This window comes from Microtus oregoni, unplaced genomic scaffold (genome assembly GCF_018167655.1).
Source record: "Microtus oregoni isolate MIOR12 unplaced genomic scaffold, Mior012 000007F_ref0000211, whole genome shotgun sequence".
NCBI classification, from domain to species: Eukaryota; Metazoa; Chordata; class Mammalia; order Rodentia; family Cricetidae; genus Microtus; species Microtus oregoni.
Genome location: NW_024543066.1, coordinates 39706104 through 39778192, shown reverse-complemented (window position 1 = coordinate 39778192; position 72089 = coordinate 39706104). Strand labels below are relative to the sequence as shown.

General features: G+C 45.6%; 1 protein-coding gene and 1 pseudogene across 1 annotated transcript; both read right to left on the bottom strand.

The window, feature by feature from the left end:
• Positions 1-1069: 1069 nt before the first annotated feature.
• On the bottom strand, positions 1070-1432 carry LOC121451021 (annotated as a pseudogene).
• A 13774-nt stretch (positions 1433-15206) lies between these two features.
• Positions 15207-62315, bottom strand: Adgrf1 (adhesion G protein-coupled receptor F1). The gene is made up of 15 exons (XM_041656467.1): positions 62233-62315; positions 49106-49246; positions 46733-46793; positions 44857-45000; positions 43034-43207; positions 40954-41054; positions 39396-39454; positions 34715-34866; positions 32135-32298; positions 30347-30535; positions 26662-28035; positions 24456-24497; positions 22475-22534; positions 17554-17620; positions 15207-15505 (listed from the first exon to the last, which is right to left on the bottom strand). Exons 2-15 carry the CDS (start codon positions 49208-49210, stop codon positions 15432-15434), a joined length of 2766 nt encoding a protein of 921 aa, XP_041512401.1. The 5' UTR covers positions 49211-49246; positions 62233-62315; the 3' UTR covers positions 15207-15431.
• Between the last annotated feature and the right edge of the window lie 9774 nt (positions 62316-72089).

Genomic DNA, 72089 nt, shown 5'->3' with positions numbered 1-72089 from the left:
CAACTTTGTAAAATAAATGAGTGAGTGAGTCGTTATCTTAAGGTTTCTATTGCTGTGATGAACACTGTGACCAAAAGGAACTTGGAGGGGATAAAGGTTTGTTTTGTTTACACTTCCCTATCACGGAAGGAAGCCAGGGCGGGAACACACACAGGGTAGGAACCTGGAGGCAGGAACTGAGTGGTGCTGCTTATAGTCTTGCTTTCCATGGCTTGCTCTGTCTGCTGTTTTATAGAAGCCAGGACCACCAGCCCAAGGGTAGCATCACCCAAAGGAGGTTAGGACCTCTCATGTGCTTTAGAGGAATGCTCCATGGGCTTGCCTGCAGGCTGATCTGAGGAAGGCGTGTTCTCAGTGTGCCTCCCTCTTCTCAGATAACAACACAGCACAGTCTTTGGATGCTGTATTTAAAGCTCAATTCGGTATCTAGTCCGTACAAACCTAAGGGGAACCATTCTAGAAAAAGGAGTTAAGGGGCTGGAGAGATGGCTCAGTGGGTAAGAGCATTGCCTACTCTTCCAAAGGTCCTGAGTTCAATTCCCAGCAACCACATGGTGGCTCACAACCATCTGTAATGGGGTCTGGTGCCCTCTTCTGGCCTGCAGGTATGCACACAGACAGAATATTGTATACCTAATGAATAAATAAATATCACAAAAAGACGTAACAGCTTTAAAAAAAAGAAAAAGGAGTTAATGGAGTCTACTTTTCCATTTTGTCATTAGAGTAAAGCTGGAGGAACTCAAGAATGTTCTCCTTTCAGAGTACTTGAATGTGGACATCTCCTCCAAGCCTAGCTCCTCCCTGCCCAAGCCTAGAAGTGTATATGTTGATGGTTGACCCCCACGTTTACAGGAGTGACATTTATAAAGGCCACGAGAATGCTTGCCACTTTACAAACAAGCCAGTTACTTATCTTGACATCTTGTGTATGCAGCCTTAGCTATGCAGGAAAAGAATTCAGATGTAGTTAAATCCGCCAACACACCTCTAGCTAAATGCAGAGAAAAGACGTGGCCCTTTATTAAGGATAGATTTTTTTATTATTATTATTTAAAAAGCCGCACATTTATTTCGCTTTCTGACTCTGTGCTTGTGCCTTCAACACTTTCACAACAATTTTCTGCTCAATAAGGAAAGCCCGCTTGATCCTGTCACGGACACACTGGCACACATGGAGCCACCATAGGCTCGGCTGCCATGCTTCTTTGTCTTCGACGATTTCATGAGGACTTTCGGTCTCACAGCACGAAACCCTCGGAGTCGGCCTGGGCACACACCGCATGCTGATTTAGGTGCTTTTCCAACCTTCTTGGTGTAAAGGTAAACAATCCTGTTGCCAGGGGTTCGAGACAGCCTAGTTTTGTTGGAGGCTGTGTTGTAGGAGAGCCTACGACGGTATGTCAAACGGTGGACCATTCTGAGGGCCCAAGGGCTCTGCTGTCGCAGAGAGCTTTACTACCACGACCCGAGCCGAGGCGCGCCCGCCACACGCCTCTCCTCGCCCCTCGCCCTCATGCCAGCTAAGGCCCTGTTCCCCAGGATGTCCCGCCTGCCTAACTCTTCCGATGGCTGCGGATTGTCTAAGGATAGATTTGTAAGAAGAAAATGTCCCAATGAAGGACACAGGGAGTTGAGATATCATTTTTTTTTCATAAGCTAAAACAAGAGGGCTGTGGTTGTCACTCAGTGGTAGATGTTAGCGTTTAAGAGGCCTTGGGTTTGATTCCCAGCAACCGACAGGTGTAGACTGTGTTTTATTTTCTTATCGTAGTACTGCATGATGCCTGGTATATCTACCACATTCTGCATGGCTGTGTCTTCCCACTGAAGTGCTGCTGACCCAGGCCTAGCAGGAAGAACTATCAACTGTGAGGCCTGCAGAGGGCACTCGGTGGTTAAGGGCTTGCACTACTCTTTCAGACTGTCAGGTCCCAAGAAATTGCTTTCCCCAAAGTCTGGCATTTAGACAAAGACCAGCACTCCTTCAGGGACTTAAGAAGATAATTCCTATTTGCGAACAGGAGTCACTCCCCTTCTTTCTGGCAAAAGGGACGTGTGCATAGGTGACTCTTTCTGTTAGCATGCCTGTTAGCTTGTCAAGGTCTGTGCTAGCCTCTAGCTTCCCTCAGTCTTTCCTCATGAGAACTTGTTACAGAGTCATCCCGGCTGGCATACTCTGCCCCCTACACTGAGTCCATCCCCTTCTCATCCTCTCTTCATCTCCCATCCTCCCCCCTCTTCTCTTCTTCTCTTGTGTGGTTTGAAAGAAAATGGCCCCCAAAGGGAGTGGCACTATTAGGAGGTGTGGCCTTGTTGGAGGAAGTGTGTCACTGCTGGGGCGGGCTTTGAGGTCTCTTTTGCTCAAGTTGCCCTCAGTGTGACTGTCAGTCAGCTTCCTGTTGCATTCAGGATGTAGCCTTCTCAGCTCCAGGACCACATCTGCGGGCATGCCACCATGTTCCCCAATAAGCTCCCTGGCCCAGATGCCTCTGACTGTTCTCTACCTCACATCAACAATAACACCCTCCTTCTCAGACACTCCTAGGAACAGTCATGTTTTCGTTTCGCTTCACAGATGACTTGAGTCCAGTCCCAGCACCACGTTGGGTGGCGCAGATTGCCTGTAATTCTATCTCCAGGGGATCTGATGCCCTCCTCTGGCCTCTGCTTGTGCCTTCAGTTCTCTCTGTCTCTGTCTGTCTGCCTGTCTTTCTATTCCTCTCTCTCTCTCTCTCTCTCTCTCTCTCTCTCTCTCTCTCTCACACACACACACACACTAAGTAATTAGAGCTTGATAGTTCAGCTTTTCTCTCTCCTTCCCTGGTCTCTTCCTTCTGACAGGTAGAAGAAGCCACAGAGGTCTTCTAGCACATGCCTTTCTCTCAAAGCTCTTCAGTAACAAGGACCCGCAGGCTGCAGTCTCTGCCTGCACTTGTGAACAAGGACCCGCAGGCTGCAGTCTCTGCCTGCACTTGTGAACAAGGACCCGCAGGCTGCAGTCTCTGTCTGCACTTGTGAACAAGGACCTGCAGGCTGCAGTCTCTGTTGCACTTGTGAAGAAGGACCCGCAGGCTGCAGTCTCTGTTGCACTTGTGAAGAAGGACCCGCAGGCTGCAGTCTCTGTTGCACTTGTGAACAAGGACCCGCAGGCTGCAGTCTCTGTCTGCACTTGTGAACAATGACCCACAGGCTGCAGTCACTGTCTGCACTTGTGAACAAGGACCCTCAGGCTGTAGGCTCTACGCCTGCATTGGCTTTTCTTTCGAAGACTAGAATTGACCTTTACTTCAGACTCAGTTTCAGCAGCAATAAAAATAATCTTTTCTCTTTGGTTAATTTCTCTTCCTCACAGGATCCCAACATCCAACACCAGTGGATTATTTTAGCTTCTTTGACTGTGAGACGGGTCTCCCCTCTCTGCTCCCACCTTCCCAGGGGACATGCTGAGAATAAATGTGGTAACTGCTTCTGTTGTGACCTTCCCACTGGCAGGGAAAGAGAGTGCCTTCCCACTAGGAAGTCCAGCCTGGAAGCCGGGCTTCCTGGGGTGTGTCTGTAAGCTGGCTGAAGACCTTGTTCATTCTTGTTGACATTATTGTCTGTTTTCAGGTCCTAGCAGTTAAAAATAGGGAGGTAAGAATCAGAACTTCTTCCAGCCTGAATAGCTGCTGGGCTACAAAGAATATGAGCTGGCCCAGAGATTAAACTCTGAACCACAACCCACGACTAGCACGAGTTTACTTACCACTAAGCATCAAGGTTTTGTTTTGGTTTTTGTTTATTTGTTTGTTTGTAGCCAGAGCTGTATTAGTGATTTAAAAGAAAAGCATTAGTTGAGGAGAAGCGCCCTGGCATTCCTGATTGAGAAGGAGAAGAAAATTGGAATGAGGGCATCTTGAGTTTGGATCCTATTTTTGTCACTTTTGAGATGAACCGAGTCTGTTTCTGCATCTATAGGACTGAGTTTGCTATGCTGGACACATACATACATAAGAACATACTGTGGAGCCATAATGGACCCCGAAGGCTGGGGCGAGAGCTTAGTTGTTAAGGTCTTACTGCACACACCTGAAGTTCTGAGTTTGATCCAAGACGTCATGTGGAAAAGCTGGGTATTGAGGTGTGTTTGTAGTCTCAAAGCTGAGGAATCAGAAAAAGACAGATCTTTGGGGCTTACTGGTAATGCAGCCTAGCCTGCTTGGAAAGTTCCAGACAATAAGAAACCTGTCTTAAAAACAAGATGGATGACTCCTAAGGAACAACTCCCAGGGTCAGCTTTTGGCCTTCACACACGTACACCCACAGAAACACACGAGGGTGTTTACACACCTCCACACACACATACATACACATGCAAACAGACACACATACACTCAAGAAAACATACAGACATGTGTACACTCATGGAAACATACAAATATGTACACACACTCACATAAACATACAGACATGCACACACACATGCATGCATGCACACACACATAAACATGCAAACATACACACACGAATAGACACCCATGCAAATATGCACACATACATACATACATACACATATATATACATATACATGCAGACATACACACACACTGTAGTGCCTTTGGGTTCACCCAGTAAAAGCATTCCAAAAGGAAAAGTGGGGGTTGTATAAGGCTGCCCACCCTTACTTCTTGCCTGCTTCTTGCACAGCTGTCGCCTGTGCCAGGGTACTGACTGCATCAAGTCTAGCTGCCCCTTGCCCAGGCAAATACAGAGCAGCAGCTGATTGGTTGCACTGCCAAGAGGTTGGAGTCATCTTTGACTTGGGACTTGGCCTGGCAGGGAGGCTGTGGGGCCTGGTGAGCAGAGCCCAAAGCCAGGGAAGTGTGTGAGGGAAACCAAGCAAACACGAGCTTCCCTTGAGTTACCCTCAGGGTCAAGGCTGCACTCTTTACCGTCGGTTAATGCTGAAATCACTGATTCTTACAAATCAGCAACTTTGACAGGTGCTTGAATTTTTTAAAATTTTGTTTCACTTTGTAGCACTTTGAACTCACAGAAATCCAACTGCCTCTGATTCCCCATTGTTAGGATGAAAGGCATGTCCCATCATGACTGGGGTGTGAATATATATATATATATATATATATATATATATATATATATATATATCAAGTAAGGTTTTGCTTATTTTACAAAGATTTTATTTTTATTTACGTGCTTGTGGGAGGATTGTGTTTTTATGCACAGGAATGTATATACAGATGCTCATGGAGGCCAGAAGTGGGTGTCAAATTCTATGGAGCTGAATTATGGGCAGTTGTGAGCTGCCAGACATGCGTGCTGGGACCTCGGGTCCTGTGCAAGAGTCATCTTTCAGCACAGTCTTGAAAAAGCTGATCTGAACTTTCAAGGTTGTGTCTTGGCAGGATGAATAGAATGGGGAATCTAGGAAGGGGAGTCTAACAGGAAAAGGAAATTTTGCCATCTTCTATGCAGTTTTACACTAATAATTAAACCGATGCTAATAGCTAACATATACCGAGCACTGACTGTGTTTCAGGGATTCTGCTAAATGCACTATTGATTGAATTCTCACAGCAACCCTTAGGCAGGCCCTGGACTCTTCTTAAGTCACAGCTGAGGACCTGAAGCTGTAGAGAGAGTAATTACCAGAGGACGTATGGCTAAGTGTAAAAGGTGTGGTAACCATCTGTGCTCTGGAGACGTCCTGAACTTCCTCAGACGAACAAATAAACAAAAGCAAAATTCCTTCGGGAAGAAAGAGTCCATCCCCCTGCCTCATAGTCACACCTCCTGTGCGTCCTCTGATTATACTCCGGATGGAAGCTATGTTTCACTCTGACACTCGAGCAGACGTGTATTACCGCTCTGCATGGGCGCTCTCTGCACCTGCAAGGCCAGGATAAGAGAAATACATTCCCATATGGTCTGGAGGAGGGGGAGGCCGGTAAAGGGCTCATGCTGGCATCTGGGCCTCCTTGGAGCACAAAAGAAAGGCAGGGAGAGAGCTGGGTTAGGAAGAAACTCCAATAGAAACCCAGCACACTCTTGAAGAGGTCCCAAACCAGTGGTTCTCGACCTGTGGTTGCGACCCCTTTGAGGGACTACCTAAGACCATCAGAAAACACATATATTTACAGTATAATTTATAAAAAACAAAATTACAGTTATGAAATTGCAACAAAATAATTTTATGGTTGGGGTCAGCACAGCATGAGGGACTGTATGTATTAAAGAGTCGCAACATTAGGAGGGTGGAGAAACACTATCGTAAATCAGTCTTCCTCCTTCCCTCCCTCCCTCCCTCCCTCTCTCTCTCCTCCCTCCCTCCCTCCCTCCCTCTCTCCCTCCCTCCTCCTTTTCTTTCTTTCTCTCTCTCTCTCTCTCTCTCTCTCTCCTTCCTTCCTTTCTTATTTATTTATCTGTGTATTTATTTTGAGTGTATGGTTACGTGTGAGCAGAGTGTGTGTCCATGCATGCATGCATGCCGCAGGTCCATCTGGAGGTCAGAGGACAACTTCAGGAGCTGGTCTCTCCTTCCACCGTGTGGGTCCTGGGGAATAAACTTAGTCTTCGTGCTTGACAGTGGTCACTTTACCTTCAAAGCCACCTCATCAGCCCTAAAAAGTCTGTCTTGTGTTAACAAGGGGGGAAAAAAACTAGAAAAATTCTCTTGGTTTGTAGTTTTTCAGTTTTATTTCTTTTGGCAGACTTCTTTTGCTACTTTTATTTTTACCTGATGAGGGGCCATCAATGTTTTCTTTAGGATAACAAACAAGGAATGGTAATATATTTCTTATTCTCGGCCTTTCCCATAGACCTCCCTTCTAGCTTTTAAAATCAGGACTGATTTTGATATTTTATGTGTATTTGTACCACGTGTGTGCGGAAGTCCATGGAGGCCAGAAGATGTCAGATCCCTGTAACTGAAATTGCCACTGTGAGCCTCAGCATGGGTGTAGGGAACTGAACCTCGGTACTTGATAGAGCCCTGAACTAACTCCCCTAGCTTTAAGCAGGCATTTTCCATTCCACATGATAGAATGCCCCAGTGTGTGTGTGTGTGTGTGTGTGTGTGTGTGTGTGTGTGTAGCAATTTATCTGGTGTGACCACCTTGGAAAAAGAAATAGTTAACAGGGCCCAGTGTCCAGAGACCCCAAATCTATCTTTAGGGTACTGACAGGAGCTTCAGGAAGGCTAGGAGAAAGGGAGAAGAGATGCATAATTCTGAAGTCCTGACCCTGGCGTGGTCCAGGATGTTTAATAGACAGTACATTGTTCTTGCGTGCTTGAATACCTGAGTCTCCCCCCACGGAAGGAGACGGTAAAAAGCTAAGGTGCTGTTTAGTAAACCTCTGTGCTTCAAGCACCAAACAAGAGCTCTGTCTACTTCTCCCCGTAAGCCTCCCAAGAACCCAGCAAGGTCATTGTCGTCTTTCCCATTTTACAGCTAGCGGTACAACAGTCTGCCCAAGGACGTCAGTGACAGAAATGAGGCTTGAGTGTGCATTGTCCTCTCAATGATGCCTTTCCTTTAGCCACGCCGAGTTACGCTAACAACAGAGCTGTGTAGCGTTCTTCCCTTGCTGCCCCTTGTCAGGAGCTCAGCAAGTAACAGGAAGTCTATGAAGAATGCTAAGCATGTAGGCACCCGCAGCTCGGGCCGAGGAATGCAGGCCTGTAGCAGCTCTCCTGCTCTCACAGATACTGACAGGGCCCACACTGAAGCATCTCCTGAGAATATCCACCCAGCAGGTTGCTAGGTACTAGGGTTTACATCCATGCAGGGGTTGATAGTCACACTGTGAAAACTCCAGTTCTCTGAAATGTCTAAGAAAAGACTCTGCTTCTGCCCTGTGAGCCCCATTTCCTTCTCTTCAGAGTCCCAGCCGTGCTGTATGTGTGGAGCTTGAACTTGCCTCAAAGCCCCTGTCACGCAGCTGTCCATCTGTCTGTCTGCCCATGGCACTGATAACTCCTCTAAGAAATGCCTTAACTTCAATAGTCCGCCCTCGTGTCCCTCTTGAGCCCTCGCCATGGACCTGTTAAAGAAGTTCAGGCTTCCCTCCCGTACTCCCACCCAGAAGCTTCCTTAGGATAATGTGCCCAAGGCTAGGCAAGGTAACCGAGTTAGTTCAGGTTAGTAAGGGAGCCAGGCCTCCCATCTGTTTCATCCTTAACACTCATATTACATTGCCTGGAAAACCTCCATGCAGTATCTTGACTCAGATCGTTCCCAACATTCTCTTGACTGTTGGAGCTCAGAGAAATGTCAGCAATGGTAGAAAATCAATCAGAAAGAATGGCTCATACGACTCCCCCCACCCCACACACAGAGGCTTCAGATCCTCCCTAGGGGCCTAATCATGTCTCAGTCTCTAACAGCCTCCTCTAGAGTTTTCAGATTAGTGTCTCTGACCCTGAGGAGGCAGCAATTACTTGGACAGAGTGTGGAAAGGCAGGTCCCTGGTGTCTACGTTTCATTTTATTTTGCATGTGTATGTCGGTGCTAGTGTGTATACAGGCGCATATGCCTCTTGTGTGCAGATGCCAGAGGTTAGTATCTAGTCTTTCTCGGTTGCTTTCTTGTGTTTGTTTGTTTGTTTGTTTGTTTGTTTGAGACAAGGTCTCACTAAGGAGATGAGGCTGCTTTTAAAGTCACAGAGATCCCCCTGCTTCTGCCTCCTGAATGCTGAGATTAAACTTGTGTGCCACCATGGCCTGCTCCACCTTATTTTCTGAGGCCAGATCTTTCACTGAAACCGGAACTCACTGAATAGGCCACACTGGCTGGATCGTCTTGTCTCTGCCTGCCCAGCACAGGAATTCCCAGTATGCACTACTGTACCAGAAGTTTTTACATGGATTCAGGGAAATCCAGTTTGGGTCCTTACATAGTCACGACAAGCAATTTACCCACGGAACCGTCTCCCCAGCCTTCACATGGCATTTATAACAAGTGCTTGATGGTATGGGTATTGCTGGTTGGACTGAGACCTGGAGAATCGTCTTCTAGTCTAAGAGAAATCAGGTCATGAACAAGTCATAGATATTCTTTTTTTTTTGCAGACTTTACTATATAAACAATAGTCAAAACAAATTTCAACTGTGCCTCTGAGGATGTAATTTCTTATTTTTTCCTTTCAACATCGGTGGCAAGAGTGGATGCTTCATGGAATTCCCTCCCTCTGGTAAAACAAACGGGAGATGGGCTCGTTCTCTGGCCCAGCTGACTCCGGGAACAGTCGCATTATTGCCAGTACCGGGTGAAGCTCTCAGCCAGCACAGTTATCCTTGGCAGAGCCTGGTACTGTGCTGTTATGGAACTCACAAGCTGCCTTCCCCAGGTCCTGGTAAAAGATGGGGCTGAGATCTGAGAACCAGGAAGCCTTATCCACAAAACCAATGTGTCCCTTGGCAGCACATCATAGCAAGGAGCTTCTCTGCTGCGGATCAGAGCGTCAAGTCAGAATTCCAGTCGGGTGTCACGTCCCATGCAGTTGGCATATAACGCAGCCGTTGGCAGTGTTTGTATCGATGGTCCCTACCCAGCAAGATAAGGCCTTGGCAAACCCACTTGGGCTGGCAGTCTGTGGCGATAAACTTCTCTTCTCCCAGGGTGTTAACTGTGAAGGGACAACAGGACCATGCAAAGGCGGGAATCCAAGGGACCTTTGAGGTTATCTATTGAATGCACGTTTGCAGTTTCACAGACAAGAAACTGAACTGGGAAAACAATAGAGAAAGCTGGGTGTGGGTCTCCCAGGGTTTCCCTGACCCGGAGAAAATCCTCCACCTCACCTCACTGGAGTCGATCTACGGACCGGAATCCTGGCTCGCTTAGCGAGGTTCAGACCAGGGGAAGTGTGGACCTCCTGCCAAGTGAGCAGTAGTGACTGAGGTGTGAGACTCTTCCTATATTTTTCTCCTGATCCAGCTCTCTTTCCACCTCGCCCCAGGTTTCAGGAGAATCTGAACGGGATGCAGCTCTGTGGTAGAGGGCTTGCCTAGCAAACACGAGGACCCGCATTCATTTCTTAGCACAGGAGAGACCAGCAGGCTGTGGTCCCAGAAACCCAAGCATTTAGGATGTAGAACGATCTTCAGTTACATGGAGATGCTATGGCCAGCCTGGGATAAATGAGATTCTCTCTAAGAAGTGTGTGGGGAGAGGAGGATATATACTTTGATGGTAACATGCTTCTCTGGCATGGGTGGGACCACTGGCTCATACACACAGAATCTGGCAAGGGCGGGGTTACCCCATGGTTTGGTGTTAGAAATGATATACTTTTGCTGTTTGAGCTAGGGTCTTCCTGTGTAGCTTAGATTTGCCTCAAATTCATGAGCCTCCTGCTCCAGCCTCAAGAGAGCTAGCTGAGTGGTGGCAGGCACTTGTCACCACACCCATAGCAGGAAAGAAGTCTTTTCAAAGAGAACCTCAGTCTTCAGTTTTAGCCCAAAAGGACTAAGCTGCACGGTCTTTGCTGCTTCTCTGAGGCAAAGCCGAGCAGGAAGAAGAGAGAGATCCTGCTAGGGCATAAATTGAGTACAGCCATAGCTGTAGGGTGGTGGGTGGGAAAGACTGAGGTGGGATTCAGGCGACATCGTCTTTACTCACAAGAGTACTTACACACAAGAGTGTGCACAATGAAATCTCCCCAGGAACACAGTTAAGGACCTAATACCATTTCCATGGGCGTGTGTATGTGTGCTCTACACAGTAGGCAGTCTAGCTATGGGGCACAGGGCCGGAAGGCATTGGGAGATTGATTGTGACTCAGCAATTGCAGAGATGGGGGTGGGATCTGTTGACCATCTCCTGCCACTGGGGTGAGCATGAGCCCCAGGACAGAGGCCTGAAGAGCTGGCCTAAAGCAGTTTAGTTTTTTTGTCAACTTGACACAAACTAAGGTCATCTGGGAAGAGGGACCTCAATTGAGACAATGTCCCCATCAGGTTGGTAAGCTTCTGGTGCATTTTCTTGATGAACGATTGATACAGGAGGGCACACCCTCAGTGGCTAGAGCTACCCCCGGTGCAGGTAATCCTGGATTGTATGAAAAAGCAAGTTAGCAAGCCGTGACAGCAAGCCAGTATATTTACTCCCTACAGGTTCCTGCCATACTTGAATTCAGGCCTTGACTTCCCTTAGTGTTGGGGACTGGGGTAGAGGTGGGTAAACCAAATAAACCCTCTTTCCCTCACATCATTTTTGGTCAAGGTCTTTACCATAGCAATAGAAAGCAAAGTCGGACAGGCATTAATGGTCAGCAGCTCTGCCTCTCTCTCGGGCAGTGCTTGAATTAGAAATCTCTGTTTATACTGCAAATCCCCTGTTTGTACTTGTTTGGCCTTAGGAACTGTTAAGTTGGGAGCGTAGCCCCAGCCCCTGGCCTGGGAGTTGCTTTGCTCTGGACTCCAAATCCCAGCATGCCAGGTCCTGACTCCTCCTAGAGGAGGAACACATGGTTTTCGGGTCTGCCTAGGCATCTTGTTGTCCTGTCTCCCCGCCATGCGCTCCACCACCCGAAAGCGTCATCCTTAATAAAACGATGGGCATTTTGATTTGGTTTGATTTGACCTTATTGGATTTCTTGTGCCAGCGGAGCTGCTCTTATTCTTAACAGGAACAAAAGCAAACCTACAAAAAGAGCAAGACAGCCACTTCAGGGGCAGGAGAAGCTCAAACCTTACAAAAATTTCAAATTACTTCTTTTCAAACAGTCAGATCTGAAAAGTACAAGACAGTCTCCAACCGTGTGGCCTAAGGGCTTTGACTTTATTCTATCCACACAAGACGTCCAGGGCGTGTCCCACTTGCACAGGCTGCTTACAGAATGTGGCTGATTCCTCCTTTGCTAAGAAGTGGGCCGTACTGTTTCCCAGCACCCTGGGGCACAAACGCAGTGGGGGAAGACATTGTTTGACACTCAGCTGAGCTATTGTGCTCTGAGCTTCCTAAGCTCTCCTAGTAAACCCAGCAAAGGTGCTGCTCCATTCCTAACCAGAATAGCAGCACTAACCCCACCCCACCCTACACTCCTGTGAGCCAGAGAGGTAGTCAGGTTCAGTGAGGCTGTCAAGGTGGCTGAGTTTCTTGGTCGGAGCCTTCCCCCTGCAGGTTAATGTGGGTAACTGCAGTTCAACTGTGCAGCCTTATTGCAAAAGCCCCCTTGTCTTCCCCAAGAACTGAAGGAAGTGGATCTGGGAGTTTCTGCTGAAGCCTGCTTTGGGCTGAGTCACTTTCTAGCGGCCACCTTTCTAGAGTGGCCATCTCTCAACCTCTTCGTTTGCTCTGGAAATAGCAGAGAAATAAATTGACTCTTCCTCATGAAAAAAAAATCCAGAGTTTTCACAGAGACTATGCCGAGTCCAAACAACCTCTGGTTTTTTAAAATTACATTTTCTTTAATTAAGAATAATTAATGCCTTACAAGGGAGGGAGAGATGGTTCAGGGTTAAGAGCACTTGCTGCTTTTGCAGAGGACACAAGTTCAATTCCCAGCACCCACATCTGTAACTCCAGTGTCAGGGGCTTTGACACCCTCTTCTGACAGGCACACATGTGGTATGCGGACAAAAACCATAAACAAATAAACAAAAGTTAAAATAAACATTTAAAAATAATAATTAATGTTTTACTTAGCATACAAAAAATGGGTTCCCCCTACACTATGCTTTCCACTCTCCCAAACAGCCCCTCTCTTCTGCTTTTACGTCACAGTTGTGTGAGGGTATATTATGAGATTTTAGGGAGGGAAAGAGGAGAACACATTCATGTAAGTGGGCGTGCGTGTGCGTGTGCGCACACACACACACACACACACACACACACAATTGCATGCTGTCTGTTTGGGGCTTGAACTTGCTGCATGAGGTGGGAGTGCCCCTCATTTCAGGCAACAGGCCACAGCAGGAGTCCAAAGGCAAAGTTTTGGGCCCACAAGACAAAGGGCAGCTCAATTCTTAAAGGCTTCTAAGGCAGAGTGTGGGCTGGAGGGAGCTGCATGGTGAGGAAGCAGGTTCAGTTGACATGTGACCCATGCAGCGTACATGAGTGATGAGTACAAAGGCCCTTGCGAGAGTGGGAGCACAGTCAAGCGGCTGCGGATCCCAGAGGCCACTGGAGGTCTGGGCCCTACCTTCTCTGTTTGGTCTGAAGGACCCGGATACTCACTCTGTTCTGCGCATGTGTAGTGGAGTTGAAGGAATTCATGTCTGGCTTTTACGTTAAAAAACAAGACAAAACAAACAAACAAAAAAAGCCATAGTATTTGCCTTAACTCTTTGAGAGTTTCATGCAATATCTGTTGATCGTAGTTCCTCTCCCCTCCTCCACATAACTCCTTCCAGATTCCTCTTCCCTACAACCCCCACATTGCAGAAGAGGAGAAGAGGGGTGGAAAGACAGAGGTCCTCAGGCCCCTCTTCTGCAGTGTTCCCTGGGCCTTGGGTGTAGGACTGTGTTGTGGATTGGTTGGTGATGGGCACCGACGAGTCTGTGTTGACCAGATGCGGGTTTCTATGATGGTCTCTGTCTGCTGCAGAAAGAAGGCTCTAGGATGAGGGGAGAGCTCCACTTGAATGTCCACGAAAGGATGAACTAGGAAGTTAGAAATGACTCTGGAAAGTGGCTCGTCTGAAACTCCTGGTGATCTTTGTTTATACCCAGAGCAGAATGCAGAAAGCTGACTGGGCATCCTGGGGAGGAGTTTGATAACTCGGGCTTCCCCCTGGGATGATCTGGATAGACGATAGATCGTCAGCACCTGGCCGAAGCCAGTGTCTTTGGCCTTTTCTTCTCTCCTGATAGAATTAGATATTTCGAGATGCTTGTTCGGATTCATGCCTGGAAAACACAAGACTTGCTTGTCTGTGAGTGTCACTCGGTCCCTTCTTTTCAGGATGGTAGCAATACTTCCCTTAGTTACTTCTTCTAACTCTTGGTCCCAGGGACCCAACTTTTCTAACCTATTCATGTAATCTGCTTCCAAGATTTGGGGGGCAGGGACAATTGTCTGGACACTTGGCCTAGGGAGGGGTCAGGGACTCTCATTGTTCTTTCTTCTTCTTAGAAAAAGATATTAATTATGCATTAATTTGTTGTGTGTGCATGTGTGTGTGCATGTGTGTGTGCAGGTGTGATATTTTTGCGCACACACATATGCCATGGTCATTGTGTGCTCAGAAAACAACTTGTGAGAATCAGCTTTCTTTCTCCATCATGTGAGTCCTCTCTCTCTCTTTCTTTCTCTCTCTCTCTCCCTTCCTTCCTTCCTTTCCTTTCTTCCTTCCTTCCTTTCCTTCCTTCCTCCCTCCTTCCATCCCTCCTCCCTCCCTCCATCTCTCTCTTTCTTGTTTTTTTTTTTTTGTTGTTGTTGTTGTTGTTTGGTTTGGTTTGGTTTGGTTTGGATTTTCAAGGCAGGGCATCTCTCTGTGTGTATATCTATGTAGCCCTGGCTGTCCTGGAACTTGTTCTGTAGACCAGTCTGGCCTGAAACTTAGGGATTTTCCTGCCTCTGCCTCCTGATCCTTTGATTAAAGGTGTGTGCCGCCACCACCTAGCTCATGATCTTTTCTTAAACTGAGTTTGAACCAACTACACTGCTCTATCCCGTACCTATCCTATCTTTTTGCCTTTAAAAGCCTTCTTGACAATGAACTCCATGTATGGTCTGCATGTGGTGTGCAGCATGTTTTGATGGGTGGCTGCAAGGACTAGTCATTATTACAATTAAGACATGCATAAGCTCCTTCCCTAGTCTGTGTCATTCACCGCCTGACCCCTAAGCCAACAGATCTTCTTGCTTGCCTAGGATTCAGGATGAATTGAATTATACGCTGCACCTGGGGGGAGGGTTGGCTTGTTTGCTCAGGTAGTCTAGTAAATGTATGGTGTTATATTACTGGTGTTTTTACTTTCCCTCACAGCTGGAGAAAATGGCCAGAGGTGTTTTCAGTCACTGTCCTGTCTTCTGGATAAACAATGTGAGATACTTCTTAGCCCACTTTGTAATTAATCTCATTTCTATTTAATTAAGGATAAAGGAGGCAGGGTTGAACCACTGAAGTCACTTATTTTTTTTTGCTGTTTTTTTTTTAAAAAAAAGGTTTATTTATTTCATGTATGAATATTTTGCTTGCATGGATGTCTATGCACCACATGTATGCAGTGCTCACAGAAGTCAGAAGAGGGCAGCAGATCCCCTGGAAGAGATGGTTGCCGGCCATCAGGTGGGTGAGGGAACTGAGTCCAGGTCCTCTGCAAGAACAAGTACTCTTAACCACTGGCCCATCTCTCCAGCCCCAGCATGACCATTTTTATCCTCGGGCTCCTAAGCCACAAAATCTCATCTGATTCCCTGCATGTCTCTCTGCCAGGTGGCTCTGAAGAAGATCTTGTCCTTGATTATGACTCCTATCTTTATTCCGTTGATAAAAACTGCGTTAATGTGATCTCATTGGATGAATCTCCAGTGTGAGAAAGGGCATACGTGCCTGAGGGGGGAAAAGAAGACAAGGGAAATTATTGCTGCTATTTTGATTCTACTATAAAAGTGACAATAAGCTTACAGACTGTCTTAAAACTGGTACTGATTCTGGGAATGCGCTTAGGAAAACTGCAGCCGATGCCTGCTTGGTTAAGAGGGACAGCCCTCCACCGCCACCACAGGAGCCTGCATTTGGCCGCTATCTAGCCCAACAGATGAAAATACCACGGTTTTCAGTTACTGCTGGAAAATGAGATAGCATAGACTTCAACACGGTGTGTAGTCTGCAGGAAAGAGCCCTGGAAGTTGTCTGTCTTTCTCGGCCCCTGCCCACCCCGCTCCCACTGATGAGAAACAAATGTCTGGAGAGCTGAAGTTCAAAGTGGTCTGTCTGGCTGGACGCAGTGAAAACAGGAAGCAAGGCACTGGGGTAGGCACTTTTTCCAACACTTGAACTGTGTCTGGAATTTAAGTACTTTTTCCCCCCCGTTTCTTTAAACCATTTTACTGTTTTGAGAAATTCATTCCTGCAAATAATGAATGTTGAACAAATCCTCCCCATTCTCACCCCCTTCTCCAATTTTCCCTGCCAGTGTTATGTGCTGTTTGAAAATCCAGAGCTCATTATGCAGTCTCTGCATGTGCAGAGATGTAGCGCCATCTACTGGACATGTGCAGTGTGGACATTTGAGTGAGACCGTACCCCATAGGCCCTGGCATGCGAACACTTGGTTCCCGGTCAGTGGTGCTGTTTGGGAAGGATGAGGAGGTGTGGCCTTATAGGAGGAAGTGTGTCCCTGGGTGGGATGAACTTTGAGACTTTCAGGATTCATGTCATTTCTAATTCACTCTCTCTCTCTGCTTCCCAGTTGTGGTTCAAGATGTGAGCATCCAATTCCTGCCACCTGCTGTCTCCTCTCTACCATCATGGACTCTAACCCTCTGGACCCACAAGCCCAAATAAACTCTTCTGGACTTTTCTTTGGTCATGATATTTTGTCCCAGAAATAGAAAAGTAACAAATAGAGACAGCCTTTCAATGACCACACCTTTAAGAAAAACTGGCTCTTCAGCTGGGGGTTCCCATCAACCCTTTCTCCGTGGATGGTGAAAGTTGGCTGCACTGATTCTGTGCAGCTCTTGTGCATGCAGTCACAGCCACTGTGATTTTATGCATGCAATGACCCTGCCTGTCCAGCAAATACTGTTTTGGGATAGATACCCACTATATCAATTCTCACAATCATTCTGCCTCCTCTCCCATGATGACCCCTGAGCTTTTAGAGGAGAAGATAAAATACAGATGTCCCAGTTAGAACTAAGCCTTCCACAGCTAGAATTTAAATATTTTTGATGAGACTCTAAATGTATTTAATAATGATGTCATAATTCAATGTAAAATGGGACTGAAGCTTTTAAGTATGGCTACAACTTAGCTTGAAACACAATATATCTCTTCTACTTCTTCCTCCAAGAGTAGAGTGACCCCGTAATGTTTACATTTCTAGTAGACATCAGTGTATGAATTCAGTACTTTCTCAACCTCATGAAGTGTCACGACTCCCTTTCCCAGGTCAGTTTAGAAAATAATAGGTGTCCATCATTAAACATAAGCCCATCATCCCATGCCATCTGCTCAGCAGCTGGCATAAAAGGCAAGGGGTTAGCTGGGGCTGGTCTAAGCATACTCCTCAACCCTAGGATCTTGATAATCAATGTTGCAGGAATGTGGGGGGGGGGTTGTGTGTGGAGGGGTATGTGTTGTGTGTGTGTGTTGTATGTTGTGTGTGTGGTATGTTTTGTGTGTATGTTTTTGTGTGTGTGTTATGTGTGTTGTGTGTATGGTATGTTTGTGGTGTGTGTGGTGTGTGTGTATGTATGTGTGTGTACATGCCTATGAATATCAAATTCCCAGAATTGCTTTATCAGCCCTGAGCACAACCCAGACGTATGGCCCTGTGGTACTGCCATCTTTTAAGAGTTACTATCAGATTCTCTTCCTACTGAAAATCTCTCTTCTTACCTTTTACAGTCTTTGGCTGTATTGTAACTCACCTTTGTGTTGCAATATGCTGAATGGCTTTAAGCATTTGGACTTGGTAACTATGTCCGAGGAGTTTTGCTGCACAAGAGAAAAGGAGTTTATGTTGGGTGACTAGTCAGAAATCAGAAGACTTGAAGGTCATTCAGGTTTGGTTCCTCCTTTATGAGCCTTTATAATATAGTTTGGGAACCCACGCCCTATAGTCCTGCTGACACAGTAATTTGAGGAAACACTTAGAAGGAAAAAAAGCATTACAGTTACTAGTCTTTAACATTTTCAATATAACCAAGGGTGATGGTGTATGTCTTTAATCCCAGCACTCAGGGAGGCAGAGGCAGGTGGATCTCTTTGAGTTCAACTCCAGCCTGGTCTACAGAGTGAGTTCCAGGACAGCCAGAGCTGCTACACAGAGAAACCCTGACTCAAAAAACAAACAAAAACAGTTTTAAAGATAGCTATAGACTAAACTAAGGATAAGGTGGAGGTATCTTTATTTTGGCTCATCAAGGGAAGATACTTCCCCTTGGGAAAACACGGGCATTTTTATAGACTTATTTCAATTTTCTTTAACTCCTTTTGTTTTGGTTTTTTGTTTGTTTGTTTGGTTGGTTGGTTTTGTTTTTTGGGACAGGGTTTCTCTGTGTAACAGCCCTGGCTGTCCTGGAACTCACTCTGTAGACCAGGCTGGCCTTGGACTCACAGAGATCTTCACACCTCTGCCTCTGAGTGCTGAGATTAAAGGTATGTGCTACCACACCCGGATTCTTTAACATCTTCTAATCTGCTCTATTGGATGGTGTTGGTGTTTGGTGGTGTTATTTTGGTTTGGTTTGGTTCTTGAGGCAGGGTCTCACTGTAGCTCTGGCTAGCCTGGAACTCATAAAGAACATACTGCCCCTGCCTCTTGAGTGGTGGGATGAGCTTAAAGACATGCACTGCCACACAATCAAAGAGTGGACTCTTAATTCTGTCTTGACTATGGGTGACAGCATGGCCTCATGGAAAACCAGAATATCTTAAAGTTACCACCAAACAAGAAGCCTGGTTATAAATCTTATTTATTTATTTCAAAACAGGGTTTCTCTGTGTAGCTTTGGAGCCTGTTCTGGAACTCACTTTGTAGACCAGGCTGGCCTCGAACTCACAGAGATCCACCTACCTCTGCCTCCCTAGTACTGGGATTAAAGGCATGCACCGCCACCCGCATGACTGCTTCATTCTTCTTACCTTTTGCAATCCTTGGATAGGAAAATGCCAAGCCAGGAAGCTATCAGTCCCAGCGCCTTTATGGAAGGGTACAAAGGCTGCCTAAGCATACAGGCTGGCACAGTGGTCCTGTTGGCTGTTGTACACAACTTAGCCCTCAAACTGTTAAGCCCGACATTGTCCATCCTTACCTATGAGGGTGTCTTCTTCAACAATGGTCTCTCTGTCTCTTGCCTATTCTCACCCCTTAAGAGCGTGGTCATCCACAGTGATCTCTCTTGCCCTTCTCCGTGATCATGCCTGAGAGTGCCTTGTATTATTCCTTAATGAACTCTGTCTGTCTTCAATGTTTCATCTCCTGACTCTTGATGTCACTAACAACCTCTAATTCCATGTGCATAGGCTATGATTCTATTTTAAAGGAGATAGGATAGTCACTCATTCATTCCTTCATTTGCCTTTTAAAGTATTGTGAATGCCTGAGTTCATTTCCAAATGAACCGTGTTTCTGTACCTTTACAATTCCAGGAACCAACTAGGAAGTGGCTTTGAAGGAAACAATACCCCTTTTCATACCCATGCTTATACTTCATTGATTTCTACCTTTGCTACCAGAAATGAAAGAGCTACTGTTTGTTGTAAACAAAGCACCTGGTACAGCTTTGCCTTACTCTTGTACAACTCAGCATTTAGCTCTGTGAGTAATCCATTGCTTATAGGTAGACAGACACTGGAGGCTGTGATAATTTAGAAACCGAATCACAGGCCTGGAAAGAGGGTGCAGCAGTTGGCAACACTTACTGCTTGCTCTCCAAAAACCGGGGTTCAGTTCCCAGCACCCACATGGTGGCTTACAAGGATTTGTATCTCCAGCACCAGGGGACCACAGCCTTGGTGAACATCAAACATGAACATAGTGAATATACTTACATACATGTAGTCAAAACAGTCATATGCATAGAATAAAAATAAATATGTTTTTAAAATTAAAACTGAGCCACTAAGCTGAAATAAAATGATTCAAGCAAAGACAAGCACTTCTTAGGAAGTAGAAGAGTGTTTAGATTTTCCATTTGTTAATATTTATTCATCATTCTCTCACACTCAGAGCTTTGGCTTGCTGCACACTGTTTCAAGCATCAGGAATACAGGAAGGAATCCTTTCCATTCCTGCTTTCATTCCATAGGACATGGCTGCTCAACTAGAAGGGAGACACAGGTTCACCAACACCTGTCTGCCAAGCAACCTCTGTAGAACACAGAGTAGATGGTCCTTGCCGAGAACACTGTTGGCTTCCTCTTCCATCCTTTCTGCCATGTCTTTCTTATATCTTCAGTGTCCTTTCCCCTCCATCACCTCTTCGCCCTCTCTCGGTGACCTCTCAGCGTCCTACCCCCACCTGAACCTGCTGCTCAGGTCCCTCATTCAGACAGGCCTCCGAGTCAAGAAGAGGACATTCTTGCTGTCTTTATTTTGCTTATGAATCTGTCTCCCTGGGACTCCTCTTCCTCCCATTATCTTCACTCAGTTGCTGTCCAAATCCCACAAGTTTAATGAGCCCACTGCTTTTGGTCCTGTGTTTATACTTTGCCCCCTTCCTTTCTTGTGTTCCTGTCTCTCACCAGGCTCCCGATCTTAAATGCTATTGCTTCTGATGCTGCCTACATGCATATGGCTGTGTGTAGGAGAACAAGAGTGCAATGCCCACAGAGGCCGACAGGTGTCACCGAACTCCCTGGAGCTGGTTTGTGAAACACCTGTGTGGGAGGCTGGGAACTGAACCTGCGTTCTCTGCAAGACCTTAATGAGATCTTAACCACTGAGCCATTTTTTCCCTAGCCCTACTTTCTAATAATCCATAATCTGAGTACTTGGGGTTTTTATTTTTCATTCAAATTCCCTTAGACAGATCAAGAGACAACCACTGTGTGGGTTAGTTTTGATTATTGACGTGACATAGCCAGGGCCACCTGGAAAGGGAATCTCAATTCTTATCTACCTTAGACTGACACAGAGGCGTGCCTGTGAGGGAAAATATTAATGACGCACCCTGAGCTGTGTAAAAGTGACAAGGTGAGTTGAGCACACGCTCCTGTTCTCTCTCCTCCTCCTCCTCCTCCTCCTCCTCCTCCTCCTCCTCCTCCTCCTCCTCCTCCTCTTCCTCCTCCTCGTCCTCCTCCTCCCCTCCCCTGCTCCTGACCGTAGGCTGGCTGCTTTGGGCTCCTGCCACCTTGACTGCACTCTAACAAATGAGCTAGGAGTGTGAGCCAAACAAACCCTTCCTTGTTTTTTTCTGATAGTCTATCACAGAAACAGGAAGTGAAGGAAGAGCACTCATTTAACCAGACAACCAAAAATATCTAATTAGCCTGAATCAAAATGGGGAGGGGCCGTGGATGCAGAAGAAACAGGCCCTCGCTCAGTGACCACCATTGTCTAGTGAGCACCTGACGTGGCAGGGAGAAACTGCCAGGCATTGGAGCCTTTGCTTCTTTTTTTTTTTTTTTTTTCATTTCACTTGAGGATGTTTTTCTGTCTTAGGTTTTCAATGAGGAAAACACCAACTTCCTTCTCTGAAGGGTAGGGAGTGCCCTGCCCCAATTTATTCACTGATAAGTATTCTTTCCTGTAACTTCCTCCTTTTCCTGAGACTACCTAACAATGTTAGTTCACACCTTCTGGTCCCGGTGATTTGAGTTCAAGACATACTATTGAAATCACAGACTGGATGAACCTCTTTGAGTCACTACGAAACTTTCCTCGCACCTATAGCCTGTGGGGTCCAAGTCAAAGCACAGTGACCAGGATAGGCTGTGCTCCTTACATCCAGAGCAGCGGTTTCTCCCAATGGAGATCGAGGACATCCTAGGATGACGTCCTCACTGAACTAAGCTTTATTCTACTGTTTTTGTTTTGCGTGTGTGAGTACACCACGTGCGCGTGGGTGTGCACAAAGGCCAGAAGAATGTGTCAGATCTCTCGGAGCTGGAGTGTCAGATGGTTATGAGGCGCCTCCTATGGGTACTAGGGACCAAACTCAGAGAGAATAACAAGTGCTCCTAACCACTGAGCTGCCTCCCCAGCCCGTAATCTTGCTTTTGTTTTCATTTCATATTGCCAAGGTGATTTTTAGCAAGGAAAACATTGAATTGGTGCTTGCTCACAGTTTCAGAGGGCGAGTCCATTATCGTCATATCAGGTCGGGGGTGTGGCAGCAGGAGGCAAAGATGCTAAGATGCTACATGTGGCCTTCTCGAGGCCCTGCTCCTCCGTGTGCCACTCTCCTAGCCCTCCCTCCCCTTCCTTCATGCCCAGGCTTAAATCTGCCTTAGCAGGTTTTCTTTACAAATTCCAACCCTGCTTCGTACTGGCCTGCCTTGTGAGTCTTTTCTGCATTCTGTGCTAAGAATGCCACCTTAAAACAGAGCTGACAGCACCTCTGAACTCTCTGGCCACACCAGTGGCTGGCGGCAGCACAGAGCTACATCTCCGCAGCCCTGACACAGCACCAGAAGTCTCACAGGTGTCAAGCCTTCCTATGCAGTTACCCAGGCCCTCCTGACTTTTGTAGCTCTCTGTCTATCCGTCAGCCTTGGCCGGGCATCATACCAAGTAAAGATGCCAGAAAAATAAGGGCCTGGCACAGAAGTGAGTTAACCACAGACAACAGAGGGAAAAACACAAAGCTGGGACTTCATGCCTCGGAGTTGAAGGTCATTCATTACCTTTGATGTTTGCCTCCAGGAACTTAATGGAGTCAACTTGTCCGACAGAAGTTGCCGCAGCTGTCAGGGCATAAAGCAGGAAAAATGACGAAAAGAGACAGATGATCAGGCATCAGCGTGCGAGGAAAACAGCTCCCTTTGAAGCTGTTAATTATCAACACTGCTTCTAAGAAACACTTCTAGACCATTAGCACAAACACACAGTAGACGGCTCTCACAACCTTGCTCCCGAGATGCAAGACAGGAATGGAACGTGAAGCAACAAGGTCTAACATAGGAACGCGTGAACATCTGGCCATCGTTGCTGGGGGGAAGTTTATCCACAGAGGGAAGGGTTTCCTAACTTGCATGTGGTAGGAATGTGACAACCTTTATAATCTTTAGGAAACTGCCTGTTTGTAAACAGGTGGTAATATATGACAAATGGGTTTACAAGAAAATCTTTTCTATTTTTAGTGTTATTTATTGATTTATGTGTAGTGGGGCATTTCATTTGTTTTTAAATAAACAAAACTTGACTGAAGCTCAGAGAGTAAAACAGCCCCACTGGTCAGCCTTATAGACCAGGCAGTGGCACACACCTTTAATCCCAGTAGCTACACTAGTTACCATAGAAACTGGGCGGTGTTCAAACTTTTAATCCCAGTGGTGCACGCCTTTAATCCCAGACCTAGAGAGGATTGTAAAATGGGAGGAGACAGCTCTCAGCCTCAGTATCATTCTGAGATTCCTGGAGGAAGGGTGGCCATTTTCGGGCTGAGGTCGAGGTAAGCAGTGACTGTTTGCTTTGCTTTTCGGATCTTCAGGTTGAACCCCAATTTCTCCCCCTGAGTTTTTATTAATCATGCTTCTTTTGTGTGTATGAGTGTTTTTTTGGCATGCATGTCTGTATACCATGTGTATGCCCAGGGTCTATGGAGGCCAGAAGAAGCATCTGGTCCCCTGGAATGGGAGGTATAGGTGGCTGTTAAGTCATCATGTGAGTGTTGGGAGTCACACCTGGGTCTTCTGAAAGAGCAACTCCAGCCCCAATAATAAAATCTTTTTGTGTTCTGACTAAAACATCAGTTACTGCCTTTACCTCTTAATATAACTGCTTGCTGCTTGGGAGGAAAAATGGAGAGATGTGGTTCTTTATAATTTTTTTCTATTTATCTTTCACTAAGACTAATAGTCCTTTGTTGGGAATTTTGTTTAATGTGAGAAGCCACTGAGAATTCAACAGCGTGGAAATGTGGACGTTGTACCCTTTCCACATATTTTAAATAAATGGGCAAGGGCAAAGGAAGTCAAGGCACAAAAGAGAATTAATTCCCTCAGAAAGCACTTTGACCCTTGATCCATTGCCAGAGCATAATTTAAATTAGAAAGAGATTTTCCTGCCTGCTTTTGAGGCAGAATCTCACTGTTCTAGCTGGTCTGTAACTCTCTGTGTACCACAAACTGGCTTGAAACTTGCAATCCTGCTGCCTCAGTCTTCTGAGTTACTAGGATTATAGATATGTACTCACAATACCAGGCTTAGAAAGAACAACTGTAAAAAGCCTCTCTCTCTCTTTCTCTCTCCTCTTTCCCTCTCTGTCTCTTCTCTCTCCTCCCCTTCCCTCTCTCTCCTCCCCTTCCCCCTCTCTTCCCTCCTTATCTCTCTACCCTCCTATCCCTCTCTGCCCTTCCCCTCTTTTTCTCTCTCCCCTCCTCCTCTCTCTCCCCTCCCTCTCTCTATCTCTTCTCTCTCTCTCTCTCTCTCTCTCTCTCTCTCTCTCTCTGCTGTGATGTTCACTTTACTTGTGAACGAATCTATATACTTCATCAGCAAGGATGGCTTATTCCTTTGTCTCCTGGATGATTCTGCCTTTTGTGAAATTATAGAATTTATTACCTAAGTACCCATCATGTATATGACAAAGGCCTTGGAACTGAAGGGGGAGTTTTTAAATATGCCTGCAATACTGAATGAAGGGAGAAATGAATACACACATACCTTATTATCCAAGAGGATTCCAAAACAGAAGATGAAAAATCCCTTTAACAACCAAAGCAAAGAGTAAATCATATGTATTATATTGTGTTTGCTTTTCCAGACAAGAAGTAATCTATATATTATACGGCCCAATTTTATCGCCTTGTTTGACACCTTATATTCTAATGTTGAATTTTTTTTCTCTTTTTGAAGGTAAGGCCAAATCCTATAACCCAGGCTAGACTGGTACTTACTATGTAGCCCAGGCTGGCCTCTAAGTTGTGATTCTTCTGCCTCTACCCCTGAGTTGCAGGCATGTAAGCCCTAGGATTATAGGCATGCACTATATGCTCAGCGTGAGCTTGCTTTCATCTCTGCCCTCCTGCTGGACTATAGGCTTCTGGAAGGCAAGAATAGCGTGAGCTCTACGGTGCCTGGCACATCCCAGAGTGCTCACAGATGCTTTGTCATGAGTATGTTAATGTGCAAAGGATTGAATGAATGAAGGTGTAAACTCCGGTGGAACTTTATCCTCCGCTATGGTGTCTTTCAACGCCCCAATGATTGCCGCTATCTTAGTCTTTCTTTAGACCAAGCATTTAGTAAGCATTTATCACATACGTGTGATGGCACCAGGCACTGCACTTCAGCATCCCTATGCCCAGGAGGAGGAGCAAGGTCTCTATGAGTAATCTGCTCTTCAAGTATGTCTCATATCAAGTCTTAGCAAAAGCTTTCTTCCTCTCCTTCAGAGAACCTTTCATCTGTGCTTGTCAAATAGCACGCCACTCCCAAGCCTGCTCTTCCTAGGGCTCTCAAGCCCTGTCACCATTGGGAGCATGCTCTTTGTGACTACATCTATACCACCGCCTGCACGAGGACTGCTGTGTTGTCTGGTGCATCACCTCTAGGGAACTCTCAAAGCATTTACTGAGTCTGCGGCACTGTGCCAGCTGCTGATTTACCGCTCCTAATCCTCAAAATCGCTCTATAAGCAGAACTGTAGTCCTTGCTTATCAGCTGAGGGAACTGAGGGATGGGGAGATTAAGCACACAGTTGATATAGGAGAGAAAAGAACCTGAAAGTAAGACTAGCATTTCCCTGAGTCATTGCCCCAGGTGGTCCTACCTTAACTGCAATAAAATGGCTGGAGACTTTCTTCAAGTATATCAAAACCTAAGGATTATTTTTCGCATTTACTCTGAACACTCTCTGACCATGGAATATAAATGTCATCCTTAGTAGTATGGATCAGCTAGTTTGTTTTTGGCTGTAGGGGGGTAAAGACTATCTTGTAAGTCTTAGGGGCTTTGGAAGATACATACCATCTGTTTCAGTTCCTCTGCTATTGAGAGAAAAGAGCCATAGAACCTATGTGTACTAACGGACATAGCTATGTTCCACGAACATGTCATTTGCAAAATCTGCCTGTTGGTGTCGGGTTGCTGGCCTCTGTTTATTAAATTCTTGGGACTTGCTTTGTATCAATCAAGGCCAACAGGTACTTATGAGTCATTCTCTTTCTCTGCTTTGTCAGAGATTTCTATGAGAGGATGAGGATCAAGTCAACCCCAAGAGATTAGGTATGTGAACTCTAATAGATTTAAGCTCTACCATGGGTTACTGGGAAAGTTCAGAATGCTGCTTTGGTACGACATGAACTGCTGGGGAAATGGATGGGTTTGTCTTCTCTCTGTTTCCACGCACTTTGTGTTAGAGCTGGGGAGATGAGATCACCTCCATCCACCAACCCTAGCTCTCTATGAATATGATAGTGTCTGGTTGGAACCTCCAGCTTGCACAGGCATGGTCTGAGAAGCCTCTCTCTCTCTCCCTCCAAACCCTCTCACAGAATCGCCAACAAGGAAAAGGCACCAAAAGCCCAGTTCCCCCGTTCCTGGTGGCGGCAGTTGATCCTCCCCTGAAGCCACCCAAGTCCCCAACTAAAGCATTCAGCTTTTGACCATTGGGCACAAGCTCAGCTTGTGATGGACATGCTATCACCCCGCACCTACAGACAGCTTTAGTTCACACATGTGACTTCTCCTGCCTCTATTTCTGGGACTGGAAAACTCACTCAAGAGTTGCTTTGCTCAAATAAACCTGTTCTTTTCCTTTTTCAATTCAACTTGATCTGGCTTGCTGCATCATCAGAGAAACCTATTATTGGACTACAGAAAGCCTATTACGCAGGAATGCATAATACAACATTCTTATTGTTCTTACCTGGAAAGCATTGAGTAAAGCAAAAAGAACGTGCCAAGCCAGGTTCTGGCTGTCCACCATCGTTCCTATCCCGAAGCCCCAGGTGAGCCCTAGCAGTGGGGTCAGAACGAGGAGGCTCTTTCCCATGCGGATGGCGATGACCTTGTCGTCCTGACTCAGTCTGTCTCCAACCGCTGGCCTCCAGAGTTTCCTAAGGACCAGCAGCACCACAGCCAAGTTCACAGCCACAATAGTCAATGCAGGAACAACGAACGCCAAGAGAGGTTTGCTCTCGTCCGACCAGTTAAGCCAACACACATTGTTCCTTCGGTAGCTGTTGCTAGGCTGGGTGACTGCAATGGTGATGATGGATATAAGGAGAGGGCACCCATAGCCCAGGCAGAACCCTATAGCCATCATGGTGGGCATAGCCATGTGATGGAACACGAAGACGATGCGGTAAGCCAGCAGGATGCCGAGGGCGAGCATCCAGAAGAACAAAGCGAGGTAGAAGAAGTGGGTGAAGAACACTGCGGCTACACAGACGCCAGAAGCGCTGGCAGTGGGGTTCACAATGGCAGCAACGATAAACCAGACATCAGCAATTAAGAGCGACAGGGCGGTGTTCACCAGGCAAACGTGACGCGTGTATGAGGTTTGGCTTTTCTTGGTTTGCTTCCAAAACAGAAACTCGATGATCAGGCATAAGATTAGGCTTGCAATGGAGATGCCCAATCCTATGTACGTGATCCATTTCACCACAGGGACAACCGAGGAGGGGACAAGGGGTGACATAAGCATGGAGAAGGCTGTCAGGTGAGTACATCGGCACAGGACTGTGTCTGCAGTTTCATTAACTAGCTGGCAGCCTGCATCACTCCACTGCAAGTGACTAAAATCCCAAAACACACAATGAGGTTGGCTCAGGTTTCCCTTTATCTTGGAAAGGTTCAGGAAAATTTCATTGATGGAATAGTTTTGGATAAGAGTGGATATCACAGGCCCGTTGATCTGTGCACTTCCACTGTGGGTGGTGGGTAGAATGCTCCCAAAGGTCAATGAGGTCATGCTGATAATAGTCTTTGGATGGGGTTTCTGGAATTGATCTGGTTTGATAAGCACGTGACCTTGGATGGGCTGAGAGATATTTTGCTGTCTCATTTCAATCTGGTAGTTGTAACCCTGTGTGCTTTGGATCTGGGTCACTGGAATCCCTTTCCAGTCGATGAATGTTCGAGAAAAACGAAGAGGCAGATCACTGGAAGGTACGAGAATGCTGGTGATCTCCAGAGCCTCCAGCAGCTGGGAGCTGGTGCTCCTGTCTTCTTGAGATAAAATCGTCCAATTAGCTATGGAGGCCGAATCCAGGATGTGATCGGCTATGTTGATGACATTCTGAAACACGAGAGTCCAAGTCAGTTTAGGTCTCCCAAGACTGGAGAGCTGAGAGTGGACGGCCGCTCTTATTAAGGGGAAATGGTCATAAAATTGGCGGGTTGAGAACCACAGTAAAACTCAAGAATTACATCAGCTCTGTCACCCAATACAGTAGAAGTGCTTGGGTAAAGAAACTTGGGTCAATGTGATAAGATACCTCAGTGGGTAGGGTGTCTGTCAGCTGTCAATCCTGGTGACCTGAGTTCAATTCCCAGGACCCACAGGATTAAAGGAGAACACTGACTCCCACAGGTGGTCGTCTGGTCTCCATACACATGGTGTATGCCCCCCAACACATAATAAATAAAATGACTTTTTAAAGTTGGGTCCAGAGTAGTCACCCAAGTAATCTGCAATCACAGTAGGACTTTTCTTCAGCATGGAGGAACAAGAGCATTGTACACCACGCACGTTCCTTTATCTTTATTCCTGAGATAGAAGGAAAACAGGTGAACACGCTACATGAGGAGAGACAACCACCCTGGTGAACACGCTACATGGGGAGAGGATGCTTTCACTGGTTAATATACTACATAGGGAGAGACAACTGTTCTGGTGAACACGCTACATGGGGAGAGACAACTGCCCTGGTGAACACGCTACAGCACAAAGACAGATGCATGACTTCCAACAGCTCCCCCACTTTGCTTCTTTCGCTAACGTTAGAATATGCTTTTTTTTTTTATCACATAGTACTTTATTTTATTACTGTCCCTGAGAGCCCCATTCTTTTCTGATGAGAGCCCAAAAGAGGGAGAATCTGGACGGGAGGAGAGGTGGAAAGAACTGGTTAGAGCAGAGGAGGAAAGGGCTGCAATCAAAACACAGTGTATGAAAACATCTATTTTCAATCTTAACAAAAACGGGGAGAGGTTTGTAAATTCACGGTATGGATGCTCAGATTTTAATTCCTGGGTTGTTGGTGTTGTTTACTGCTTCAGCCTATCAACAGAGAGCCTCAAAAACAGCGCAGTGTTGAATTGTTGTCTGGGGAGATGACTCAGTCTCTGAGAGCCCTTACTCATATTGGGCCCCAAATCCACAATCCTCCTGCTTCAGCCTCTCAAGCGCTGGAATTACAGTTCTGTGCCATTAGGCCTTGCACTGCCATTCTCTTTTTCTCTTTTTCTATTTTTTTTTTACTGAAAATCAATTTTTTTATCAAACATTCTGTTGCCTTTCCCCTCCCAGTTTCCCCCATTTCCACTTTCACCCAAATCCACACCCTTTCCTCTCTCTCTCATCAGAAAACAAACAAGCATCTAAAATAATAACAATAAGATAAAGTAAGATAAAATAAAAACAAATAATCCAGACTAAGACAAAACAAACAAAAAAACAAAGGAAAAGCATAAGAAATGTAAAAGGATGCAGGTGTACGCACATTCGCGCGCACACACGCAGGAATCTCACAAAAATGCAAAACGGGAGACCATAATATATACTCAAAGAACCTGTAAGCACATGGGGCTTGCCCTTAAGTGTGGTTTGTATCCCCAGTGAGATTCTATTGGACAAAACAAATTAGTTGCACAGCCATTCTTATGGTGACCAAATGTCATCATGCCATTGTAATTTAAATATCTAAACTAAAGCAGCCAAGAGAAAGAAGTTCTTAAATTGTACACTGTTAAGGTCAGAATTCACAGTCACAGGGAGGGCTGGAGAGATGGCTCAGAGGTTAAGAGCATTGCCTCTCTTCCTAGAGGTCCTGAGTTCAATTCCCAGCAACCACATGGTGGCTCACAGTCACAGGGAAAAACTATAGATTGCATACGTCAAGAACTGGGGGTGTAGCAAGCATTGGGCCCTAGGTTCAATCCCTACTATGGGATCTGGGGAGGGAAGAAATCAAATATTAACGCCCATGTTCAATAGTGAAGGAGTTTACCCCCTCCGCTAAGCCTGAACCTTCCCAAGCAGCCTGTTCATGGGCAGATCTGAATTGAGTCTGTTGATCCTGAGTTCACTGCATACTGTGGAAACGCCAAAGAAACTCACATGGGGACTGCTACATGGCTTCCCTATTGTTCTTGAGTTTCCCCATCATCCAGGCTCACTTCCTACATGACGTAGCATTTGAAATGAGACCTTCCACTTGGATGTAGTGGAATACGCCTACAATCCTAGCACTTGGAAGGTAAAACCAGGATGCTTTCCAGGAGTTCGAGGCTAGCCTGACCTGTGTATTTTATGTCAGGCCAGCCAAAGCTACATTATAAGACCCGGCCTCAAAATATGCTAAATAAATAGTGTAGAAATGTTGTACCTGCAGGGTCAAATTAGACACCGTTAAAGAATTCTTCAGGGACAGGGATGACACACCCCTCAGGAGCGACACCACAGAAGCCAGAGTCCCAGCCGTGGTGGACGGGCTTTGCTGAACGATGGCAGAAAGGTTTTGTACCAAAGATGACACGTCTGCCTCTGTGACATTGCTTGACAACATACTGAAATTCTTAGAAAGAAGAAAGAAAGATGATGCTCCAGGGGAGAACCCAGAAATGCTTGTACATCATTAGATTTAAATCAGACGTCTTGGCTACAGAGCAAACAGTGCAGTGTATCGTCAGGTAACTCTACAGTAGCGGCAACAAAAAAAAAAAAATGGCTGTGGTTCAGGGACTCCTATGTTCTAGACCCTGGGCCAAATGCTTAATAATGCCTAATAGGAATTTGTTGATTGAGCTTCTTAAACACTCTTTGGCGGAAGCAGTATTATTATTGATATTTTAGTTCTAAGGAAGCTGGGTCATGAAAAAATTTTGTGAAAAAATTTTCAAATGCATCATCATCTCAATAATAGGAAGATGGATAATGATTAAGATTTCGTGACTTGGCAAGGAGTGGAGTATTCATTTAAAAGTGGTACTGCCAGTACCAAACTCTGCCAGGGCTAATCCTATGCTTTCTGTACAGAGTGAGCAGAGAGATGAGCAAATATGCCAATATGACTACTGGACACGGTCAATCCCCACTGTGTTACTGGGTTTAGAGTGTCACCTCTTCCTTCCAGGCCCATCTACTTCTGTTTTACTAGGATAACTGAGAGAGTAGCAAGCAGGAGTGTTTGCTTCCATCAGGACAAGTTGACTAGGATCCCAGATCCCACCCAACCTCCTTGTACCGCTCTCAGTGGGCACGCACATCAAGGATCAATAAGTTCTAACTCTTGCCGTGTTCAGAACTGGGGCAAGGAAGGACAGGGCAAGACTAGACTTCAGTGGTCAACTGCTCAGATTATAGATGAGGAACACAGAGAGCTGAAGGGACTGGCAACTGTTCCAGGATGCTTTGACAGTTAGCCCTCTTTGGTATTCTCTATCATGGGAGGAAGGATGCTGGCTGGGATGGAAGCGCTACCCAAAATGGAGGGGCGCTACAAGAGCAATGTCTGAGCCAGTCTAGAAGACATGTTTCCCTGTGGTTTCAGTTCTTTTGTTCCTGACATTTTCTCTCTCTCTCTCTCTCTCTCTCTCTCTCTCTCTCTCTCTCCTTCTAGAAAAAGCTAGAATGGAAGCCACAGCATCGGGAGGAATCAACAACCCTGTTTCTAGTTCACTATTATTGTTAACAGATGGACCAAGGTCATTTGCTTCCTGAATACTTACATTTCTATTTATATTATATTTATGTTTAAATGCAAGGCCTGTTGTATGGGTTACCCTCCCATCCAATCTACTCACTATTCCAACAGGAGATATTTGTACAATCTCACTTACATTAAGTATATTGCCCTGCCTCAAGCTTCCCCCTAATTTTCAATTCCAAGGCCTCTTGGATTTCCAAGTCTAGATAGCTTAGTTGCTGTTTTAGCATCTATCATATCTGTCAGCCTTGAGGGACTTCACCCTGCTAAGACAAAACCACCAACTCAGGCATTTTCTGGCTCTGCCTGCCACGCTCACAAGCCCTGGTTCAAGGCCTGGCAGAGCCCGCATGTTTTTGCACTCTGCCTAAAGATATAAGCAGCCACATTTGACTCTCTACTAAGCCACACTCTCTGGGTGATGCCCACTGTGAAAGTCAAACTGCCAAGTTCCTAAAAAGGTGTCACCTTCTTCAGTTCCGCCAGCTGAGAGAACACGCAGTACTCCTTGGTGACCTGCCACTTAGAGTGCTGACACCTGATGGTGATGTTTCCGAGGAAGCCGCTGCTACAGGGTAGAGTATATTCATCATCCTCAGACCCGAATCCAAAGGAGACGCTGTTACACGGGGCTGGAAAATAACCGACACAGGAAGAAATGACTCCAGAACATTCTAGCACTCAACAACAACAACAACAAAATTGCAGGGTTTAAGCCATTTAGAAGCTATATTTGTAGATTTAAAACCCGGGAAAATGTGGAAGTACAGGTGCATTGCTGATGTCCATCCTTGTTCCCCTTTCCTCCTCATGCCTCTTGTTAGGGGATGGCTCCTTCTTCCAGGTATCTGACCAATGCCAGAAATATTGTTCTTATTGGGCTGTTGACCGGTTAGTGCTACGTAAAAACAAGGACAGATGCAGTCCCTTGAGAAAATCCTAGGAGGCAGGGGAGAAGGCTCAATGTATTGAGCACCTGCTTTGCAAGCTTGTACGTCAAGAGTTCAGAGCCTCAGAGCTCACACAAAAGTCAAGTGGGTGTGGCATCCTACCTATGTTCAGTCCTATCGGCATTCGAGAGACATAAGGAAGGAATTCCCAGATCCATCTGGTCAGCCAAACTAGCTGGAAACCATGAGCTCCACATTCAGTAAGAGACCGTGCCTGGTTAACAAGGTGAAAAGCAACTGAAGAAGAGACCAAACATCAACCTTGGGTCTCCATGTGCAACACATGTGCCCACACACACTTGTGCCCATACAAATGCAAGCGTACTTGCATACACACACATGCCGTTCACACAAGCATGTGTGGGAAGGAGAAAATACTTGATAATCTTTGCTAGAACAAAGAGTAATAATGCAACTGGAAGATGGGTGATTGTCACCAGTACGTGATCCTTTCTGCCATTTACCTATTTCAAAACTGCCATATACCCTTAATAGTATATTCTCCTACGGCTGGCACCAGGAGATGGCATTATTGGAAGCCAGGTCTTCAAGGCCTAGAATTTTGATTTCTCCAGTTTTCTGTTTTGTGTCTGACATATCAGATAGTATTTTCTGGGTGAACATATTGACAGATGTTGACAGATGCTATGACCAAAGACTCCTAAGGCTAAATTTCAAAAGTAAAATGAATACCCAACATTTATCGCTAGCTGCACACCTCCTGATCAGCATCTTACAGTTCTTGTAGACCCGCCCCTCCATTACTCGCCCCTTTGCCTCCTCCCTACAACCTCTGAGGACCCCATGCCATTTCTCAGCTTCTGTGAGACCAACAGATTCTTTTGGACTCCATACAGGAGTGAGATCAGACAGTATGGATCTTTCTGTGTCTGGTTTATTGCATTTAACCTAATGTCATCTAGATTCATCCATTACTCCACAAGTCACAAGAATCCTCCTTTTCAGGGGCTGCAGCGCACTGCATATCAAAATAGCTGGAAAGCATTTGTTGACTGTTTGCATCGCAAGGAAATCATAAATGTTTGATGTGACAGATGTGCTAATTACATCATAACACAATGTCAGTAGCTCTCAAAATAGTGCATTATCATCCCATAAATGTGCTTGATTATTCTGAGTCTGATTAATTTTTTTAAAAAAAATATTTGGCATACTGGTGCACACCTATAATCCTGGGAATCAGAAGGCTGGGGTGGGGGCTTGAGAATTGGAAGCCAGTCTGGGCTACAGAGAGAGGGAGACTCTCTTCCCAAGAAATAGAAGACGGGACAGGGAAGGAGGAGGAAAGGGGAGGGAAGGGGGAGGAGGGGAGGGGAAGGAAGGGAAGGGAAGGGGGAGGAGGGAAGGGGAGAGGAGAGAAGGGAAGGGAAGGGAAGGAAGAAAATGCGTGATGGATTGTTTTAATCATCAACATTGACTTGACATATGTACAATTACCTGGGAGGGAAGTCTCAGGGAGGGCTTATCTAGATTGGGATGGTGAAGGGGTAGGTTTGCCATGGAATTTCTTAGCCGAGCTAAGAGGACTCACTCTGAATGTGTCACCATTTTATGGGCGGGATCTTGGACTTTGATGTGACTGTGGCTAGCTTTTTCAGTTCCTGCTGCCTCGACTTTCCCGCAAAGTTGAACTATAACCTGGAGTTATGAGGCAAATAAACCCTATCTCCCCTAAGTTGCTTTCGTCAAGGTATTTTACCTCAGCAAGAGGAAATGAACTAAGACGGTATTTTTAAACACGTAGAGAGAGGAGGGTATGTGCATTTGCCCCTGGTTTTGAATGATGGATTTAAAACCACTCTTAGCTCTGAGGCTTTTTCATTGTGTGTACTGGCAAAGCGGTGCTGAGTCACACCTATCACAGCCTGTAGTGAGGTCAGTGTTCCAAGATGTTTATCTGAGATGCTCAGATCTCTAATTAGTAACTACAGAGAGTCAGCTGGGGTTGAGTCGTGTGGGGGCACGGGGAGGCTGCCAGTTTTTGCTGGAAGTGGGTTTTAGAGTGATTCTCTTGGAACTAGGCATCTGCAGTCCGAAGACAGCATGCATGACTAGCGAAAGACTGAACCAGCTTTACCTTTCCCGAACACTCGGAAGGAGCCGTCTTCAATAGAGAACTGCCTTTCCAGGGCCACCAGTGCCTCTTCTGCCACCTGCTCCAGGGCAGACAGGAGCTCGGCTGTGCTACTGGACCCAGTTACTTCATAGCCCACAATGATGCTTCCCTCTCTGCAGTGAGGAGGGAGGAGAAAGAAGAGATTCACTGTCTCTGCGTTTAGTCTCTCAGGGCAAACGTGTGACTGCATGCTGTGGAGTGCACAGGAATAAAGCAAGAAGAGTTTCTATGTGTCTCCATGGAGCTGAGAAAGAAACAACAGCCCTCCCCCCCACACACACCCTCACACGCTTGTATGCATACACATACAAACGCACATATGCGTTTCTATCAATGCATGCACATGTACATATATTCATCTGTATGCATGCGCATACCCGTATGTATCCTTGCACATGTACATACAAATGCCCATAGTCAGTTTGAAATGTTTAATGTTATAATGTAGACAGGGACAAGCATAGAGGGGGAAGTAAATGCCTCATACTATATACAGGCTGGGTGGAGATGGTTTCTCTGTGGAACAAAATCCCTGGTTTTTGAAACAAGCCTTTAAGATGATGTCTCAGGGTCATTACTGACCATGACCGAAAGCAACTTGGGGAGGAAAGGGTTTCTTTTGCTTACTCTCCCAGGTGACAGTCTATCACTGAGGGAAATCAGGGCAAGAACTGAAACAGGACAGGAATCTGGAGGCAGGAACTGAAGCAGAAGCCATGGAGGAAAGGGGCTTACTGACGTGTTCCCCATGGCTTGCTCAGCCTCCACCTTATAACACCTAGGACCACCTGCCCAGGCATGGCACCACCCACAAGGGGCTGGTTTCTACATCAATCTGTAATCAAGAAAATGAACCATAGGCTTGTGTACAGGCAAATCTTACAGATATAGTTTCTCAATTGAAAATCCCTCTTCCTAAATTTGTCTCCAGCTGCTGTCAAGTTTACAGGAAACCAGTCAGCATAGATGACAAGAAGACACATGATGAGAAGCATGTAAGTATCTGTGAAAGCTCTGGGACAGGCGGAGTTTGACAGACTTACAGACTAGAGTGGCTAGTCCAATATGAGAGAGAGAGAAAGGTAGGAAGTAATGTATGGAAACCAGCTGAAGGAAGTCAATAAAGAAAGCAGGAGGTTGAGCTAAGAAAGCGGCACTTTGGCTTGGACTAGTTGGATAGCCATTTGTGTGGAAACATCTAGATTGAGGTTATATCTGGCAGACTTGCTAGGAAAGCAGATGTGGGGTGTACAAGAAAGAAACCAGTTAGAAATAACTTCACAGGCCAGAGGGGTCAAGGGCATCACAAGAACACCCACAGAACCAACTAACCTGAGTTCATGGAGGCTCACAGAGACTAAACTGACCCCAAGGTACTCTGCATGTATGTTACAGTTGTATAAGGTACTCTGCAGGTATGTTACAGTTGGGTCGCTTGGTTTTCTTGTGGGACTCCTCACACAGAACAGGGGCTGTTTCTGACTCAATTGCCTGCACTGGGGACTCTTTCCTCCTTCCAGGGTGCCTTGTCCAGCCTTACTAGGAGAAGAGGTACCTAGTCTCACTGCATCTTGATATGCTTGGCAGGTTGATAGCCATGAGAGGCGTGCCCTTTTCTGAAGAGAAAGGGAGAAGGAATGGATGGGGAGGGAAAGGGAAGATGGAAGGTGGGACTGGGAAGAGAAGAGGGAGGGGAGACTGGTCAGGATGTAAAAAAATAAATAAATACAAAAAAGGATAATTTCACAGAATGGGAACAAAATTAGTGTTTTTACACAGTAGAATCTTACTGGGCAATAAGAAAGTTGTGATTCAGTTACTGAGCCAAACAGGAATGAACTGAACGGACTTCATGCTGAAAGGTAGACGCCAGGTTGAAAAACAAAAACAAACAAAACCCCTGACCTTTCACTTATGTGACATTCCGGGGCATGTTAAACTAGCCGAGGGAAGTAGAAATCAGACCCAGTGGCAACCTTTCATGGAGAGTGGGTCAGTAACCATGTCTATAAAGGAACTGGAGAAGTGGGAAGTACTGGAGACTATCCGTCGGGGCGGGACAGGCTGTAGCAACAGGTCAGACCTGACGAAATGTACATTGACCATCTGCACACAGCACGGTGCATTCCTTACATCTCAGGAAGTATCCGGGAGCAGAGCATGGCTCAAGGTTTGAGTCAGCAACTGGAAGGACAGATAAGAAGATGGCCGGCAGGAGTGGGTGGGCTGGGGTGCAGGGTGGATGTGTGTTTGACACGCCCACTGGAAGAGCAAGCAGAAATGTCAAGCTGGTGACTGATATTCAGAGTTCAGAGAAGAGACAGTGGCAAAGCTGGGAACCGCGGCGCCCAGACAGTGTCTGAAGCCACGGATGGCACACGAGAGCACACTTGATGATGAAATGAGCCTCGTGGTTAGTCCTTGAGGTCAGTACAGTGGTACTTTCACTCTCGTTTAGTGTTTTGAGGTCTCCCTCTATAGGCCAGGCTGGCCTGGAATTCACTGTGGAACCCAGGCTGGCTCGATACTTGATGCAATCCTCCTGCTTCGGATTCCAAAGTGCTGAGATTACAGGTGTGAGCCACCATGCCCAGTTACCTCTCTATCAATATTTTATTTTCTGACTTTAAAAAAGATAATTATTTTTTAAACACTTAGGTTTAAAATACAAATTTTAAAGATATTTATTTTATTCATTCTTAATATGTGTATGTGGATGAGGGGGTGTGCGCACACATGAATGTAGGTGCCAGGGAGGCCAGAACAGGCCTTGAGATACCTCTGGAGCTGGAGTTACAGGTGACTGTGAACCAACAGACGTGGGCTCTGGGAACCAAACTCAGTCCTATAGACCAGTGTGTATTCTTTACCGCTGAGCCATCTCTTTGGAACCCTGGCTACCCAAATTTTAAAGACAAAAGAAGGGAGACACAAAGAGAAGCCAGGTGAGGAAATTAGGATTTGGCAAGGACTTCTGAAGCCTCAAAGGACAAATTCTTGACCCTTCTGCTTGGATACGGCCCACCCTGTACACTTGCCACCTACTTTCCTACCTATTGTTTGTATGTTTTTGTCTTGAAGCAGGATCTCCCTGTGTAACCCAGGCTAACCTTGAACTCACTTTGTACTCTAGGTCAGTTATGAAGTAATGGCAATCCTCCTGCCTCCACTTCACAAGCACTAGGATTGTAGTCATGCAGTAGCACACCTGGTTGTTGTTTTCAGGGTTTGAATGTAAAATTACTGGAGTTAAATCTCAGTTTCATCTAGTAGTACACAGACAGAAAAGGCAAAAAAAAAGAAGGAAATAAAAAGATCCATTATACAGATTCAATATGAGAAAAGAGAAACTGGGTTCTTCTCTGGGTTAGATTTTTTTTTTAAAAAAAAAATTATTCCTGTGGGACTTTCTAAATGACTTTATAAACTAAGAATGTATATTAGCAGGTGTTGTTGAAAATTTCCCATGACTGGTTTGAAGTTAACCATGAAAAAAATAATGAGTCAAGCACTTCGATCACTAAGCTACTTCCTCCAGCAGGCGACCAATGCACACATACTCAGCTCCAAATAACTCTTCATTTAATCATAAACAAAAGACTAATTTACCAAATACACCTTTATTTGCTGTAGACAGTGACTTCTGAGTTTTGAGCCACAGTCCATACTTGATACCTGCACAGAAGGATATTTTATCCCAGGTTCCCATCTTGACTCCAGATTACACAACAACTTGTCCTATGTCATAGGAAAATGCTCATCTCTCTACCCCCACGTTCCCCATGCCACCCCTCACCCCTTCCTGAACCTGGACACTGTGATGTCCCCCTTCCTCTCAAGCTTCTACCTTATGCCCACGTGTTTACAATTTTTTAATGTGTGTGTTCTTCTATGCATGAGTATACAACATGTGTACGTGTGCGTGCATGTGTGTACTTGCGTGTGGGGACCAGAGGAAAACCTAGGTAGTCACTAGGAACGCTGTCTACTTCTTTTGAGACAGGATCTCTCACTGGCCTGGATCTCATGAATTAGGTGAGTCTAGCTATCCAGTGAGCCTCTGGAGTCCCCTGTCTCTACCTCCCCAACCCTGGGATTGCATGTGAACCCTGGGTTCTCCTATCTCTGCCTCCCCAGCACTGGGATTGTATGTGAGCGCTACCATGCAACGCATTATTATGTGGGCTCTGGGATCAGTCTTTGTTTGGAATCTCCAGTTGGGTGGAGGCCCATTCCACAAGGTCCACCATCAGTGGCCCCTCACCGGGAGATACCTGGGACCATGGCTACCAGCTATTTAAGACCCGGCCCGTAGATCTGTCTTGTGAGCTCCCAGGTCCTCTTTTCCTGCCTTCCTGAGAGTCACCTGGGTGTGCTCTGCTTTGCATTGCCCTGTTTATTAAATCTGGATTTACTAATTCAATTTGATTTGGCGTATTGCATGGCGGCAGAGGAGCCCAGTAACTGGGAATCTAATAATTAACAGAATTTAGACCTCAGGCATGCAAGGTATACACTTACAGACTAAGCTATCTCCCTAGCATTGATTTCACAGTTCTGTCAGGACCAGCATGAATACCACTGGGCATTCTCAGGAGCAGTGCCAAATTCTAGAGCAGCCCTTAGACCAGATGCAACTTACCGAAATTGCGTGACCTGAACTGACTCAAAACCATGGATTCCTCTGTATGCTTCTTTAAGCTTAGAAAGAAAACGAAAGACAATGTTTCAGTATCTGTCTTCACACATCAAAAGAAATCAAGCAAAATATAAATGCAAATAATAAATAAGCCAACAACATATGAGCAAAGGAAGAAGAGACCATGGGAAGAAGTTATATGTCATAACAAAAGCAGTTAAAATAACCATTGAGAGCACACACAATTAATTTTTGAGGATGCTAAGAAAGAACGACTGATCAGAGGCTGGTGAGATGGCGCCATCAGTGAAGTGATTGCCACAGTCATGAGGACCTGAGTTTGGATTTTAGTACTCGTGTAAGTGGGGTATAGAGCCACGTACATTAGTAACCCTATGGCTGGGAAGTAGAGACAGGAGATCCTGGGGCTTGTCAGTCAACCAGTCTAGCCAACTGAGGAGTCCAGTGAGGGATCTTGTCTCAAAATAATAACAATGATCACGTGTAGATAGCTTTAACCAGAAGGCACGTGACATCTCCCTCTGGTATCCACACAGGCACACAGAGAGGGATGGTGACAGAATAAGGGAAATAGGATAATAGATATTATGATAAATGTACCCAGATCTGTGTTCTGGTTCTGGACAGAGGAGCACTGTCTGGTCTAGTTCTTATGTGCCCTTGTTCAGTAACTCTCTTCAGCTTCTAAGAGGTGCTTCTTTATGGAACAAAGTTAAACAATTGAGTTTAGGGTGTGATAATTTATTATGTGTAATTAAAAACTATGAGCTAATGTAGAATCCATAATATAGTATTCAAATCCATAAGAAACATCAAACACATGATAACTGATAACATCTCAGGAACGTCTACTGTGGGCAAAGCAAATAGTGGCTCTGTAAGAACTCATCAAGTATAAACAACTAAATATGTGCTAAGGGACAGAAGAGCTGGCTAAGCACTTAGTTAGGAGCACGCAGAGGACCTGACATCCTCTGTTCCCAACATGCACCATAAGTCTAACTCAGGGAGTCTGACGGCCTCTTCTGAACTCCGCAGGAACACGCACTCATTTCACGCACGTATCTACACACAGAGTCACACAGATGCACACATATATACACACACACTCAAATTTAAAATTAAATAAATCTTTTAAAAATATATTATTAAGGGGCTACAGTGAAAGCTCAGTCAGAAAAGCATTTGCTTTGCATGAAGACCTGAGTTTGAGCCACCAAACCACATTTTTTTTAAATGTGGATCACATAGACTTACTAGCTAGCCCAGCTGAATTGATGAGCCCCAGGCCAAAGAAACCCCTGTCTAAAAGGGGAATAAAAGGGTGGGAAAAGAAATAAAGAGAGGTAAAAAAAAAAAGAACACATATTTGAGGCTGTTTTTTTCTCTGTCTCCCACATGTACACACAACGCCCACATGGGTAACCCCTCTATACAAGTATTCACATATATAAAATATGGATGAAATGCATGTCCTGAATTGAAAAGCATCTGAACTTGTGGTTAGAAAGATTATCCTTATATAACAAATAGTGCTTACTTGCTCTTCAATTTCAGTTCTGTAGTAGGCGTATACAGCAGAAGAGGAATTCCAAAGGTCTTTGATAAAAGCTTCATTAATTTTAAAAGTGCCCCAAACCTCTAGTGGAAAGAGGCAAAATAGATACAACAAATTTAGACACAATAAATTTCTTGCTTGATTTTATCAGTAGCATAAAATTATGAAAGTACAATTCATAACCCACGGTAGGCATTTCTATTAATTTTCATAAACTATACTCATCTAAAATAATAAAGAAAAGAAAGAAAACCAGAATGCTCAGTTGTTTGGTTTCTAACAGTCATGGGAAAGTGCTAGTGATCAGGCCAAGTCACTCAACACTCGTGTATGTATGTGTGTGTGCATCTGTGTGCATGTGTGTGCATGTATGTGTGTGTATCTCTGTGTGTGTGCATGTATGTATGTGTGCGTGTGTGTGTATCTCTGTGTGTGTACATGGAGACGAGATGTCTGGTGTCTTTCTCAATTTCTCTCTACCTTATTTTTTTGAGACAGGGTCTCTCACTGAACCTGGAGCTCACTAATTTGGGTAAAGTAGCTGGCCAGAAAGCCCAGGGATCCTGAAGTCTCTACTTCCCCAGTTTTGAGACTCCATGCATGCACTGTGCTCAGCTAAAGATCCAAACTCAAGTCTTCATGATTGCACACCAAACACTTTACTGACTGAGCTGTCTCCCCAGCCCCAACACAGCTTAAAGCTGTTTGCTAACTCCTACAAGCCCCGTGCTTACTAGCTCAGGGCTAGTGCTCATCTGTACAGAAGTTGTCTTTCTGTGGACAACCCCTGCTCAGTCTGTATTCAGGGTCTAACCATCAGCTGCTCTGGAAACACTTCTCTGGTCCCCACGTGTAAAATATTTCTACCTCTGAATTCCACCACTGCTTTCTCCATCTGACTGTACCTGTCTCTACCATACTACGGGAAACCCTTCATGAGCACATCACCTGTCTGAATCTTCTTTCTATCTCTTGTAGATGGATCAGAAATGGGCCTTCTTGCAAGATGGGAGCTTTCATTGGCATTTGGTGAAAAAAAATGCCTTCTTTTCCTTCTTATATTCCAAGTCAGCCTCCCCCACTAACCTGATAATTCATAAATAGGGTTTACTCTGGAACTGGACGTGAACATGGTCCTTAATAGACACATGATGCGATAACATGACGACTTGCTGTGGTCCTGGGAAGGGGAACTAGGCATGCTCAGCTAAGCAGGACTATTTCCGACTCCTCCCTCATACTTAAAGCCCAGAGCTTCAAGCTGACCAGAGCAGTCTTTCAGGAAGCTCCTCCTCCTTCTCTTCCCACTCTTCCACCCGTCTTCCACCTCCTTTTCCTTCTCATCTCCTTTGCAGACGTATATCAAACTATAGCCTAGACTTTTGAGAACCCACTATGTAGCCTAAACTGACCTCAAACTTAGGGCAATCTTCCTGCCTCTGTCTCCTGGGTGCCGGGATTACAGGTATGAGCTCCCACACTCAGGGAGAATTTTCTTAAAGTCTGTTAGGGTCTGGAATCCATGTCGTTAGATTCATCTCCTTCATAAAACAGAAACTTAAGTCAACAGTGGCTTCTGTACTCTTTGACTATATACGGTGTGTGTGTGTGTGTGTGTGTGTATGTGTGTGTGTGTGTGTGTAACTTGGAATGTATTTATTGCAATCCAGAGCAGGTTTTTCAATATAATCACCAAGTGTCCCTCCTGCATTCACACATCTAGAGTTAATCCTGGTAAAGAAGAGAAAAGGGAGAAGGAAATGTCCTGACTTAGGCCGTTGCCCACTTGGATTATAGTGCATCTTTCTAAATCTCAGTAGAATCCCGCAATCACAGCATTGAGCTAGCTGCGTGCATATAGAGGTTGAAATGACATCTAAACATGATCTTGTGGCTTCAGATCTGCTGCGCTGAGGAAGCCTTCACTGGTTTAGGCAAACCTAACTGGGTACCCCTACTTCAGTACCGCCCCTCAGCATCAGCTGCTCTCAGCCAGGCAAAGAACCACAGTACTGTCTCCGCTGCATCCTGGGAAGAGAGTACCTTAGCCCAGAGTACTTACTTGCTCTCTCACAGAAGTTGACACTCCGGCTCAGGTCTTTAAGATGGCAATTACAGCTTGGGAGGGGTCCATTTGTATGAAGGTAGCAGTTCTGGGGATCAAGACAGAAGGGAGGAAACCACATATAGCTGTCTTCACAGGCACACTCCGGGAACCCCTTCAGGTTTCTGCAGTCTACGTACAGAAAAGGAAATAGACCACAGTCTCACTATGTCTGCTTTCTATATCAACTTCTGTTCTGTCCTTGGCTCTGACTTGGAATCTGAACCAAGGATTTCTCCACAGAAGCTGGGAGGATGGCGATGTATTTAAGACATAGAAATGTCCAACTCCAAAGATTCTGAGGTTGCTGGGGAAATCCTAGCAGAGATAAAACAAATGGCTTGGCTTAGCATCCAAAACAAGGCTATGGATCCCACCGATATCCACTGTGATGGAAGAGAAAGACAGAAACATAGTCACAACATAAGAGTTACTATTGAAAGGGTCTAAAGGGTATTCGATCCCTACCTCATTTGAGTCCCCATCCATCCATCCACCCATCAGCACACCAAGGGAGGACTTAAAAACCACGTGGCCGAGCTGTAGACATGAATCAATGTTTAAATGCTCTTGCTCTACAGGGGACCTGGGATTGGTTCCTAGCACCCATGTGGTGGTTCACAGGCATCCAGAACTCCAATTCCAAGGGATCTGAAGCCTCCTGGCCTTTTTGGGCACTAAGCATGCATACAGTAGTATACACACACATATATGTGTGTGTATATGTATACACATACATACATGCAGGCAGAACACTCACACATGCTGAGCATGGCGCTGCCTGCCACTAATCCCAGCACCTAGGAGGTAGAAGCAGGTGAATCTCTGAGTTCAAGACCAGCTTGGTCTACAGAGCAAGTTCCAGAACAATCAGGGCTATACAGAGAAACCCTGTCTTGGAGGGGAAAACACTCATACACAGATAAATTTTAAATGTTTTAAAAGCTTAGAAAGGCAGAATGATTTGGAGGTGGGGTAATGGTGAAAGTGTCTACCAATCAAAGTTGTGCAATCGTTACTTTGTATTAGACTTGACAGGCCCATCAAAAGTCCTTTCATCTTAACAAAAAGCTGAAGGGTGAGGGTGGGGAGTGGGTATTTAAGCGGGGGACAGTCCAGGATATGCTTGAGAAACTTACGTGGAAGTGTGTGGTGAGTGCTTGTCAAACTTTAGTTCGCTTCAGAAGCCCCTGGGGCATTTCACCCCAGAGCCTCTGGTCCCACAGGTCTGAAGTGGACTGAGGAATGTGCAGTCCTATTCAGTTCCTTACTCCTGATGGCAATAGAGGTGACCTGAGCACTGTGGGACTCTCAGCTTTAGCCAAGTTAGACTTCTCTGGGAACAACTTCTGTGATTTGCATTATCAAATACTTCTTGCTATCTTATGGATACATACAGGAATTTCATATCCCAGCCTTGTGAGGCTGGATAGAGTCATGGAATGAATTCTGGCCAATAAAATAGGAACAGAGTTAGTGTCTTCCATTCTCAGCTAAAAAATGTCGTTGTCTGTGTGAGGATCTCCAGGATTTCATTTCTTTCTTGCTCAGAATGAACACATGTGAAGTAGGATCTCATTCATCACCTGGTACCTAAGGGATGACCACAGACACAGCCCCCTTGCCAGCATGCAATGAACATATCCCATTAAGAAGAAACAATGGTTCTTGATACCACAGCGTCTGTATGGAATGGTCGTTTTTCAAAGCACAGCCTACCTACCCTGACTGACCCGCCCCTCTCCCCAGTTACACTCCCCATCTCTCAGAAGCTAATTTACATGTGGTGGCCTTCACTCTGACGATCTTGCTGGACCCGTGTAAGCACTGTGACGGAGATTTCAAATGCTTCAGAAATCTTTTCAATTCTCTCTTCTCCCCAGGATCACTGTATGTCATCTGAAGCAGGATCTCGTACTCCTGGGCTGGAGAGAGAGGAATTATCAGAAGGCACCTGTGTTGGGGGAAGATGTCTTAGCAGTCATCATGTACTGCTTAGAGCTCCTGGACTGTCCCCGATGCTTGTCACTATGTTCCGCACGTCCAGACATTGCCTTAACGTGAGCAAGCGGACACGCCTCATACATGCCTCACAGGGATCTCTCCTCCCACTTCAGCTAGGTCAATAGTTCCCAAGGTCTCTTTCCTGCCCCAGACTCAAGGGAATCAGACTGGAATATCCTACTCACCCTTCTTTGGTTTCCTGGAAATATCTCCAACATAAAACCCCCAACATCACCCTTTCCAAAGAACTCATTTTTTAAAATGTTCCATTAATGAGTGGGGGTTTAGGGATTTGCTTGAAATGCAAAAATAAAACACAACTAGACCCTGGCTTGTGTCTGTGCACAGTTGTTACCTCCAGATGCTTATTTAATAACTTCCTTTCTTTCCCCAAAGACGAGCCTTCCGTACTTGGAACCCTGGGGTCCTCGGCTTTCCTACGCCAAGACCAATCTTACCTTGGGCCTTTCCATGTGCTAACTTTGCAGCCAGGCTGATTGGAATCAAATATTGTCTATTATTCCCACAGGTTTTGGGAGTACCCCCAAATGATGGGGAACAGGGTAAATGTGAACCTGCTCACTTTTTCAGGAGTTAGTGATACTGAAACCAGATAGGTTGGGTTAAATCTTGTCTTACAGCCCTTAGCCCAAACCCTAGTTTTACCATTTTTAAATAAAGATGGCCATGATCTAATAGAACTAAACACAGCCTGGCATAGTGACAGTCCAGTGAATAAATGCTTACTGTATTTTTATTGTCATTGTTACCTTTGGGGAGATCTTGTTTATGGCATTCCGTGTTAAAAATTTTGCTTCATTTCCCTGAAGAACTGTAGCCTTGCATGGGGGACATTTTCATGCTATGCCTAGCACATGACTGCTTGCCATTTATGTGTATTTAAATGCATTGCATGCCAGAAGCCTTTTGTGCACTGCTCTGGAACTTACAACCATCTGAGGGGATCAATGTTTTCATAAGGAACTATGTTCAGTGCTCAGACATCAGGCATACATGTTAACGTCCACACCGGGACTCATCCCCAAGCTGAGAGCTCTGCCCATTAGTTACATTATAGGAGGGAGGAGCAAGAGAAAAGGAACAAAGGACAGGCTCCTGTCTGGTGTGGTGCAAGATGCCCATCTTCCCTGTCAGCTTGCCTGGATCTGTGGCCACCTAGGAGACACACCTCTGAGAGGTATCTGAAGGAGTTTCCAGAGAGGTTTAACTGAGAAGGGAAGGCCCACGCAGCATGTATACAGCACCATTTTGTGAGCTGAATAGAAGGAAAAGGAGGGAAAGCACACTCAACACCAGCATCATTCCCTAAGCTTCCCGAATGTGGGCACAGTGTGATCAGCTGCCTCAGGATCCAGCTGCCGTTCCTTCCTAGCAGAATGGACTGCATGGCCTCTTAAATCATGAGCCCAAATAAGTCGGTTCTTCATTGCAGTGCTTTGGTAAGACACTTGGCCACAACAAAATTATACCAACTAAAACACTGTGTCATTATTTAGTCTTTGCTCTTAAGAATTATTATTATTCTCCCTTTACAGATTATTTCATAATGTGCCTAAGATCCCCTGGTAATTGCTGAGGTCAGAACCCTGTTTTCCAGGACCCAAAGTACCAGGACATCTAGCAGGATCTTACCTGGATGCCTTTTCTCAACCACACCGACATCTCCTTTGGTTTGGTTGTCATGGTTTTTCTGCTACAAAAGGAAAGAAGATGGCTATAGTGAAGCTTTGTGATCTGCACATCATAAGGTCTGTTGAGTTTCCTAGGTGAGCCAAAATGATGATCTACTATCCAAGCCGAGCGTGGTGACAGATGGCCAAGAAAGGCCTTACCAAGGCTGTTTTGAGCAAAGTCCTGGAGGAAGTGATGGTGTTCGGGGGAAGAGAAAGTGATGGTCTTGCAAAGAGGCAGGAACAGCATTAGTGTGGTCAGTGCCACGAATGTGCCCAACTGTGACAGTAAGTGAGGGACCAGAGAGCATGAAGAAGTGGGTGAAGGGAGATGAGCAAGAGGTGGGGCCCAGAGTCCACAGAGGCAGGTCATGTAGACAGAGGCAAGGTGTGTTCGTCTATCAGACCAGAGAAAGATTTTAACGCTTTGTGGAAAGAAAAGTGTTGTTGTTGGGTGTGTGTTTGTGTGTTGCATGTACATGGCATATTAGTGAGTACACCCATGTGCACACAAGAAGACCAGGAGAAGCTATTGAAAGTCTTCCTCTGACATGCTTTAGTTTATTCCTTGGAGACAGGTTCTCAGTGAATCTGGCCGTTGTTTCAGGGAGAATGCCTGGCTCAGTGACTGCTGTCTCCACTCTCCTGGATTGGGCCTACAACCATGCTCAGGTTTTCTTAAGTGCTTTCTGGGGTCTCAAACTTGGGTCTTCATGCTTGCAGAACAAGAACTCTTCCAAGTCAGCTCTGCAGCCCTGGTTTTAGTTTTTCCCTGAGTGAGCCATGCAGAGTTTGAACACACATGAGAAAGAGTCACTCTGATTTGCTTTACAGAAGCCTTAATCCCAGTGTGTTGTTAAGAATGGCCAAGCACAGAAACGACAGAAGCATTTCTGCTGTTACCAAGGGGCTACAGAACTGAGATTATAAAGCTCTCAGTGGAGACGGCAGCAGTGGAAGAAGTTAGAAGAGTCTGACGTCTAGACAGATTTTAAAGTAAATTTTAAACCCGGTTTACATATATGCAGCATTACAAGACTCAAGCACAGCACCGTTCTCACCCAGACAGGAAGAGAGTGGTGTCACCAGAAAATAAGAGTGGGTTTGGTAAGAAAAATCAGGGTTCAGTTTGGGGCATGTGAAGCTGAGGAACCCTAGTGTCCACATGAATGGTGGCTACATGAGTGAAGAGTTCAGGCCGAAGCACCCGGATGAAAATATACACTTGGGAATCGTCAGTGAGTTGAAAACATTCAAGCCACGATCCTAGATGAAATCATCAAGAAAGCGAGTAGCCCATAGCTGGAGTGATGGCTCAGTTGTCAAAACACTTGCTGAACCAGGGTAAGGACCAACTAGAGTTTGGGTCTTTAGAACCTATCTATATGTAAGTGCTAAGTAGGCAAAATAGCCCAGTTCCAGCCCTGGAAGACAGACACACAGGACAAGTTAGCTACCAAGAGTCATCATGTCCCTGACCTCTGAGCCTGAGAGATTTTTCCTTAGTAAATAAAGTGGAAAAATTATTGGGAGGAATTTCTAAGATCAACCTCAGGCTTCCACGTGTGTACACACTCTCGCACACGCATGTACACACTCTCGCACATGCGTGTACACACTCTCACACATGTGTGCCCACACATGTAACCATGCAAATTCGCAAATTTGCAGCAAATACATACAAATCGGAAAAAAGGCAAGAAAAGTAAGTACCCTGGCACTTGAGAGACAGAGGAAGGAAGATCATTGCAAATTTGTGGTTAATCTGGTCTACACAGAGCGTTTCATGCCAACCAGAACTGCCTATCTCAAAAAGCATAGGGCAAGAGAAGGATGATGGCATACATCTCTAATCCTCGAATGCAGGAGACAGAGGCAGGAAGATTAGCAGTTCAAAGTCAGCTTTAGTTATGTAGTGAGTTTGAGACCAACCTGAGTGGTATGAGACCCTTTACTAATCAACTATGACAAAAGAATGGGGGGGGGGGGGTGAAAAGAAAGAGCAGGCCCACGGGCTATTAGTGTCTACCCGTGTGGTTTTCTGTTCCCAAGAGACCATGGCAGAGAATGTGCTGAGTTAGACAAGATCTCCAAGATGATTAAATTTCCACTGGAGAAGCCTCGCCTGCAATCCAGGCACCTGCACTTCAAAGATTAACTGACTAAAGACTTCAAAGTAAATGCTGGTAAATACTGAGACAAGAACGTGGGACTTCTGATGCGAAGTACACCAGACTCTGTAGCTCAGTTGCCTGGAGAATGACAGATTCTGAGGTAGCAGGAAGGTGGAGAGGAGATATGGCTGCCAAGAGAAGCAAGACATGTACTGACTCACCTGCAGGAAGCCTTTGGTGCCCTCAGTCACCGGGAAAAGAGCAATGAGCCACAGCAATCCAACTCTCATTTCCAGTAGCGCCTTCTCCCCCTCTAAACCGAACATAGACACCCCGCGTCTGGTCTCTTAGGAGGCTGTGCACTAAAGCAAAGATTGTGAGTCAAGGCTGTAAACGGTACATCCAGCATCAGCCCCTCAAGTTTTACAGGGATTTTCCTTGTCTCCTTAAAATATCCAAGGGCCTTACAAAGCACAAATGTTAGAGATAGATTTGGAGTGTTTATTCGGGCTGAAGGCCTAAGCCGCGCCAGGCGAGGGACGGACATTCATGGAGTGCTTAAACTTAAAAGTAATAACCAGCCAGTTTAGCAAGCTCCCTTCTGGATAACTGATGGAGTTAGTAACAAATTGTTCTTAAGTTTCTATTTATATTAAATAATTTGGACAGAATTCAACACACAAACACAGTGATGATTTCAAAGAAAACTGGCCCTCATAGGCTCTGGTGTTTGAACACTTGTTCTGTAGTGGGTGGTTCTGTTTGGGGAGGCTTTAGGAGGTAAAGGCTGCCTGGAGAAAGCACACCATGGAGTCAGGTTTGGGAGTTTATAGGCTCATGCTTCCACAAAACACTGCTTTGTGTTTGTGGTTGAATATATGCTCTCTCAACGTCCTGTTCCCACTGCCTGCTGCCATGTCTCCCTCACCACTATAGATTTTCCCTCTGGACAATAAAGTAGCATACACTCTGTCTTCTTTTCATTGCCTTTGGTCATGGTTCTTTATCACAGCAACATAAAAAATTACTAATACAGGCATGGTCCTTGTATTTTTGTTTTGTTTTGTTTTCATTTTTTTGAGACAAAATTTCTCTGTCGTTTTGGAGCCTGTCTTGAAACTTGCTCTGTAGACCAGGCTGGTCTCGAACTCACAGAGATCCACCTGCCTCTGCCTCCTGAGTACTAGGATTAAAGGCAAGCACCACCACTGCCCTGCTTGTCCTTATGTTTTGGAGATAGGATATCATGTAGCCCGGGCTGTCCTCAAACTCACTACCAGCTAAGGATAAGGCTAAACTTCTGATTCTCTCAGCCGTCCATCCCAAATGCTCAGACTATAAACATGTGCTACCAAGGTCAGAGTGTGGTCCTGGGGATAAACCCAGTGCTTCACACGTGCTACACAAGCATGGCTTCAACTGAGATGCATCTCCAGCAACCAAGTATAGTCTAAGGTTCACAAGTCACAAGTGACTAGCACTACCATGTTAAGTAGCATGCTACAGAATAGTTCCATCATTTTGGAAAGCTTAACTGGACGGCAGTAACAGAACAGAAAGGATTATTTCCCTGGCCTATCAGTATTTCTTTTACAGCTCTGTAAGAAATCGTTTTAAAAATGGTTCCAAAATTAATAATCCCCCTTTGGAGTAAACGTACAGATGGGTACAGAGTGGGCTCTCTCTGCCACTTACCTTGCTCCTTGAGGAACTTAACCTTCATGTGCACACTGTCATCCCCACCCGATGCTGCTCTCAGACCTGAAGAGAAAAGCATCAGGGATGGGGGAGGACTACCATACCCATGGCTGGTTTTCTAGGGCCTTCTGGGGCCTGCTAAGGGAGCGTGGCGCCCATACGGTATCTGTATCACTTGCCCTCTAGGATGAAGGAATGGTCCTCTCACATCCCAACCTCCTGCTTGGCAAAGACTCCTCTTAGATCTTGAGCTGGATAAGTCTGCAGGTAGAAACCTATGGCTCATTCTTTTAGGTCTTGGCTTATCTGCTCTAAAGTGCATCTGTTACTGCCTGCATTCACTGTTCTCCAAAGCTAAGCTAAGGGATATTTGTCTGTGAAGAAGAACATTTCAAAAAAGTTTTTCCAGCCTGTAGTAACACAGCACAATACACACACGCTTGTCTTTCTGTGTCAGAATTTGGGGACTGGTCCAGGGACACTGAACATATCAACATCTGCACAAATCCTTCATATAGACTGGGAGAAATATGGTTCTTAACCTATGGGTCATGACACCTTTGGGGGTCAAAGTTGCATAGCAGATATGCTACATATCAGATATTTCAAACTACAATTCACACCAGTAGCAAAGTTACAGTTATGTAGTACCAATGGAAATAATTTTATGGTTGGGAGGTCACCACGACATGAGGAACTGTGTTAAAGGATCATAGCATCCTAAAGGATAGAGTATCTGACAATGACTGAGACACATCTTCCCACAGGCTCCAGGTCATCTCTGGATCACCTGAACACAGTGTGATGCCAGTGCTATGGAAACAGATGTTATGTTGTATTGCTTGGGAAATAATGATGAGAAAATTACTGTATTTATTCAGGGCAGACACACGGTATCAGCCACAATGATTGGATTAATGAGTATTTTATTTTATACATGAATATATGTACATGCACACACAGAGTAACCATATTCTTTCCTGAGTTGTACTTTGGATATTCTCTGTCTCTCTGTCTCTGTCTGTCTCTGTGTGTGTCTGTCTGTCTGTGTACATGTGCACTCACCTGCACGTGTCTGTGTGTGTCTCTGCGTGTGTCTGTGTGACTCTATTATGTGTGTTTGTGTGCACGTGTGCGAGTGTGTATCCTAGTTTCTCTTCCACTACTATGATAAAATGCCCTGACGAAGCCATGGAGAAAGAAAGCCTACATTCATGGTGAGTTCACCCCTCACCTAACAGTCAAGACAATCCTCAGCACACTCCCTACTGGCCAACCCAATGCAGTCAGTGTCTCATGTGAGGCTTTCCACCCAGATGACTCTAAGTTACATTAGGGTGACAATTTAAACTAATAAGCACATTGTTTTTTGAGTCAAGGTCCCATGTAGCACAGGCCTGCTGCAAACTCACTGTGCAGCAATGGGTGAGCGTGAACACCTCATTCTCTTGCCTCTACTTCTGAATTTCTGAGATTATGGGTATGCATGTCCACACCACTGGATATAACCAAACTTTGGATATTTTCCTTTGTTTTATTTTATTTCAGTTTTATATTGTTAAGTTGTCAAGCGTAACTAACTAAGCTAATTCTTCGATGTAGTATTCGCATAGCAAAGGGAGGTGAAGCTACCTGCTTCCTCTTTTTCTCCATTTTCAGGAAGACTCTTCTAATTTGAATTGCCAGGTATTCTTTTGCTTGTGGTTTGGAACCCTGGAGCTGACAGATAGGATAAAGGTCTCTGCATATGTGTCCTACCTGTCCCCTCTCAGTGTGACAAGGACTGTTCCAAAATGAAAGGCCTGGGTGTCATGTGCTTCCCACAACTCTCTGTTCTCTCCTGCTAAGAACATTTTCTCCCGTGTGCAGCCTCAGGCTGCAAACCCAGCTCAGACAGCCTGAGTGACAGCTCCGGTCATCCTAAGGAAGCCTCCTCTTCACCTCATTATTCCCCTGCCCCTTCCTCTGGACCGCCTCTTGGGACTTTTCCAGAAATGGTAATCAGTGATGTAAAGTCGAGGTTTGCATTGATCTGTAGGCTGATCATGAATAGATACACCATAAAGAAAGAAGGGAAGAGCTGAAGAGATGGCTCTGTGGCTAAGAGCACTGTTGTTCTTCCAGAGGACCCAGGTTCAAGTCCCAGCACCCACATGGCAGCTTACAACTGTCTGTAACTCCAGTTCCAGGATCTGACACCCTCACTTGGAGGCAAAACTCCAATGCATATAAAACAAAAACAAATAAATAAATCATTTTTTTTAAATGCCTCTAAAAAAGAAGGGAGAGAAAGTAAAGAAGCAACAGAGGAGAAGCGGGAAGGATTGAGACTAGAAGAGAACATTTTGGCACTCTTTAGAAAACAGAGACATACATATTTTCCCTAAAGCCTGTCAAACCTTGAACAAGTTCAGCCTAGCTAGGGATACTATTAAAGGTATTTAGCAATGCTTATATCCAGGTGGATGTACTTCCGGACGATTTCTAGGCTAGGTAAAAGATCTAAATACTTAAACTGGTTCTACCATTGGCCACCTGGTCCAGGTTTTGGTGCCTCCTATAGTATGTCAATGTCATACTATGACAAAACATCAGGCAAAAACTGGCATAAGGGGTGACTCATTTGGCTCATGACTTGAAGGTACCATCCGCTAAGCCAGGAGGGCATGGTAGCAGGGGCTGAGTTTTCTGATCACATTGCAATGACAGGAGGCAGAGAGAGCTCACGCTGGTGGGGAGCCCCATGTCTCTGTTTTATCCAGTCTCAGATGCCAGTCTCTGGAATAGGGTCACCACATTTAAGGATCTTCCCACCTCATTTAGTCTCATTCAGAAAGTCCCTCATAGACAGGTTCACATCAAAATCAACCACCACTGTGCTAAGGCTTGAACTAATTGTTTTCCTCTCTGGTTCCTTAGTGTGTAGAGTTTCCTGTGTTGCAGGGTTGGACAATTCATTACATAAAAGCAAGAAACCCCAAGGTAGTTATATCTGAACTTCAAAGAAGTAATGAATAACATTTTAGCATAATTTTGCTCTGTGTGGTACTTGGAATATTCTCCATTGTCAGATAAGATGAATTTATCTGACACTCAAATTTAACTGGGCATCCTGTATTGGACAAGTCAAAGGGAGAGAAATGGCACCTTAAGGTACACAGATAGAGAAAGGCTCTAGAGCTAGCCTGCCTTCCCTCCAGTGTTGATGTTCACAACTGGATGTCTATGTTCTAGGCTTTCTATGTCTTTGTTTATTTACCTTTAAGATAAGGGAGTCAAGCCAAGTGGTGGTGGCACACACCTTTAATCCCAGCACTCAGGAGGCAGAGGTAGGCAGATTTCTGTGGGTTCGAGGCCAGCCTGGTCTACAAAGTGAGTTTCAGGACAACCAAGGCTATACAGAGAAACCCTGTCTTGAAAACCGAAGAGAAAGATAAGGGGATCAGGGTCTAATTCCCAAGTTCCTGGGAGAGTCTAATGAGCTACCAATGTAAAGTGGCCCAAACAGTGACCACTGTCCACTGTCACCCACGCAGGTCAGCAGTACTTTACTATGTCCACCTTATTGCCGTTTGTGCAGCTCCTTGCTGCACTTTAGTTCTGAGTCAAATGAACTTGATCCAAGTGATGCCGTCGCTGTGAAGACCCACACCACAGACATTGTGGCCTGTAGGTCTGCAGGTAACAACCAGAGCGCATTTCTTCCAGGAGCTAAATGACCTCACTCAAAGGAGGACCCTCAACCTAAAGAAAGTAAAGTGTGTGTGTGTGTGTGTGTGTGTGTGTGTGTGATGCATATGGGTAGTAACCATATACATCCTGCTTAACTTTACATTCTTAGACACAAACCTCATGGCATTTTAATCCATTTCCTTCCAAGCCAGAGCGAGCGAGCAAGCCCAGAATCTTTGTGTAATCCACAGGTGGGTTGTCCTTGTCACCAGAGCATGGGTATTTACACCACATTTCACTCTGGGGGTGGCTAATGCCGGGCTGACAGCTGTGTTGGCATTACCATCTGTGGAAAAACTTAACCGTGGTGGGGGAGGTCTCCCCCCTCCACACACACTTCCTTGAATTCATTCAAGTGAATTCATTCCTGATAATCCCTGTCCTTTATGTAACCACAAACATTCAAACTTGCTGCTGTGCCTCTGCGGACGGCGGCACATTGTCTCCACATTCTTTCAGTGTGTGTTTGTGGACACTGAGTGCCCTTTGTTTACGTCAACAGCAGCCTCCTTATCCACATGATGGAGACCTGAAACTACTCGCATAGACAGACTGACCGTCTCCAGCATTTCGAGCAGCAATTTCATCTTAGGCACCACCGGGATCTGGGCTTTTCTGCCGTCAGTGTTTAAGGAATGATGCCTTTTCTTCTATAAATAGAAGCATTCCCTATAGAATGACCTCTCTCCTCTCTGCCATAAAATCACACACACACACATGCACATGTGCACACATGGGGATGACGGAGCAGGGCTCCACAGAGGACTCACCAGGCGATGGAGGCACACACCTTTAACCCGAGCACTCAGGAGGCAGAGGCAGGCAGATCTCTGTGACTTTGAGGCCAGCCTGGTCTACAAGAGCTAGTTCCAGGACAGTTCCAAAGGACATAGAAACCCTGTCTTGAAAGCAACAGCACCAACAAAGTATCATGGCCAAACCAGAGTTAGGCAGAGATGTGAACAAACTCAGTCTTGTTTCGCTTCTCATTCTATGGGTTTGGGGTAACACTTTTGTGGGAGGTGTCTTTGCATAGGAACCCCCAGAGCTGTTTGCCTTTCAGATAGGTTTGTAGAGAGGATAGTGTGGGGGCAGGGTGCACGAAGAAGGCAAAAAAATCTTTGGAGCGCAGATCAAATTTAAGAGCTAAATTTTCTCTGAGAAAAAAAAATTAAAATTATTTACAATTTTAGTGGGTTTCCATTTATGTATAGACATGACAATAAAGAATTTTGTTTGTTTATCTGTAGCTGCTGTTTTGAGACAGGATCTCCTGTAGCCTCGGCTAGTCTCTCCCATTCACTATGCAACCAAGCCTTGAAATCCTGCCTCTACTACCCACATGCTGTGATTGCAGACATGCAGCCCCCTACCCATTTAAATCAGGGCTCAGAACTGAACCCCGGACCTCACCCTACCAGCTGAGCTGCATCTCCAACCCTCAGCCACGCAAACCTGCAGGCCCTCAGAGTAAAATTTTAAAGGGATGCTTTCTACTTTCACGTAACTGTGTGCATAATGTGGGATAAGAGTCCTGGATGAGCCAATCCAGTCCGGGGTGTGCTGCTTAAATATAAGGTTTTGTGAAATGCCATGAGCTCTCTCTGGAGTCAGTGCCCACCTCTCCTGTGAGGGATAACACCTGGTCCCCTCACAGGCGCTCAGACTCAGCATCTGTGTGTGTTCTGTTTATTTCCCCTCCAGAGCGCTCGTCCAATTGTTCTTCCGTTCATTCATGCCCATCACCAAACACAAGCCTGAAAGTCTTGACGACGTTCAATGAGCTGGTTTTCTCCTAACACTGATCATTCAGCTCTGAGCATCTTTGAGATGAACTGAGAGCTAAGGTCTTTGTTAGGAACTGAGATGGAATTTTTATTAATTCTTAGTCTTAAAGGGGCCAAAGAATTATTTAGCTCAGTCACCTCTTCTTCATGGACATTCTGCCAATCAGACGAATTGATTTATTGTCAACCACTGCGTAAAGAAGACTGCATGGTGAAATGCATTGGCTAATAGCCGTATAACAGTGTGGACTGCCATGGTTAGAGCTACATGCATTAAGAGAGACACTGGGAGGCTGAGAAGATGTCTCAGTGGGTGAAGTGCTTGCTGTGTTAGTGTGGAGACCTGAGTTTGGTCTATTAAAATTATATTAAAATTTAGGCAAGGCTACGGTGTCCATAACTGCTGCACGATGGGCAGAGACAAGAGGATCTCTGGAGTTCACTGGTCAATCTAGCCAATCACTGAGCTCTAGTAGTGAGAGACTTACTTTTTAAAAAGTCTTAAGATGCAAATCAATAGAGGAAAACATTAGAAGTCAATTTTTGGGCTCCATACAAGTACACAGGGCATGTGCACCCACAAAACCCATATGAACATACATGCAACATACACAGGGCAGGGGGACAGAGAAAAAGTAAAACCCCCAGAAGCTATGGTGAAACCCACTTTTGCAAACACCTGATTATGCTTTCCTGTGTTGCACTGAACAGCTGCATCTTCGGAGGCTAGCGTGCGGGTCTACTAAGGCTGAGTCCTTTCTGTACCTAACTGAGCTGGTACAAAGCTGGTTTTATAGCAGCCTGCATATCCTTTGCCCTGCATTAGACTTCAGCTAGAAAGCATTTCTCCTGTTGCTGGCGATTTCACTCAATACACCAGCTGTCCCTTCCCCAGCAAGGGTGGCTTTGCTAGCCACCTGTCTGAGCTTTGTCTTACAAAAGCATCATGGAAGATGCCTTGTTGTTCTTAGCTCGCCACCCAGAGTTTCATCTGGACTCCTGCTAGGGTTTATATCCCATGGAAAACACATCCAGTTCAGTTAAGTTGTTAAAGGTCTGTCTGCAAACCTGGTAGCTAGCTTGGAGCTCTGTCAGCCACTTGTGCCCGCAGACTTTCCTCTAGTGACTTGTACAGTGTGAGTTTCCCCGAGCACATACAGGGAGATTAATAATCTTTTAACCAAGTTTGTTCTTCCAAGCAAGTCTCAGCCTTGCTGGAATCCACACATCAGACCTGGGTCTCATTTCCATCATGTGACATTGGTGGCTATCGTAGGTAAAACCTGGAGAATCTGAGCCTCCTCCATATCGCTTTGCTGATGTAGTATTCCCCTGTATATGCTGTGAATATCATTGGTGAATAAAAAAAACTGTCTTGGGCATGTGCAGGGAATAGAGGTAGGTGGGGAAAACTAAACTGAATGCTGGGAGAAAGGAGTCAGGGTAGGAAAGAAGCCATGTAGGTCCACCAGACACAGACTCTGGAACTTTACCTAGTAAGCCACTGCCTAGTGGTGATACACAGATTATTAGAAATGAGTTCAATTAAGATATAAGAGTTAGCCAGTAAGAAGCTAGAGCTAATGGGCCAAGCAGTGATTTAAATAATATAGTTTCTGTGTGATTATTTCAGGGCTAAGCAGCCAGGAACCAACAAAAGGCCTCTTCCAACACTTTGCTTTAAAGAAAACTCGGCAGAATGGAATTCAGGAAAAATCAGAGTAACTGTCATTGGGCTGGGGAGAAGTCTCAGGGGGTAAAGTACTTGCTGCACAAGTATGAGGACTGGAGATCAAATCCCCACACCCCCAGATAAAAACTGAATGCCTAGCACAGGGTCTGTGATCTTGGGATCTCTATGGGGAGAGAGAGACAGGAAGAGCTCCAGGCCTCTCACAGCACAGCTAGCAGAAAACAAGGGGCCCTGTCTCAAACAGAACTGAGGGGAAGGACCAGCAACTGAGGTTGTCCTCAACCCTCATACCTGTGTTAAGGCATATATATGCACACCTGTAATCCACACACAAACACAAATACACATGCATGGACACACACACACACACACACACACATGCACCAAGCTCTAATTTATAAAATGCTTTCATATATATTGAATTTTTTTGGTAGCCTTGCTACCAAAAATAGAATTATTTTGATTCATGGAACATAAAGAGGATAGACCTGAATTCTACTTCACTGCATCACTATTTCCTCAAATTCTGTGTCACTATTTCCTTAAATCATCTTTTTCAGTCAATGAGTCAGTCAGATTTTATTTATTGGAGCATGATTTTAATAATTCAGAACTGTAATGTGATCCCTATCTGCATACCTTACAAACAAATTCCCTTGTTTGGGAAAAGGAAGCATACATGTTTCTCGGTAATCATCCTAGGAACCGTGAGTGATCTGAGCACCTTGAGTAGGAAGAGATTCTGGTTCACAAGGACAAAGAAAGCTGGACCTTCTGGGAAGGGGCTAGAGAGAGTGTTGTACAGGGTCTTTGCCTGTGAACAGAGGCAAGCTGTTGCAAATTCCTCCTGACTGAGATATTTACTTTCTTTACTTTGAATCGAGGTCTCTAATTCACAACCCCCTGTCTCTGCTGGGAGGGCTGGTGTGTGCCACTATGTCAACACAACCCAGTTAGAAAGATCTATTTAAAATAAGAGTAAAATGAAGGTGACCTCTGACCTCCTACCCTACCTCTTGTGTGGTACGAATATAGAGCGTCTGTGTCATGACATTTTTTAGAGAAAAAGCAAGTTTTTCAGCCAGGTCCTCCAAGTGGTCATTGCAGAAATAACCATTGCTGGGTGCTCCAGTGAGCCTGAAGATGCTAACAGTCTGCAGCTACACCCAAAAGCCTTTTAGGCTCCATGCTGTGTGCAGAACCAAGAGCAACCTCAGGACCTTCCCTAAGGGGTCCTATAATGCATCTTCTCACATATACAAATCCCAGGCCAGCCAGGACTTTTCCAAGTTAGGGTGAAAGCACTGTTCCAGAAGGTTCACTGCTTTGAATGTTGATAGATGCAGCTTGTCTTAGAGTTTCTCTTGCTGCAACAAAACACCATGACCAAAAAGCAAGGGTTGGTTTGTTTTTTTCGAGACAGGGTTTCTCTGTAGCTTTGGAGCCTGTTAGGAACTATTCTTTGTAGACCAGGCTGGTCTCAAACTTACAGAAATCTGCCTGCCTCTGCCTCTGGAGTGCTGGGATAAAAAGCATGCACCACAACTGCCCAGCCAGAAAGGGTATGCTGGGTTTACACTTTAGCATTGCTGTTCATCACTGAAGGAAGTCAGGACAGGAACTCAAACAGAGCAGGATCCTGGAGGCAGGAACTGATACAGAGGCCATGGAAGGGAGCTGCTTACTAGTTTGAAGCCCCTGACTTACTAACCCCGCCTTCTTACAAAACTCAGGACCACCGACCATAGGCTGGACATGCACACAAAATAAAATAAGGAAATAAGGAACAGGAGCCTCGTGCATGTTATGTGACTGACCTGGGAGGGTATAACTGGGGAATGTGCTAGTCCTGGAGTCTCTGCAAGGCTGGGCATGGCCAAGAGGTCACAATAGTGTGAACCTTTCACTCTAACCTGCCGCGTCCCAAGATAAATTTCACAGCCATAAAGATCATACATCTACCCAATAAAGAACTGGGTGACCCTGACATCATGGAATGATTCTTTCTCTAGTGTGACAGTTAAGGCAAAATCCTGAGACATTTGGGACACGGTCTTCCCTTTGCATCTCTAGGTAAGGCCGTGTGAAAGGAAGCTAAGACGACAACTGTGTGAGCTATTTTGAATGTTGCTAATATACTAGGTGTGGCCCTAAGTAGAACTGTGAATTGGGTGACATTTGTCCTGCAGGTGCCACCCCTCGACTTTCTGAACTCCTTACCTCGTGACACACATACCTCGTGACACACTGCCTTGACCCCATTCTGTACCCTTATGATTATTCTATTTCTTCTTGCTCTGAACCAAAAGGCTAAACTCATTCATTGGCAGGCATGGTACCACCCACCTATAATTTCAACATTCAGGAGGCAGAGGCAAGGAGGATATTGAGTTTAAGACTAGCTTGGGCTGCATGGACAGACCCTGTGTCAAAAATAACCAATAAATAAGTAAGTAAATAAAAACCATTTGCTCATGTCCTGGTTTAAATGAATGTGTGCATTTATTTCTCTTGTCTGGGAGTGTATTTTCAGTCTTTGAACAGAGGTAGAAAGGGCAGCAGAAAACAGATAACAACATACACACCCATACCCCCCAACCCCCCCCCCCCACATCATTCCTCAACCTAGCAAGAAAAAAAGTTCTAGAATGATGATGTTGACACTGTTAGGACATCTATTGACTTTTGGAAGAAGTAAGACATGTGTGGCTGCCAGCAAAATGCCACATCAACTTGTGAGCAACTTGAGCATTCGTAACTGGAATCGACAGTCTCAGCACACATCTTCCCATCTTCCATTTTTATCCACATCCGTACTCTATTATAAAACAAGCCTCCGAGTCTTACAAGAAGAGCCAAGCAACTTACTCAAGTCTTTATTACTTGCCCAGCCATTCTTATCAGAGAGATGGATTTTAATTTCATTGCTGGTTGGGTGAATGGTTTTTAATAATTAATGGTTTCTTATTAATTAGAAAAAATGTAACAAAAGACTTGTGTTAGTATCATGACTGATTGTAGAGTATACCCTTTCTCATTTTTGCTATTTTCTCTTTTATAATCTCTAGCATGTGAGTGTGTGTGTGTGAGAAAGAGAGAGAGAGAGAGAGAGAGAGAGAGAGAGAGAGAGAGAACCATGAAAAAGCCAAGGCTGCCACTTCTCCACATCCCCTCCCACCTGACTTTCTGTTCATTATTATTGTTATTATTGTTGTTGTTGTTTTTGTGCGTGCGCATGCATGCATGTGTGTATGTGCACACATGAGCAAGAATGTATGATGCAAGAGGGCATGTGAGTGCCATGCGAATGTGAGGAGGTCAGAGGTCAACTTAGTAATGTTGGTTTTCTCCTACCTTTATTTGATCTGCAGAAACCCAGCTCACACCACACATCTGAGCCACCTCTGAGAGAGCCACCTTGTTTATCTGCTGAGCCATGCGGCCAGCCCTGCACCTAGGGTGTGTTCTTCCTTCAGAACAAATCTACCTTTTTGTCTTCGGAAGGTGGCTCAGGCTGGCTTCACACTCTCTGTGAAACTACGAAAGATCTTGAACTTCTGGACCTTCTGCCACTGACTCTCAGGGGGGCTAGGATTACAGGTTTGTGACACCATGCTGAGCTATAAGTGAGATTTTTATGGAAAATAAAAATCATGAATTTTTAAGATCTGTGGGGTAAAGTGTAGCACATCATTTTATGTTTACTTGAGGAACGAGGAAAACCAATTGTAAAGGTTGGTTGTTTTTCTGAAGGTCACTGAGGCAGTTCAACTGGGAGATAACTCAGGTTTATACTGGTCTGGACAAGGTTTCAATAGATTCACCCTACAGTGGAAATAAACTGTTTCAGTCACTTATGGTAGTGGCACACACTTCTGATCCCAGCACTTGGAAGGAGGCAGGAGGATAAGGAGTTCAAAGCCAGCCTGGGCTACATAGTGAATTTGGGGCCAGCCTAGGCTACATAGTGAGCTTGGGGCCAGCCAGGACTACATGAGATCCTGTCTTGAACAAGCAAACCCGATAAATAAAATCCGACTTTATCGTCTCAAGCATGATTGAATTTTAAGAGTGTCTGCCCCGTTACTAGTTAGATACAGCCAAACAAATGGTACTTTTAGCAGGTTCCCTTGATGAAGCTGACATACGCTAGTCAGCTGAACTTTCCTGGTAGACGGCAGTGAGCCTGCCCTGCCCTAGGTGGAACTCTTGGCTTTCAGTCAGAAAACCGTATTTAAGACTGAGAAAAACCAACTCAAGTTACAGAGTCAAGAAGGGACAGGGCTCTGTTGTTTCTAATAATTGCTTCAAAGACACTCTTCCTTGATTATCTTTTCAGGAAATGAGATGTTGAAATCAGAATATCCCTCACAGAGTAAAACACAGCTTAACTAACAGAGCTCAGGCCCCAAAGAGTCAAACAGAGCGATTAGCTTACCTGAGCCTCCTGTCTCACAGCGCGGCTGAGCCTTTCTCCAAAGCTCCCAACCACTGGCTCTGCTGGCGAATGGCAGTGAGCGCTGATGGGACCAGGGCAGTCCCGGCAGCCACAGGTCCACAGGTGGCTCAGCAGCTCTGGCCAGGTTACTGCCTCTGCCAGCAAACCCCAGGGCACACCCCCTGCAGAAGGAAAGCAAAGACACTTTCCACTCCCTCTCCCTCCTCTTGGAGCCTCTGTTGGCTCCGAGCTGGTAATGAACAGCTCAGAGAGCAAAGACTTACTGCTTCTGTCACCAGACACGAGAGGCTGAGACCATTAGCTACAAAGAGGACAAATATGCTCTTGGGTGTGCAGATCAGGACCCTACAAAAGGCCACTCCCTCCCTCGGGCTCTCCTGTCCAGTTCTGGACACTCAGGGTCACACCCCACAGGGCTGAAGGAATGTAGGCCTCCCTGCGGAAGTCCACAGAGGGGAAGCGGGTGAGCTCTGTGGTAGGTAAGGTGTTCCCACGTCCAGTCTTCTCACTCATGGCTAAAGATTCACCGTACTGCTGTCCTGGATGAAGGACCCCCAGACCTCCTTGTGGAAAAGCATGGACCGAGCACCAGCAAGACAAGATGGCAGGAACATGCTGAAGGTGAGTGACATGTGTTAATGATTGGTTTACTATCTAAAGTTCTTTCCCCTTTAAAAACTGTGCCGGGTCTGTTGTGGGGGCGGCTGCCATGCATTGATGAGCGTCCTGGCTCATGAATTACTTTGTGGTTCAAGTGATGGAGAATAACCCCCCCCCCCCCGCGATTTGAGGGCACCAAGCACTGTTCCCTTCTTGATCCTCCAGTCTTGGGGAATGAAAAGTTTTAACTAAACTGAGGTCATTTCGATCTCTTCTTGTGTTCTTCCTGCAGAGTTCTGCCTGTTTCCAAACCAACCAGTTGTGGATGGCACCAAATTTCCACTCAGTACAAATGGCTGAGAACTTGTCACTCGCCCAGTACCCAGCAGTCTGGGATTATAGATGACATTTCTTTTGCTGTTGTCTAGATTTAAATGGCTTGCAGCAGCACCTACCTTACTGGCATCTTCATGGCGAGATGCTCCGAAAGCGGGGCTACCCAGGTGTGGTGAGGCACACTATTGTCTCAGCACCCAGGAGGCTGAGGCAGAGGGATTGCATGCCTTTGAGGCCAGCTATATAGTGAGTTCCAAGCTGGCCAGGGTTAAATATGAAGACTCTCTAAAATAAAAATGCACATACAGAAAGCACTAAAATGGGGCCAACAGCGTACGGGTTATTTGGGCAGGACAGTGGCTATGAAGTTGGACACTAGGGGCAGAGGGAATGGGAAGCAATGGAAGACTAACTATGGTCAGCTGACAAGGGCTGAAGATGACTCGGCTAGACGCTCAGAGGAAAGGTCCCTCACTCACCTTCACTCTGTTGATCCCAACCACTTCTTAGGGACAAGCGCGTAGCCCTCGGCACCAGTGGGAGCGCCACCACTTCTTATTAGACCAGAGGCCTGTTAGAGGGTTCTAGAAAGTGAAACAAGCAATGGCCTTTAGGGGATCTCATGACTATATTGGTTTGGAATCAGGAAGATGTGAATCTGAACCACTAAACACACTCAATGCTTTTTAAATCCCAAATCTAATAAAAGGGGTCAGGCTGTGTCCAACATTCAGGTCATGTCAGAAATAAGGCGCATTTGTTTAAACCGATGACTCACTAATAAACCACTTATTTCTTTCTTCTGGTTTCCTCATAAAAGCCAGTGAACACGTGGAGCTGGATTCCTCAGAACTTCCTGGTCAGGTTGTGGGACATACCATAGATGTCACAAAGGACGGAACAGAAGGAAGTGGTGTGGGATTGGTCCTGTGACTGCCCCTAGGTCTTGCCCTTGTGAGTCCAGACCTGGGCTAACCTGAGGAGGCAGAGCTGAGGACCTGTGCCCTCTAATTTGATTAACATGCTTCATTGGCTCTAACATAACACACCCGACCTGAGCAGAAGTGTTCACCTGCGTTCAAAACGCAAGCTAAACATGCAATCACGTGTCCTCCACCTCATAGGTTTGAATTCCACAAATTCAGGAGAACCATAAGCAAGACCCGAGATAAGGAAGAGCTTTGAACCCCACTGACTTCATCTGCTGATTTGTGTTGTCAACCGGATTGCTTTTGCTTGGTCTCCCATTAAAGATTGGGGCTAAGTAAGGTGTGGCGAGACACTCAGTGATCTCAGCACTCAGGAGGATCAGGAGTTCAAGGTCACCTACACTCCTGTAGTGAATCTGATACCTGTCTAGGACACCTGAGATCCTGTCCCCAAAGTAAATAACTAGATAAATGGACACAGCTTTCTAACATTGTTGTATGTATTATTCTCATGTGTGGTTTTTAACGATTTATTTACTTTGATTTTATGTGGATGAGTGTTTTCCTACATGTATGTAAGTATATGTGTGTGTGCAGTGCTGGAGGAGGCAAAATTACAGTCATGAAGTAGCAACTAAATAATTTCATGGTTGGGGGTCACCCCAACATAGGGAACTGTATTAAAGGGCTGCCACACTAGGAAGGGTGAGAACCGCTGCCTTCAGCCTTGAGCAGCGTGACTTATGGCACACATTTTTTGAGGGATAGGGTATCACACAACGGGATTACTATTAAACCTATGTCCAAGGATATTCAGGCCTTCTGCGGTGGCACATACTTATGAGCCCAGCATTGGGGAGGTGGGGGCAAGAGGATCATAAAATAAAAGATTTTATCCCCAGAGGACAAGGTTAGGAAACTATGGGAACCTCTGCCATACCAGAGACAAGCACACCAGTCACAACCGTGGGAGCTGACCCCGAAGAGCCGCTTAAAAAGGAGTCCAACGCCGTGCACTTCTCCAGTGTGACTTACTGAGAACTTACTGAATATTGTTCTGAGCAACTTCCGTGCTGATAGTTCCCACCGTTGCTCCCATTTTATAGATGAGGACGTTGAGGCACAGAGTGGCTGAGTAAATGATAAATCAGGAAGCAGCCACCACCTGACCTTAGAGTCTACTCTGTTAACCTGCAAATGGCTGTTTCCCAAAGACAATGGAGGAACACAAGCACAAACATCCGGCCCATGCTGGACAGAAAAGGCAGAGGTAAGCTCCGGTGCTGAGGAGGGGGAGGGTCGTTACTCTGAGCCTTCTGTGGGATGCTGGAGAGCCCTGCACAGCTGAGAGAATCCGTTTACCATTTCAGTCAACACATCCGGGATCCTGGGGAAACTCAGAGGAGCTAGGTAAGGTGCCATCTATGGCTCCGTTCAGATAGCCGTGTTCACGTGCTGAAAATAGTGCTGGGAAGAGAGATGGGAACCACAGAGCAAATGAATCATTTCCTCCCTCGTTCTGCCTCGTGTGTGTGTGTGTGTGTGTGTGTGTGTGTGTGTGTGTGTGATGTATACACATGTGTGCATGTATGTAAAGGTCAGAAATCAATGTTGGGTGACTTCCTTGTTATGCCCAGATCACAGTGTTCCTCCAAAACCAACTAGGAGAACGTGTCCTGTATATAAAAGCAAACAGCCTTTATTCTTCCACAAGTTTGCAAACTTGGACTCTGTGTGTCCCATGTGGGGTAACTAAAGAGCCTCGAGCCCAGTTGAGGTTGGGTTTTTAGAGTAGTAAAGGTGGGGGTGATGGAATTCTAAGGTTTAGGTTTTCTGATTGGCTGACATTTGTCTGGGGGTGTCCTGGTGAAAAGTGATGGGTGTGTGCTGGCAGGTGATCCTATCTACAATGGCTAGAATGTTAGGAATTTCCTTTGGATGGTCTGTTCCTGGGTAGTGCCAGCTTATGGCTTTTCCTGGAACCTGGTGTTGCCTGCTTTGGAAGCTGTGCAGCTCGGGCCCCATGTATGTATGGCCAGGCTGCTTTGGGCCCCATGTATGTATGACCAGGCTGCTCTGGGCCCCATGTATGTATGGCCAGGCTGCTCTGGGCCCCATGTATGTACGACCAGGCTGCTCTGGGCCCCATGTATGTATGACCAGGCTGCTCTGGGCCCCATGTATGTATGACCAGGCTGCTCTGGGCCCCATGTATGTATGACCAGGCTGCTCTGGGCCCCATGTATGTATGACCAGGCTGCTCTGGGCCCCATGTATGTATGGCCGGGCTGCCCTGGGCCCCACATCACATCCCTCATTCGCTCTCCATCTTGCTTGTTTGTTTCTATCAGGCCTCTCCTTGAGTCTAAAGATCACTAGCTGGCCACTGGGTTCTGGGAATCCGGCTGTGTCTGCTTGCTGAGCACTGACTGGGATTGCAGAGGAGCACTGGTAGGGGATCCGAATTCGGGTCCTCAACATTATAGCCGACTGGGCCACTTTCTCAGACCCCCGTCTGTCTTTAAATTGGAACTCACACAGCACTGAACAAACCCTCTTTCCAAGCTCAGAATATGCTCCAGAGGTCACGCAAAAGCACCCCACCCCCCAGGTGTTGGCACACAGTCCTGGTGACCTCACAGTGAACAGCAATTCACACAAGGTTTAAACTGCCCTGGGGACAGCTTCATCCTGCTGCAGCTCATAAGTGACCTTTAAGCACTAACGCTCTGGAGGCCCCAGGGCCCTTCTCAGTAAGACACATCCTTCACCCAACCCCCCATCCCCAACAGGTCAAGCAAAGTAAAATAACAAGTTTGCTGGGTTAGAGACGAACACAGTGAATAGACTCTCCCAAAACTCTCCTTGAACAAACCAAGCCTGACGCACCTGTGGGCACCTTCCTCTGGCCTTGTGTGCTCGGCCCCAGGAGGACAGACATCTGGAGGAAATGCGGTTAAGATTAAGACGTGGTTTCTTTCAGCAAGCCTTAGTGTGACCTCAGGACTTCAGAATGTCTGAAGCTAAGCCAGGGGAGCCATCTAGTGGCGAGCACTCACACTGCGGCAGAAGACACCACCTGTTTAAAAAGTCACCGAGGACAGCTGTCAGATTACCTAAGAGGGCGCAGAGGGACGAGGGCGAGCCAGCCGGTCACAGGGGAACCGAGAGTTAGACTTGTCCTGTCTGCTCTGCTTGCAGCACAGTTTGGCCATTCATTCGTTTATTTCACCAACACACATTCTTGTTAAACGTTACTAGGTACAAGGCGTGATACACTAGACCCTGGATTGAAGAAACCAAACGGAAGCTACAGTTCCTATCTTCAAGTACCTACAGTCTGGTAGCAAGCTGGTCCAGCAACTGCCAGTTAAAATCGTCAGTGATGAGGGCTGCCCTCCTCACACCGGGAAGACCGTAGAAGAGGCACACAAATGAATCCCGGAGGGCAAGAGGAAGAAAAGTCTAAAGCACAGACCTCAAGCTGGTACCCCGAGGGCCTCATCTGGCCCACAGATGTGTTTTGTTTGGACCATGCAGTGTTTTTATAACTTAGAAATAGTTGCCTATGCTTAAACATCACAGGATTTCACACGAAAACCCAGACTTCACATTCTTTTAGGAAATTGGAAGATCCAATAATTCTAGTTCCATATTCCCATGGGGTGACATTCAACTAAGCTATGCAGAAATGCTTTTCCTTAGGCCCTTTCATAACAGCCAATAATTTGCTCGTTTCAGTGAATCGTGGGGTGTTTCGTGTGAGATACAAAACTCAAAATCACAAAAGCTTATCACTGCAACGTCAGTTTCACAGGCTGCCCTGTCTCAACCCGCAAAAGTGTCTTCTTTGCCAGGAGGGGATTGTGCAAATGCTCATTCCTCCCTCACAACCTACATCAAAATTAATTTGACCTAGGTTCTCTAAATTTTAAACACAGCACATAAAGTGTGAGTGGTTTTTTTTTAATATTTATTTATTTATTATGTATACAATATTTTGTCTGCGTGTACGTCTGCAGGCCAGAAGAGGGCACCAGATCTCATTACAGATGGTTGTGAGCCACCATGTGGTTGCTGGGAATTGAACTCAGGACCTTTGGAAGAGCAGGCAATGCTCTTAACCACTGAGCCATCTCTCCAGCCCCAAAGTGTGAGTGTCTTAGAAGAAAGCATACAATTGTCATGTAACTGCTGGCTGTGTTGGTTACTTTGCTGCTCTTGCGACAAAACACGCTGACCAAACCAAGCAGGAGTGGTGCATGCTTTTAATACCAGTGCTCGGGAGGCAGAGGTAGGCGGATCTCTGTGAGTTTCGAGGCCAGCCTGGTCTACAGAGTGAATTACAGGACAGGCTCCAAAGCTACAGAGAAACCCTGTCTCGAACCCCCCGCCCCCCCAAAATAGAGAAGGCGTTTATTTGGTCTTGTGCCTCCAGGGGAATAAAGTCCTCATGGAGGGGAGGCAGAGCAGCAATGACAGGCATGAGGACAAGCATGGGACACTGAGAGATCACGTGCTCAGCCACAAACACAGGCAGAGAACAAAATGGATGTGGCCGAGACTTTAAGCTCCCAAAACCCAAACCAGTGACATAATTCCTCCATCTCCAAACTGCACCCCCGATTGAGAACCGAGTGTTCAAGTGCCTGATCTATGGGGGCCATTTCTCATCCATACTTCCACATTCCACCCTTCCCTGCCCCCAACCAGGCCCTTAGCTATATCATGATGCAACATGGATTTAGCACAGTTTCAAAAGTCCCCATAATCTCTCATAGTTTGAACACTGTTTCAAAGCCCAAAGTCTCTGCTGAGATGCATGGCCGTCTCTAAAATACAACCCCCTGTAAAATCAAAAAGTAAATTACACACTTCTATCATATAATGACACAGAATATACAATGCCATTCCCAAAGAGAAAACTGGAGGCATAGAGAAGAAATACAGAACTCAGAAGGCCAAACTCCAAATCCTGTAGTTCTGTGTAGAGGTTTAGATGACTGCACCAGGTTTATTGCCTGCAGCACACATTTGTCTCTTAGGGTGGTTCTACTCTCTGTGTGCAGATCTCCTTGGAAGATAACTCATGGCTCTGGTATCTCTAGCATCTGTGGGTCTCTAATGAAATCCAGGCTTCACTTCCTCAAGTTCACACAACAAACTAGCAGGGCCTTCTGCCTTCACAAGGCCTTCATGCGGGGGTCTCCTGAGACACAGTGCCCGGCCTTAGCAGCTCTCTGAAACTCCAGAGGAAGAATCCATGGCCCTTTAACTCTTCCAGCTTGCACGCTTCTACAGCTAGCTCTACCTAGATGGTGCAGCCAGCTTGGGATGGACCCTGCCTCCCTGAACCACATCTGCAGCAGTGATTTCATCCAGATGTTTTCTAAGAGCAGAAAACACTGTAGGCTCTTCCCCAGCTTGGAAACTTACCTGGGTGGGGTCTGACCCCAGGGATACCCTTCCCTTTCTCACGATGGAGACCTGGAGGCCGTTCCTTAAGGGCAATCCCCTTCACAACGACAGCCTCTCTAACAGCACATGTCTTGGCCACAACATTTTGCTTCCTAGTGCTCTTTTTTCCTCTCCAAATGGCACATTTTATACTTCTTTCTGCCCATTTGCATTTTACTGTAGGCCTGCACCCACATACCAGTAATAACTTTGCCATCAAGTGAACATTATGTAATCTTGACATCTCTTTAACCAGAGAGATTGGTCCATTACATTTTAATTTTTCTGCATGCAATTTATCAAGGCTTGGGCAGAAGAAGGCAGCCAGATACTTGGCCGAATTAGTGCATGACTATCCTTTAGCCCAGTTGCTAATATTGTTCCTTTTTTTTGGTTTTTCAAGACAGGGTTTCTCTGTAGCTTTGAAGCATGTACTGGAACTTGCTCTTATAGAACAGGCAAACTCACAGAGATCCTCCTGTCTCTGCCTGGGATTAAAGGTGTGCTCCACCACCGCCTAGCTCGCTTGCATATCTTTAAAATGATACCGATGTAAGGAAGTATACATAACACGTGAAGACTGGCAACCTAAGAGCCTATTGGTAAATATGGTGGGCTGTCTCCCCTTAAAATATGTAATACAAGGAAGGTGAAAACCTTTGTCATTTGCTTACCTGTTCTAATCTGTTAGCATTATGAATTGTTATTATAATGTAACCCAACTTAAGCAGATGAATGAAAAACAATGGTACCAAAAGCAGAGTATGAGCTGCCACAAGGAAAATCTGACATTTGGCGTTTCTTTCTGATCTGGTCAACAAAAGACATAGACATTAGTTCTTGGAACCAAAACAGAGGAGGGCTGGTATATAATAAATAAATAAATATATGTATTTTATATATTTATTAAGCTTGGAAGTCTTCAGTTGAGACCACTATCTGTTGAGGTCCCTCTTACTGTGCTGTAATGGAAGTATCACCTGGAGGGAAGGGGAGCTAGAGGTTAAAGAAATAGACTTAAGACCTTGGGATTGATCCGGTCGTAAAGGTAGGGCTCCTGTGGCTTCATGCTGGAAGAAAAGCATACCTCAGAGACATTTCACCAATATTCAACACACTACAGGAGAAAGTCAGTTCTTTACTATAAAATAAGCTTCATGTTCGATAACGTTGGCCAGTTCTAGGCTGATATAAGGTTGAGATAGACGACACTCAGCTACGGGCTTTGGTAGGTGTGCTAAATACATTTCAACTTACTGACAGTGTCAGATTTAATGGGTATAATTCAATCCCATTACAAGCTGAGGAACTCCCCGCTGCCACATGCACATGTGCATGTGTGTGTGTGTGTGTTGATCATGCTTGACCCATGTGGCATGCTCATCTACTACGCAGCCCAGAACTTCTGAACTGACCATGGGAAGCACTGACACTGACAATTAGAATACTCACAACAGTGTTGGTAGCACTGTCAAGCAGTACAACCACTTTAGAGAACAGTTTGGAGGTTGGCAATTTAAAAAAATGTCATGTGACCCACTAATCCTATGAAAATATTTACCCAAAAAAAAGGAAATCAATATATCTTCACAAAGATTGATGTGTCATATTCATGCCTTTATCGTTAGCAGCCAAAATACAGAAGAAACACAAGTGTCCATCCGTAGGAGTGATGGTTGGTGCTGTCAAATTGACAGAATCTAAAATCACCTGGGAGACAGGGCTATCTTTATTGTGTGAGTTGATGTGGGAAAACCCGCCTCCTGTGGGCAACTCCATTCCCTGACTGGGATCCTGTGCTCTCTACGTGAGAAAGAGAGCTGAGCAGCAATATGTGTTCACCTCTCTCTGCTGCCTGATTGTGGGGGCCATGGTCCAGTGGGACCAGCTGCTCCAATTTCCTGCTGCCTTGACTTCTTAACCAGGGTGGACGGCACCGTTGCCCTGTGAGCCTGACTAAACCTTCTCCCTTCAGTTTCTTTTGTTCTCTCACCGCAGTGAGAAAGAAACTAGGACAGCAGGCCAAGGAATAAACAAATTCAGATAGAGACACACAGTGGAATGCTATCCAGGAAGCCCTTGGTTTTTTAGCAGATGCTTGAGCCTGTAGGCGATCATAAGGACATTAAGCCATGTGGAAAAACAGTGCTGTGTAAATTCACAGGGTTACACCCCCTTGGTTCTAGCCCGGATTCCTCCAGGGTCTGCAACACCCACCACCTATTTTGGTTCCTGTTAACTAAAGTTGCCAACTACTCTTATAGTGCCTCAGTGGGGCATTATTAGGAAGTATGTCCTTGTAGTAGGTGTGGCCTTATTGGGGGAAGTATATCACTGGGGGAAGACTATAAGTTTACAAATGTTCAAGCCAGGCCCAATCTCTGATTCTTTTCCTACTGCCTGCCAATCAGGATGAAGAACTCTCAGCTACCTCTTTAGTATCATGTCTACCTGGATGCCACCATGCTTCCCACCATGACAATAACGGACTAAACCTCTGAACTGTAAGCCAGC

Excerpts from the sequence above, each read along its gene's own strand:
- Adgrf1 (XM_041656467.1), bottom strand. The coding sequence starts at position 49,210 with ATGTTCGGTTTAGAGGGGGAGAAGGCGCTACTGGAAATGAGAGTTGGA. Across the intron at positions 34,867-39,395 it reads GTTCAGGTCACGCAATTTCG|AGAGGGAAGCATCATTGTGG; the intron begins GTAAGTTGCATC and ends TCCTCACTGCAG. Across the intron at positions 15,506-17,553 it reads CAGCATATTGCAACACAAAG|GCACGTATGCCCTTTCTCAC; the intron begins GTGAGTTACAAT and ends TTCCCCCCTCAG.